Genomic DNA, 72,089 nt, shown 5'->3' with positions numbered 1-72,089 from the left:
GACCATGTCCTCGTTGCTCCGTTGTTAAATATATTTGGCTGCTTGGTGAGCTTCTTGGAGACCTGATGTTATGACTTTGAAGTCTACAGCGTATCCATATGCCGGTGTTCTTAGTACGCAGTTAGGTAAGTTGTTGATGTACACGATGAACATTAAAGGTCTGAGGATTGAAGCCTGTGGTACTCCACTGGTGACCTCGGACGTTTCATGTCACGCAGCTTGGATGGGTTTTTGGTGGGTAACTTTATCGAAGGCTTTGCGGAAGTTGATATATAGGGCGCGGATTTCTTCGTGTTTTTTGTTGTCCTGACGGTTGCAAATTAAGTAATAGTCGCACCTTATCTTCATACTTAACGAAGAGCATATATTGCGACATTCAAATTTTTTATGCGACATTTTTATTTGCAGGCCTCAAATTCAATAATTTTGCAATTTGGTACCTGCTCTGCGTTGATATGGTAAAAAGAAGTTTTTATGTGTATACAATCTACGCTTACTCAGTTTTTTTTGCAATGCATCAAGTTTTATATTGGCAAAAAATACCGCCTTCGATAACCCCATTGTCGATACAATTGTATCAACGAAATGTCTTATTATTGGTATCATGTGACCAATGTTCTTGACCATGGTGTTGCATCTCTGGATTTCTGAAAATGTGATTAACGGCCAAGAACCGTCAGGTTTTCATGATCCCTGTCTTCTTTTTAAATGATGATGAAACTGTCACTGTTTCACTCTTTTCAGATGCTAAGATATGGTACATTTGAGAAGACGAGATGCAAGGAATAAAAGCATCGCCAGCAAAATCAATTCATCAAAAGGTGCCACAACAGATCAACGGGAGACAGCAAAAACAGCCAAGCTGCGAGAGTATTTCAACTCGTCGTTCTCCTATGTCTTTGGAGATGTCAAGTCATTTGAGAGTGGGTCAGAAGCTGACCATGCCTACACCCCATTGAACTCCATAGCTTTCAAGCTTTTCTTGATTAGCCGATTCTGTTCTGCTATGATGTCCAATATAAATGATTGTGATGAAACGTACAACTACTGGGAACCACTTCATTTTATATCATATGGTTCAGGGTTCCAGACTTGGGAATATTCGCCTGAATTTGCTCTGCGATCGTATGCTTTCCTGTGGCTCTATGGTTGGGTGATTAATGTCACAAGTTTTCTGGTCGAATCAAGACTAGTCATGTTCTTTGTCTTAAGGTTGTCTATGGCTTTCTTTTGTTCATGTTTTGAGTTGTTGCTGTATCGAGCGTCAGTGAAAGTGTATGGCGCTAGTGTTGCGAGATTGTTGCTCATTTTTCTGGCCTTCAGTCCCGGAATGTTTGCTGCATCCGTTGCTTTTCTTCCCAGTTCGTTTTCAATGTACATGTGCCTTCTGTCGGTTGCTACTGTTCTCCTTCATAGTAACTTTATGGCAGTGTTGGGCGTCGCGGCCTCTGTTCTCATTGCATGGCCTTTCAGTGCTATCATCGGCGTTCCGGTGGCCTTTGACATCGTTTTTGTGCAGAAAAGAGTGAAAATGTTCTTTATTTATTCTATCACTGCTTTTTTCATTATCATGTTGTTCATGTGCTACGTTGACCATCTTTATTATCAAAAATTTGTGATTGCTCCTTTGAATATTGTCAATTACAACCTGTTCACACCTCATGGGCCTGATCTTTATGGGGTAGAGCCTTTGAGTTACTATTTTAAGAATGGTCTCCTAAATATGCCAGTTGCATTCCCATTATCATTCCTTTTTATTCCATTGCTTATAGTCAATATTTTATCTGGAAATAGAGAAGTAGTTCTGAGTTATTCGCGCAAATGGCTGCCGATGGTGGGACTTTATATTTGGTACGCTGTCTTTTTCGTTCAGCCTCACAAAGAAGAACGCTTCTTGTACCCTGTGTACCCTCTAATTGCTCTCTCAGCAGCCTGCACTTTAAGTTTACTGACAAGCATTGTTAGTTTTGTTTTCAAACGCGGATCGTGGTTTCGGTATTTGACTATGGTGTTCACATTTGTAGCTATGACTAGTCACATAGCTCTGGGACTGTCCAGAATTGGTTCTCAATTTGTGGGATATCATGCTCATGTGGACATTTATGGAGACTTCCACGTGTGGTACGAACAGAATTACTTCGTGTCTAATCGGGGCAAAGTCAATGTGGAGAATGAAGCGGAGAAGAAAGCGTTGCTGTGTGTAGGAAGGGAATGGCACAGATTCCCATCGTCATTTTTCCTCCCTGATAATGTCAGACTTCAATTCATACAATCAGCGTTTAAAGGTAGTTTTTATTACTCATCTACAGCTGAGAGAACTTTTCTATAGCCGATAACATTTCTAGTTAAGAGATCTGGCCTTAGACGAATTCTTTTTTGTCTGTTTGCTTCTGGGCACCAAAGAAAATTTGTTATTGCACTTTTTAATAGCCGCCCTCATCTTCTCAGCCGGCTGTTATAGCGCTCCTATTTTTTACAATTCAAAGAATTTGAATTGTATTGGTGCGCTGTGTTTTTTAAGATGTGTTCACACATTTTTCAATGACTTTGATCTTTCAAAACGGGATAAACAGGTAAAGACCACCGGGCATTAAGTTTCTTTAGAGGCTTAAAGTGGGCTTTAGTAGTCCATCAAGTGTTTATAGTGGTGCAGCTGCTGGGATGGCCTTAATTTAACGTTAAAAGGTCATTTTTTAGGAGATTTGGGCTCAAAATCGTGCAATGTTTTTTGTGACTTTTTGTTTTGATGTCTTAGGTTGAAGTTTTTAAAAGTTGATGAAGGCCTTTTGCGAGACAAAATTGCTTGTTATGACCAATTTATGAGCTATATGTTTTGGTACTACAAACACAAACACGCAAAATGATACTATTTTTTGCAATTTTTTCAGGTTTTTTGAAAATTTTTGTCATTTTGAGTTTTTTAGCCCTAGGTGTCACGAAACCTCCTCTAGGGTTTAATAAAGGGTTCGATTGTAGACTACTCCATAGTTTCTGTTGGTGATGGAATGTTTTTCATGTTTTTGCCATCATGAATTTTAGCGTTTTTTTTGACAAAACTTGCAATTTTTTTCATATTTTTTGACATTCTAAAAAGTTGTCGAAGTCCCAGGTGCCAGAAAACCTCATCACGGGTTTGTTAATAAGTTACTGAAAAATTTTTAGTTGCCATTGAATAGGTTTCAAGTTTTGAATATCACAAGTTTTAGCAATTTTTTTTTTTGACCAAATTCGCATTTTTTTCAGGTTTTTGAAAATTTTCGTCATTTTTCAGTTTTTCCAGCTTCAGGGACTAAGCAATCTCCTTTAAGGTTTGTTTATAGGGCACTGCATTGTTTATAGAAACAATGAAATGGTTTTCAACATTTTAATTTCTCGAATTTTAGATATTTATTTGTGGATATTAAGTTATTAAATAGTTGCTAGGAGGCAATTGAATGGATTTTAACATTTTAATAGAACGAATTTCTATTTTTTGAAATTTCTAAGTTTGAAATTTTTTCTAAAAATTATTGCCTATCGATCTATGAGCCAATCAGTTTTTTAAAGCTTGGAATTGGGTTAGTGGATAGCCTCTAGAGACACAGAAATTATTCTGAAGTAATTTATATCACGATTTTCAGCAATATTTCCTTATAATTTGCAATTGATTTTTTTTTCTAAATTTTTTGTTCATTTTGTAGTTAATCGATCTTCAAAGGCCAATGAATTTTTTTCAGGTCTTGCAGATATAATACTGGACCGATTTCAGAAACAAATATTTTAGAAATAGGTTTTTTTAAAGGGAAAAAATTTTGCCTTAGGTTTAAAAGCTTCAAGAGTTTTAGCAATGGGTATATTTTTAGTTAGTTTTGATTCTATCAGTTTCTCAATTTTTTGATGATTTTGTTTGTGTTCTGGCTGGCATTGTTCAATTGATCTGCTGGTCACGTAGAGTACGTCTGAGTTCTTCTTTCAATTCTTTGAATTGTATTTCAGGACTTGTCCTGCTATGTTTTTTTTACTTCGTCGAATTTTTTTTCGCTTTACCCATTTTGCCGCCTTTTTGACATTTTGCGTGGAATATTTTTGACTTCTCTAGGCTAGGTTCATTCTTCTGTCATTCTGCTCAAAGTCCTATTAAACAGCAGCTGCTCAGCAAAGCAAATCAAAATGAAGAGAGTCAGTATCATAAAATCAAAGTCAGAATTAGAAACGGGATAAACCTAATTGCTGTGATAAACTTATTGAATAGTCTCCATGTGCACTCGGGAGGCTATTTAATTTCGTTTCAGCTTCTGATTGCACTCATTTACTGGATCAATAGAGGCCGGACATTCTTTGGGTAGCCCCAGTTATAGGGGATTTCAGATTCCGGCGGAAGGTATTCTTTTGCGATAATCGCTGCAATTTATCACTTGGCAAACCATACGAAGTCAAACCATACGAAGTCTAACCATATTTATTACTTGTCAAACCATACGAAGGCTCAGATAGGTTTCACTGGTATCTGACTTTTTCAAACCATACGAGACCTCAGATAGGTTTCACTGGTATCTGGCTACTTTTCTTCTACTTATTTATTTAGATATTATACAAGATTTATCTACGATTCCATATTTGGTATCAAGCAGTTGGCGAGAGCGTTCTCCGCATCTGCTTGATTGCTTCCCTACATTTGGCCATCCTAAATAGTTTTCTTAGTCAAATATTTGGTGTGAGCGTTCTCCACATTTGTTTGACTAATTAGTTTAGGCCCCTAGCGGCCACTTCACTTAGTCCCCATTTTACCCCAGGTTACAATGGTGCCCCCACCACAGCCGCCACCGCCCGAACCTCTGCAATATTTGTAACGAGCCTTGCAATGTACAACGGATTGCATTTTGTGTCAAATGTAAGAAGATATATGTTCACTTTGGTTGTTTGGGAATTTCAAGTACTGCAAATATCAAAGGAATGATCTACTGGTCATGTGCTGGTTGTACTCCTAGCTTTACTGCAGAACTATCTGCGCTGGACAGAATTACGGCCGTTGAGAAAAAACTCGATTGTGTTCATTCTTTGATCCGCGAAGTGACAATGCTACGCAATGAGATAGCATTGATAAAGAAACCGGAATTCCCTTTTCTAAAAGCTGCAAAAAGTGGACCCAGCAGGAATCGAAACGACAGCTCATCCAGTCATCACAGTGCGATATGAATTTGAAACTGTACAGAGAAAAGTAAGATCAACTAAGGAGGTAAAAACGGGAACGAACACCAATCCAGCAGTCATCAAGGGTGTCAAAAAGCCCCCGAAGCGTCGTCATTTATATGTAGGTCGATTGAGTCAGAACATAACAGCATCAGAAATGGAGGAGTACTGTATAGAATTTGACGTCGAACTACTTCACATTCGCCAAATTTCGAAGTCAGAGGCTCGCCTGAAAGCCTTCCACTGTGTATTTAAATTTGATGAGAAAGTTGAGTTACCTGATTTCTGGCCTGAAAACGTTATGGTGTCAAGATTTTACCTGAAGGAAGCCGCCCGTGATTGGCTAAAAAAAGTGGATCAAAATTGACTACTAGTCAGTTCTCCATTAAGACAAAGATCGACGAAACAAAGATCTACAGAACTAAACATTTGTCTACATAATGTACGAGCTATCAGGAACAAAACGAAAGATGTAAATGCCCTCTTGGAAGTAAATGAAATTAGTTTGGGAGTATTTATAGAATCGTGGATTACGAACAACTCAGATGACGATTTTATTCTAAAGCAGTGTTGTCCCCCGGGGTTTCTTTTTTATAGTGCACCAAGGGTGAATAAAAGAGGAGGTGGAATTTGCCTCTTTTACAGATATGATATCCATTTGGAAAATTTTGAAAAGTTAACCTCTGAATTTTTTGAGTGCTGTTATGCCTCTTTAACTGTTGGGGCTACCAGTTATTTAGTAATTGCTGTTTATCGACCACCTGGATTAAATGTTAAATCTTTTATTGATCACTTTACTGTTCTTTTTGAAGAGAAAAGGCTACAATTCGACAAGATTGTTCTCCTGGGTGATTTTAACATTCCACTAAATGTAAATAACGATGCATCAAAAATGTGGAACTCATTTTTTTGAAGATTTCGGCCTGACTCAGTACGTCTCTGAGAAAGCGCATAGAAGTGGCGGGATTCTTGACCATATTATTGCGTCAAACAATATTTCAATGAATGTTAAATCGAATAGCTTCATTACTTCTTCGGACCATTCGTTTATTTGTTTCTCGCTCAGCAGTGTGAAACAACGCAGATCTCAACAACGTTTGATGTATAGAAATTGGAAGAAGTTTGACTCTGATGGTTTTATTAAGTTACTTAAGTCGTTCTTAAAGTTCGATGTTGCCTCAAGTATTGATGAAGCATGGGATATGTATCTAAGGTTTGAGGAGAATATTTTGGATTCCGTTCTACCACTCAAAATAAAAACATTTACTAAGCATCAATGCCCATTCTTTGACGATGAGCTTTTGAGATTGAAACAAAAGAAGAGAAAAGCAGAGCGTAAATACAGAAAGTCGAAATTATCTGTACGAATACGAAATCTGAATACGAAAATGTTACCCATGTGTATTTTGAAAAGTTCTTAGAGAAGCGTAGATTGTACATAGAGAATGCGTTGATGGAAAATTGTAGCCGTAAAAAGTTTGCTACATTAAAATTGCTTCTTGGTCAAGATGTAGAACAGCTCCCGAAATATGAAAACAAAAGACAGCTTGCAAACGACTTCAACGAGTTCTTTATATCAAAAGTGAAAACTATTATTGCATCGATTCTGACTGCGATAGGTCCAGAAATTCTGAAAACTGAAATTAACTCAATGTATTCGTTCACAGAGTTGTCGATAAGTCAGTTTAGAGATTTAATTTTGGCGTCGTCAAACAGTACATCTCCACTGGACATCATTCCGACACATATTGTAAAGTCATTTTCAGATCATTATTTTCTCGACCTCCTGAAACTTCTTAATCTTTCGCTGAAGGCGGGATATTTCCCCCAGTCCTTTAAACTGGCCATTGTTAGGCCCCACTTGAAGAAAGCAAATTCTGACAATGAAGATTTTTCCATTTATGGACCTATCTCGAACCTAAGTTACATTTCAAAACTATTAGAACGGGCGGCTTTCATACAAATGCGTGAACACCTTGAAAAGAATAGTCTCTTAAGCAAATACCAAAGTGCCTACAGGAAGTTTTTTTCTACAGAAACAGCGCTGGCTAAGGTTACAAATGATTTGCTCCTCAATTTAGATAGGACAAAGAGCACTTTTTATATTGGACTTGATCTATCAGCTGCCTTTGACACTCTCGATCATGAATTATTTCTTTCAATTCTTGAAACAAGTTTGGGTTTCAAAGATAAAGTGCTTAGCTTTTTAAATAGTTATCTAAGTAGTAGATCTCAAAAAGTGTTGATTGATGGTGAATATTCGATGCCAAGAACTATAAAAACGGGTGTTCCTCACGGATCTATTCTAGGTCCAGTTCTTTTTCATGCTATCTTGTTCCTCTGGAAGTTCTGTTTGAACGTCTTGATGTCACTTATCATTTTTATGCCGATGACACTGTTATCTATTTTGTTTACCATGCTTCGATAAATCAGGGGGCTTTTGATTTGATACTTACGACTCTCCAAAGGTGGTTCAGTGGTGCTTAGCTCCGATTAAACTCGAATAAAACTGAATACATGTTTGTTAGTAGAAAGAATAGTTTAAATTGCGATATTGATTCCAGACTTTCATATGCAAAACAAGTTAGTTCCGTGTGCCGTAAATGTTACTATTTCCTGCGAAAAGTTTATTCCATCAGAGATACAGTCGACAGAAAGTCGTTGATCGATTTAGTTCGGGTAATGATTCTCTCGCGACTAGATTACTGCAACTCACTGTACTATGGACTACCTGTGTATATTATACAGAAATTACAGCGTATAATGAACTCAGCATGTCTCATTTTTAGGTTATCACTTGGTTCACCAACAGCAAATTTTATCAAAGAGCTTCATTGGCTACCCATGAAACAACGTATCCTCTACAAAATTCTACTTTTTGTTCACCGCTTAGTTCACCATCCGTGGAAAATTGCGATGTATCTGGGCACATTAGTTTTCCGAAATGATAAGGTGACTAGATGCCAATATGCATACAATTTGAAGGTTCCTGATGTCACAACTGCCTTGGGGCGAAGATCCTTCAGTTTTGCTGTTCCTTTCGAATGGAATAAGTTGCCTTTTGGGATGAAACTAATACCCCATGAATTGGATTATCGCAAAAAACTGAAAACTTTTTTATTTAAATTTGGATTTTGAAAGCACTTTTGAGTTTATAAATGGTGCGTAAACCTATAATAATAATAATAATAATAATAATAATAATAATAATAATAATAAACCCATAAAGCCCATTTTTAGATGCCCGGTACTGGAACCTTGTTCTCATAAGTTTTAATTACTATCTATAATGCTTATTGGTGTTGATACTAGACCCTGTAGCCTCTCCCTAAGAGACAAGAGTATGTTCAATTACAAAATGACATAAAAAAATCGCACTTAAAATGTTTTTATACAAATCAATTTTTATTGATATTTTCTTTTCTTTCAATCCCAAGAGAGTTATGGGAATCAACGGCGGCTATTTCCCGGCAATCTTTCGGGTATGTTTTACTTTTGCGTTTCGTGTTTTTTTTTCAGTTTTAAAGCTATTGGCAATAAAATGGTCAATTAAAAGAAAGCCCCTCCACTAATAGGGTAGTCGGTCAACTTGGGGGCAGAAAGTCAACTCCTATATATATTTATAAATGCTAGTATTGAAAAATTGAAGCATCAAAAGTGAGAAAGACGGACAGCAGAATAACGAACAAAGTTAGATGAGAATAATAATAATAACATTTTGTGCATAATTGTTTTGTCTGTTTGCGTGCGATTACTAATGGCTGCCAAGCGATAGCGAGTCGAATACTGATCTCATCGAAGCTTTCTAAAATTCGAATTTCAATGGTTCGATGTCTTTAAGTCATCTTGACGTAGTAAAAGAAAAAAGCGAGTAGTTTTTGTGCTTGAAATTTTCGATAACTGCTTAGTCAATGAAGTAAGATAAGTGTTTGAATAAATTTTTGATTTTGAGATTATTTTTCTCACGTGCAATAATTTTATTTCCTGTTTTTTATCGTGGTTTTTTGACACTATTGTTTTTATAAATTAACACGTGTTCTAAGGTTAGGTTATTTTAGTTTTTGAATTCGTCAACGGGCAGCTAGCGGCTTCCATGACTTGGACACTTGTTTTTTAACATAATAGTGAATTTTTGAGTTTTGTAGTTCTTTTTTGTCCTCACGTGGTCTCATTGATGACTAGTATCTAGCATTCTAATAATGTGCGGTGTTTAACGGTTTGCGTTCTTATTTAAATCTTCTCAACGACTGGACGCTTCTTAGATTCAGAAATTAGCAGTGATTTTTTAAAGTTTTGCTCCCATTTGTTTTTGTGGTCCTCTGATTTAGCCTCGTTAATTACAAGTCTTGGGCTTTGTTTTCGGGCAAATTTTTTTTAGTGAATTTTGTTTCACTTGTAACAACTTCGTTACTGAATGTAGTTAGCCTAAAACTGCCTATGATGATTAAAACGCTGTTATTGTCACTTTCGGATCAGTACATCAAAATGTGATAGGAAAGCCACAAGCAAGTACTCCTCTTTGTGCATGAACGTCATCTGGGAGTGAGACTTTTATAAATAAATTTTCCACAAAGTTGCTTAAGGTTTTAAATCTCGACTTTTCTTTTACTTCCTGCTTTGTTCTCACCTTCAAAATTCTTTAGCTCAAATGTCTTTACTTTTTGCCCAGTTTTATGCTTCGTCTTCAAAAGTCTTAAGCTCACTTTAAGCCTTCCTGACACGATCTGCTTCAAGTTCCCAAAACGGCGCTGGTGGAAATGAGCCAGTTAAGTGCACTTCTCTCTGAAGCACGAAACATTGCAGATGAAACATCACAAGATGAACAAGACTTCGTTCAAGTCAGAAACATTTGAAAGCGAACCAGAAATTATCCAAAAACCACCTCTGAAACAATCAGACCTGTTATCATAACGATTAATCAAAGACCAACACAAGTTCATTTTGCCCGTTCGATGAGAAATAGTTTCCCTCAACTCAAAATTAATTGCATCGGAGAACTTCCAAACAACAATGACTTTATTAGCCAACCCGAAGACCACAATTCAAGAGAATGCCTGATGAACGCCTCAAATCTTCAACTTGTCTTTCCAAACTCTTCTATCAACGCAAGAAACACTCTGCCAAATCTAAACCCAGTTTTATAGTTGTAAAATGTTCATCAGAGCATACAAGAAAACGAAGTGAAGAAAGAACTTCTCAGCAACAATGCTATGAATGCTATAAAGGTGCTTCGGATAACAAGCAGGACCACCGGAAAACAACGAAACTGATTCGCGTAATAACTGATTCCTCAAACCATGTAACAGCCGCAGTCAAACATGGCGTTAAAATAGGCTGGGTGTTCCACCGCTGCGAACCGAGTAAAGAACCACCTCACATTGAACAATGCTTCAAATATCAAAAGTTTGGTCATTCGGCAAACGATTGTAAAGACGAATTGAGATGTCTACGATGTGCAGGCGTACACACTCTAATAAAATGCAATGAATCGAAAGAACGGCAAAGTGTGCAAGCTTTGGTGGCTCACACGCAACAGTGTATAGAGGCTGTCCCGCATATCAGAACGCCGTAACTGAAGCAAATAAACAGAAACAAGAAACGAAATACTCAAGTGCATTACAAGGAAAGATACTCAAAACACTGTCAATAACGACTACAAAAATTACTGTTCTAGTTGCTGAAGTTCTCAGTAAAATAAGAAACAGTCTCAAAACGATGTCATGTAGCGGTATTCTCAGCGTCATTAGCAACAGTGACTCCAGAGTGTTTAACGAAAGAATAGATGGACAAGAAATTCACAATAATATAGAGAAAGCAAACCTGATGCAAACTCTTAACACAAACATGATTCAGTCTAGCAGCCAAAAAACCTTCAAAATGGACAAGATTAAAATTTAACAAAGGAAATGTCGTGGCTTAGAAAACAAAATTCATGAATTGTTCTTGTTTCTGACGAACGAAAACATTGACATTGTTTGTTTAAATGAAGTCAGGAAATGCCAAAAACGTTTTGTACAGTAAAAATATTTCATTGTAACAAAAGCAAGCAGTTTTCATGGGTCTGTTTTCATTACAAAGAAAGGCATAAAGGTCAAAGAGGTCAGACCAATTATATAAAGAAAAATCAGTAACGGTTAGGCATTAGAGATAATCGGTGTAAACTTGGAAACACCAACCACATATGGATAATCAATGTTTACATTTCACCCAATCAAGACCTATATTTTACTGAGGAAATATTTGACAGCAACCCTCAGAACATGCTTATATGTGGAGATTTTAATTCTCCTCAGCAAGAGCTCAATTGTACATACAACACCAAAACGGCGAAAAACTGCTGGAGATAATTGATGAAGGAAACTTCAAACTACTGAACAACGGTTATCCAACGTATCAATCTAATCAACATAAGAGCCAGAGCATGCTTGATTTACATTTCTGCAGTCTTTCAGTCTTTAAACATTTTGACAATTTTCAAGTATTATAAGATTTCGGCAGCGACACTTACCTCCTTGAAGCTGAAACTTCAAACAGAATTCGATTTAAAAGCAAAAGTCAATTTCAAGAAGTTCAAAAAACTTGCAAAAGTCAATCACAAAAATTCCTGCTTGTACCCACCAAAGTATCCAAAGACAATCTGAATGAAATAAGCCATAACCTCATCGTACAAATTCATAAATCAACCGAGCAATCCTACATAAATGATACGAATCTTCAAATTAGTCCAGAGATAATCAATCTAATCAAGCAATAGAAAAAGATGTGGGGGCAACTAAAAAAAAGCAAAGGATGGCACTTTCTATCGATTGAGAAAGGAAATCAATTTCTTGCAAAGAGAAACCAGAAGGGCAATCAAACGTTTGATTAAAAGACAAAATAGAAGGTTAATTGAAACAAGCAGGAAACCAGGGGTTCTGGAAAGCAATCAAAACCATCACCAGCGATAAACAACAGTCCAGTGGATCACATTTACCAATAACGTTTAAAGACAAAATTGTTGTAACTGAACATGGAATAAGTTGCCTTTTGGGATGAAACTAATACCCCATGAATTGGATTATCGCAAAAAACTGAAAACTTTTTTATTTAAATTTGGATTTTGAAAGCACTTTTGAGTTTATAAATGGTGCGTAAACCTATAATGATAATAATAATAATAATAATAATAATAATAATAATAATAATAATAAACCCATAAAGCCCATTTTTAGATGCCCGGTACTGGAACCTTGTTCTCATAAGTTTTAATTACTATCTATAATGCTTATTGGTGTTGATACTAGACCCTGTAGCCTCTCCCTAAGAGACAAGAGTATGTTCAATTACAAAATGACATAAAAAAAATCGCACTTAAAATGTTTTTATACAAATCAATTTTTATTGATATTTTCTTTTCTTTCAATCCCAAGAGAGTTATGGGAATCAACGGCGGCTATTTCCCGGCAATCTTTCGGGTATGTTTTACTTTTGCGTTTCGTGTTTTTTTTTCAGTTTTAAAGCTATTGGCAATAAAATGGTCAATTAAAAGAAAGCCCCTCCACTAATAGGGTAGTCGGTCAACTTGGGGGCAGAAAGTCAACTCCTATATATATTTATAAATGCTAGTATTGAAAAATTGAAGCATCAAAAGTGAGAAAGACGGACAGCAGAATAACGAACAAAGTTAGATGAGAATAATAATAATAACATTTTGTGCATAATTGTTTTGTCTGTTTGCGTGCGATTACTAATGGCTGCCAAGCGATAGCGAGTCGAATACTGATCTGATCGAAGCTTTCTAAAATTCGAATTTCAATGGTTCGATGTCTTTAAGTCATCTTGACGTAGTAAAAGAAAAAAGCGAGTAGTTTTTGTGCTTGAAATTTTCGATAACTGCTTAGTCAATGAAGTAAGATAAGTGTTTGAATAAAGTTTTGATTTTGAGATTATTTTTCTCACGTGCAATAATTTTATTTCCTGTTTTTTATCGTGGTTTTTTGACACTAATGTTTTTATAAATTAACACGTGTTCTAAGGTTAGGTTATTTTAGTTTTTGAATTCGTCAACGGGCAGCTAGCGGCTTCCATGACTTGGACACTTGTTTTTTAACATAATAGTGAGTTTTTGAGTTTTGTAGTTCTTTTTTGTCCTCACGTGGTCTCATTGATGACTAGTATCTACCATTCTAATAATGTGCGGTGTTTAACGGTTTGCGTTCTTATTTAAATCTTCTCAACGACTGGACGCTTCTTAGATTCAGAAATTAGCAGTGATTTTTTAAAGTTTTGCTCCCATTTGTTTTTGTGGTCCTCTGATTTAGCCTCGTTAATTACAAGTCTTGGGCTTTGTTTTCGGGCAAATTTTTTTTAGTGAATTTTGTTTCACATGTAACAACTTCGTTACTGAATGTAGTTAGCCTAAAACTGCCTATGATGATTAAAACGCTGTTATTGTCACTTTCGGATCAGTACATCAAAATGTGATAGGAAAGCCACAAGCAAGTACTCCTCTTTGTGCATGAACGTCATCTGGGAGTGAGACTTTTATAAATAAATTTTCCACAATTTGCTTAAGGTTTTAAATCTCGACTTTTCTTTTACTTCCTGCTTTGTTCTCACCTTCAAAATTCTTTAGCTCAAATGTCTTTACTTTTTGCCCAGTTTTATGCTTCGTCTTCAAAAGTCTTAAGCTCACTTTAAGCCTTCCTGACACGATCTGCTTCAAGTTCCCAAAACGGCGGTGGTGGAAATGAGCCAGTTAAGTGCACTTCTCTCTGAAGCACGAAACATTGCAGATGAAACATCACAAGATGAACAAGACTTCGTTCAAGTCAGAAACATTTGAAAGCGAACCAGAAATTATCCAAAAACCACCTCTGAAACAATCAGACCTGTTATCATAACGATTAATCAAAGACCAACACAAGTTCATTTTGCCCGTTCGATGAGAAATAGTTTCCCTCAACTCAAAATTAATTGCATCGGAGAACTTCCAAACAACAATGACTTTATTAGCCAACCCGAAGACCACAATTCAAGAGAATGCCTGATGAACGCCTCAAATCTTCAACTTGTCTTTCCAAACTCTTCTATCAACGCAAGAAACACTCTGCCAAATCTAAACCCAGTTTTATAGTTGTAAAATGTTCATCAGAGCATACAAGAAAACGAAGTGAAGAAAGAACTTCTCAGCAACAATGCTATGAATGCTATAAAGGTGCTTCGGATAACAAGCAGGACCACCGGAAAACAACGAAACTGATTCGCGTAATAACTGATTCCTCAAACCATGTAACAGCCGCAGTCAAACATGGCGTTAAAATAGGCTGGGTGTTCCACCGCTGCGAACCGAGTAAAGAACCACCTCACATTGAACAATGCCTCAAATATCAAAAGTTTGGTCATTCGGCAAACGATTGTAAAGACGAATTGAGATGTCTACGATGTGCAGGCATACACACTCTAATAAAATGCAATGAATCGAAAGAACGGCAAAGTGTGCAAGCTTTGGTGGCTCACACGCAACAGTGTATAGAGGCTGTCCCGCATATCAGAACGCCGTAACTGAAGCAAATAAACAGAAACAAGAAACGAAATACTCAAGTGCATTACAAGGAAAGATACTCAAAACACTGTCAATAACGACTACAAAAATTACTGTTCTAGTTGCTGAAGTTCTCAGTAAAATAAGAAACAGTCTCAAAACGATGTCATGTAGCGGTATTCTCAGCGTCATTAGCAACAGTGACTCCAGAGTGTTTAACGAAAGAATAGATGGACAAAAAATTCACAATAATATAGAGAAAGCAAACCTGATGCAAACTCTTAACACAAACATGATTCAGTCTAGCAGCCAAAAAAAACCTTCAAAATGGACAAGATTAAAATTTAACAAAGGAAATGTCGTGGCTTAGAAAACAAAATTCATGAATTGTTCTTGTTTCTGACGAACGAAAACATTGACATTGTTTGTTTAAATGAAGTCAGGAAATGCCAAAAACGTTTTGTACATGAAAAATATTTCATTGTAACAAAAGCAAGCAGTTTTCATGGGTCTTTTTGCATTACAAAGAAAGGCATAAAGGTCAAAGAGGTCAGACCAATTATATAAAGAAAAATCAGTAACGGTTAGGCATTAGAGATAATCGGTGTAAACTTGGAAACACCAACCACATATGGATAATCAATGTTTACATTTCACCCAATCAAGACCTATATTTTACTGAGGAAATATTTGACAGCAACCCCCAGAACATGCTTATATGTGGAGATTTTAATTCTCCTCAGCAAGAGCTCAATTGTACATACAACACCAAAACGGCGAAAAACTGCTGGAGATAATTGATGAAGGAAACTTCAAACTACTGAACAACGGTTATCCAACGTATCAATCTAATCAACATAAGAGCCAGAGCATGCTTGATTTACATTTCTGCAGTCTTTCAGTCTTTAAACATTTTGACAATTTTCAAGTATTATAAGATTTCGGCAGCGACACTTACCTCCTTGAAGCTGAAACTTCAAACAGAATTCGATTTAAAAGCAAAAGTCAATTTCAAGAAGTTCAAAAAACTTGCAAAAGTCAATCACAAAAATTCCTGCTTGTACCCACCAAAGTATCCAAAGACAATCTGAATGAAATAAGCCATAACCTCATCGTACAAATTCATAAATCAACCGAGCAATCCTACATAAATGATACGAATCTTCAAATTAGTCCAGAGATAATCAATCTAATCAAGCAATAGAAAAAGATGTGGGGGCAACTAAAAAAAAGCAAAGGATGGCACTTTCTATCGATTGAGAAAGGAAATCAATTTCTTGCAAAGAGAAACCAGAAGGGCAATCAAACGTTTGATTAAAAGACAAAATAGAAGGTTAATTGAAACAAGCAGGAAACCAGGGGTTCTGGAAAGCAATCAAAACCATCACCAGCGATAAACAACAGTCCAGTGGATCACATTTACCAATAACGTTTAAAGACAAAATTGTTGTAACTGAACATGAAAAGTGTGAATGGTTTAATAGTCTACTGAGTGAGACAATGAAAGAACACCAATACGAAAATGAAGATTTACAAAGGCATTTTCTCGAGACAGAGCAAAACTCAAAATTTCTATTAGAAACCAAGCCAAAAAAAATAGCTGAAGACATTTTCTTAGAGTCCAATGAAATTTTTTTAAAAAAATACAACTAAATCTTGTCACTGGCCAGACAAAATAAGCTATCAGCTACTGAAGGCGCTAACAAAAAGCATTAAAGCTTTCATATGCTTATTTATTTTCAGCTCAAGTAACAATTCTTACGTGCCATGCCTTTGGAAAGAATCACAAGTAACAATGCTTCCAAAACCTCAGAGAGACAGGAAGAAAGCAGAAAATTACAGACCAATTAACCTTGCCAATGGCATTGCAAAGGTCTGTAAAACTGTGTTTAAAAATCTCATCCTAGACCACTGAAGCAAACAAATTCTTTGGACCACAACAAAGTGCAAACAGATCCACAACCGATAATCTCCTTGTTTTGACTCAGCATATAAGTGAAGCATATCAGTGGTCAGAAATGGTGGCAGTTGTCTGCCTCGATGTAGAAAAAGCTTTTGATGCAGTGTGGAGATTAGGTTTGATTGACAAACTTAACAAAATCAGAATACAGACAAAATTAATCAAATGGGTGCATTCTTTCCTCTCACAAAGAAACGTATACGAAAAAATTAAGGATACAAGAAGCAAGAAGTTCTCAGCAACAGCCGGGGTTCCCCATGGTAGCGTTGTGACGCCCATATTGTTCTTAATTTTTGTCTCTAACATTCCAGAAACGCCAGTAGAAATTTCTGTTCGCAGATGACTTGGCATTGTTTTACAGGTCAAAGTCCGGTCAGTTAAAACAAAGCAAACTCCAGGCTTCATCATAAAGTGGTGTGATAAGTTGAAACTCAAAATAAATCCCGCCAAAACAAAGTACATGCTATTCAGAAACCCTTCGAAAAGAAACAAGTCTAAGCATCAAGTTCATAGGAGTTACCATGACGCCACACCTAAACTGGAATGAACATTGTGAAGACATCACAACCAGAGCAAACACGCGAATCTTTCAACTGCGGCGTCTAAGCAACCTCAATGTTGAGCAGGAGAGTTTACTTCTGCTGTACAAGTCCTGGATCCGGCCCTTTTTTCTATATGCAAAAGCTTGCTGGCTCAATCAATCATGCAAAATATGCAAAACAGAGCACTGAGAGTTTGTTTAAGGAAACCTCGATGGTATAGCGTGCAAAAGTTACATGAAGAATCGAACTCACCTACTATAATAAACCTTCAGATACGGCTGGCAAAAGACTACATGAAACGCGCACAATAGAACAATATTAAAGCAATTTAATATTGTTCAAGCGCGCACAATAGAACAATATTAAAGCAATATTAAAGCAATAGAACAATATTAAAGCAATTGTAGAAAAGAAAAGGCAATGTGCAAAGAACAACTGCAAAAGCACATTGGACCTTCTGATTGGTTAGGCTACCTGAAATTCAAACCTTTTCTTATTTACTGATTTAAACATCAGTGATCACCGACTAAGACCCAAAGGATCCTTCGAATCAAAGTCAGGATCTAACCTAGGGTAAGGAAGCTTCTTCGATCCTTTCGAATCAGAAGTTGCCAGCGGTTTCCTAGGCTTTAAAACACGATTCTGTCGCTTCCAAGCTCTATAAGCCTCCGACAGTCCATCCGGTAACAACCCCTCAAACAGAAGAAGCTTCTTTCGGGCAATCTGGCGGGGATCCCCGGCTGCGTCGCCGAAGCTTTCGAGAGGAATCACCCGAATCATGCCGGGAGGAAACTTCTCTGGAGGAGGACTCTCGGGAGTAATGCGTACATATATTTTGTTATTTTCCTCAAGCCTGAAAACTCAGCATTTGTATAAAATACGAGACAATTCGAAACCGGCAAATTTTGGATCAATGATTCTAAAGTATCTCAATTATGTACAACAAATTCAATCCAAAACTAGAGACAAAATCATCAGCCACGATAAATGAACGAAAAATTGAACCGTAAAGACAATTCTCCAGCAGAAACTTGTGTATATTTGCGCAACACATCAGTAAACGAAATGAAAAACACAGCGGGAGTTCGATCCCCCAGACAAAGCTGATTGATGCTCGGCCCTTCTTCTAGTTTTAGTTGAATTCAATTTCTTTTTTTTTGTTTTTTTCTCTTTTACTTATTCTTTCCTTCCTCCCCATCCGTGACAAAACTTACCTTCAAGCCTAACAATGTCCAATAACAACTGCAAACGCGGCTAGCCAGAAGTAATCAACGACAAGATCTCGCAATCAGGAAAAGCCAGTAAAAACTCTCCACTGTGTTTATAATGGCTTCGTACCCCAGTAACAGTGTACAGTTTAGAGCCAATGTCCCAAATTCAAATTCAATCTCTCAAATTCTTAAAAGTGCTGCTGTAATGAACTTGATTGTTAATGGTTTTACATGAATTTCCTTCCTCCTAGCCGCAAAGCGATAGCTGAGGCTCTTATTGGGCTTCTCCTGGCTTTTTTTTCGTCTTCAAGATTTTTGTTACGACCACGACGTCACAATCATTTCAAATGTGCTTTTTCTTCAGAAGGATATTCTTAAATTGTTGTGGTATCTAAAAATGCATGGGCTAACAAGCAGTCATTGTCCAGGAAGACATTACTAAGAACGCTTTTTTTATTTAAAAAAGTGAATTTTGCTGGTTTTCGTTGAAGTTGTTTGTATTTCCCTTAGAAAGGTCTCTAACTGCCTGTAAAAAGAGACCAAGGTATAGTTATATAAGCTATTTTTTAAAGAGAATTTTGAACTTCCGTTTCATGTTTTTTTGTTTTCATCTGATGGAATAATACTTAATCATTTCAGGACAGCTGCCAGCTCGTTTTACAGAGGGCGTTGAATCAGCGACATCAATTCTTCATTCGCATTTCAACAACCTCAACCTTGAAGAGACAAGTCGTTATACGGACGTCTCCCAATGCGACTATATTGCCGACTCAATGATCCCAACCAGAGAAGACAGTGTGCTGGAACCTGTGTTCGGAGCCAACTTGGATAAGTGGAAGCCAATTGTTGCAAGAGAAATTGTGAACCCAGAGCACTCTCACCCTATATGCAGGGCGTTCTACATTCCGCTTGTGTCGAGGTGGTGCACCAAGTACTCTGGATATCTCATTCTTCAATCTATCAGTGGGAGGACTGATAAGGGACATGCAGGACAATAGGTGCCCGTGGGATCTCTCAAACAAACCAGACAAAATTACAGTCTCTGTTCTTGGAAAATATGAAAGACTGGCTTATGATGTTGGTATTACAACTTGAGCACTGGGAAAATGTCTCGACTACTCGCGACTGTTGAAAAGAGGCATGGCCGTGGACAAGAGTCCCATGACGAGGGCGCTTGATTATTACATTCATTAGTTTTTTGCATTTGCGGAATTTCACAGTGACATGCAGTTGCTAATTGTTATCTAGGCTGTAACAAATACAAGTGTATTATCTCAAAGATTTAATAATTGTTAAATTTTACAGTTGGCTTTTATTTCGGCTTTTTTTTATTATGGCTTGCTCAACGTCTACTCAAATGGTCAACAAAAAAGGCAAGAACTGACCGTATTGTCATCCTTTGATAGGCATTATTCGAGAACATATTTCGGCGTGATTAGCTTACTCCTAGCTTATTTTTAATGTTTGATTTTGTCTTTACCAAAATATTAATTGGTTTCCTGGCATTCTTTTTTGCAAGCGATTTGAGGCCAAAATGACGAATGGAGCTGAGGAGGTGAATGATATTGGTGTGATGGGGATACAATAGAGCCATAATTGTTTTTACTATATTTATTTATCCTAGCAAGGCTCTTTGTATTTATTGTCATGGTAGCTTTGTTTATGTTTTTTGTTTAATCACTGCAGATACGCCGCTGTTCAAAGACGTGGATACAGTGAGGAAACGATCGATGTTTGCTCTCCAAAATAATATATAAATAGCAACACTCATAACAAAAACAAAGCCGGTGTTCCAATCCACTTAAATTTATCAATTCGAAGCACTCAATCGTTTCCTTGTTGATTTCAATTGTTGAATACTTGATAATGGATTCGCGCAAACTGCGTCTGTTCTGCAAGTTAGTAGCGTCTTCTTTAATTCTGGAAGTTATGTGGATGCTGTACTTGATCAGAACTGGAAATTATGTGAATCTGAGTGTGAAACACTCCAGAGCAGTCTTACGAGCGACCAAACATAACTCGGTCTTCCAAACTTACATCCGACGATTTGAGCTTGGCTATAGCCTGAATTTGTCTGTTGGGTTCATATTCAGCCCAGAACAGAAAAGTTCTGATTACAATTTTATGTATTCTAACTTGCGATTGATGCTGAACCACATTGAAGAACCGATCAACGTGTTCGTGTGTCACGCGAAGAAGGAATACTTGAGTCATGATCAGGTCTTTTTGCTCAATTTTGTGGTGAGAGTTGAACTCGAAGTGACTGACCATTATTCGGTTGATAGTTGTGTGATGGCCTTTAGACAAAAATACGGAGGATCGCAGCCTCTAGTCGTGTTTGCACCTGAGACAGCCCTAACCGAAAGTACAATTCCACAAGTTACTAAGTTGATAGATGTCAATGGCCACGACCGAAACAATGAAAATGCGTTTCTCTCCGAAATAAGATTGATTAGCAATTACCAACTCGTTTTGTGGCTTACGTCGTTTTGTCTGTTAATTATGGGAGTGATATTGTTGTTTCTGGCAGCGATGGTTTTCCGAAATATTCGAAGAGATGTAATAATTGGACATCTTTTACCGACTAAATTGTCCATTAGTAAGAAGTCGAAGTATTTGAATGTGTTTTGTGACCGACAATTTCAAGCTGTGCTTCTGTTCATGTATTCAGTTGTCACTGTAGTCATATGTCAAACTCAGATACAGTCAATTGTAGAAGAATTGTTGCTTACTGACAGAATTAGCTGTGATTTGTTTATAAATGAGGTTGAAAGTAGTGGTGTAATTGTGTATGGTAACAGTGGTGCTGAATTAAATCAGTTGCAATCATTGGCCCCTGTTAACAGACTTGTATCCATCCATTAGATTAATTTAATTTTTGCTACCTTTTCTTAATAGATTCCTTCTCTCAGAGGGTGTGTGAATCTGAATCTTGATGCAGATTGATTCCGCGATTGAAGCACATTGTATAGCAAACTTTTGTAATCCTATTTCTTATATTTGATTCAGTGTCGGTCTGGTTTCAAGATTACTGGACGACACATTGCAAGTCATCGTCCGTACCATTTTAATTAACATTGCGCTAACTTGTGGAATTTGGTGACAAATACATTGTATAATTACTAACTATACCAGGAGGCTCGTTAATGTGCGTTCAGACATGAAGTGCTGATCTACATTTTTGACTTAATTGTAAACAAAATGGAGATAACCAAAAATAGATATTTGAGTTTTAAAAATCGTTTCACACCCAAATTAATTGAATTACATAATGCCACGCCTCATTACAGAGCTCACGAGATCTGCCATTAAAAAAACTACGAGAAAAAAAACAAAATAAGCAAAACTAAAAATTTAACCGCAAAAACTCAACATCTAAATGTAAAAGCACCTAGTAAACAACGACAAAATGCAATCAGATAAAACCTTAACTGCACAAATTTTACTTTTTCTTAACTATACTGCAGATTGGGCTTTTCCCTAATGAGCTTAGGTAACAAGTAAAAAAAATAATGAAGCGAAATTCAAAAATCTATCAAGATTTTTTAAACCAAATAATTTAAACTAAAATTACTAGCTTTTAACAAAATAAAAATCACTAGCTTTTAACAAAATAATTCTCAATAAATTTTCTAAAATTTCATTGTGAAACTGATAGGACCTGTCCCTGGTTAGACTAAGCAATAGAAACGGACTTAAAGATCCAGAAAAGCTCAAGAAATTACAAACAATCTGCGAAAACACAAATTATTGACGTCATTAAAATCATTAGCTATTATCTAATAATTTTTTCATTTCAATTGTTTTTAATACTAATTGAGCTAAAATTATATTGAATGGTTAGGTAAGTTCACTTGGGCCTTATTTGAAAATAGTTGGGCTCTGTTATAACGCGAATGTGGTGAAAGAGAAAAAAGACATATATTTTGACCACTCACAAAACATTTATGAAAACGCATATCCCACAATGTCCCACAAACAAAACATCAGTTACAAAATATCAATAGAAAGTTTAATTTTGAATTACAATGAGTTTGATGAGACCTATCAATGATGAGAATAAGTTAAAAGTTGACGAAAAGAACAACAAACACTATACCAAAAAACTATACAAATAACAAAAAACGAGAAAATTAAATTTGATTTTAAATAATGTCATAAACTTAAGACTATTCGGTATGAACTGACTGCATAGAGTAATATCTTACATTCAATCCTCAATTAGAAGCTTATAAGTCCTCTCAGCATTTTACGACTACATAAAGAATAAATAAACAGCAAATTCTAAAAAAAATTAAGAGAAAAGTCTCGAAGCCATTAAACAATTAACTTTTCAGAACAAGCGTTTCTATTTTTAATTGATTTTGTGACAACAATAGAATTCTTCTATCTTTAACTATATGACTTCAAAAAATCAACAAATTTGAACAAATATTTTAAAACCACGAAACCTTTGAGAAAAACCGTAGTATCAGCGACATTAAATTCAATAGATTTCAATGGAAGTCAGCAAATGCGCTACGTTATGCCTCAAGTGGAAGAGAATGCTGTTTGTCGATGACCAGTCTGCAATATGACATCAGAATAAGTCTTATGACTATGAAAACAAGAAATACAGGCAAAAAAAACAATTTCATTAGAAAAGTGCGAGAAGAAATTGTCAAGCCATTCAATCCACGAGCTTTTCTCTGAAAACTTTATCCATGATTCTTTCTAGCGTCTTCTCTGAGCCAATGGGAACACTCAAAATTAGGATAATGTGATAAGATTCCAAAAGTAGACAACATTATGAAAAAAAAATATCCAAAAATTAAAATATATGAAAACTCGTCGCATCAAAGTCATGAAGCTAATAATTGAAGATAAAACAGCTAACCAGATTAATTTTGGTTGCAGTAGAAAAGACGGGGGTACTGGCATTACTGAGATTGACTTAGAATTCGCAAACATAAGTTTAAGATTGGCTAACGTTCAAAAAAAATTCAAAAAAAACGTAACAGCCATTAGCTGTCCACTCAAACCACTAGATAGGTTCACTTAGCACTCTTGCACTTTAATCAACATGTCTATGGCATAGAACTTCAAAAATTTAGTAAAACTGCAAAAAGAAAATCAAAATTTAATTAAAATTACAAACCCTAGTCGAAGTCAAAAAAATATGAGCGGGTTCCTTGAAAGCTAATTTTCTGTTCATTGGGCATCATTAGACTGCAAATGAGGTTTGCCATTAACGGAACCTCGATATGAAAGGTGACTATTCTCTTAGTGACTTAAAAATAAACATTTTTCTGAACAAAAAACGAATAGAATTCACAATTTAGTAAATTTCCCTATGAGACCAGAACTAGTCTTTTTAATCGTCTTTCATCTATTAGGAACACCAAATTGATGCATTTTGTAGCGTAAAAGGTAATTTTGAATAAAAAATTTTATAGAAAAAATGTTAATTCGAGCAAAAGTTACGCTAAAAGTGAACAAAAGTGAACCACATATCCCGTGTTCACATGAAACTTTAAACCTCGATAACTCGTCGAATTTCGCAAAATGTTTTTTAATTTCGAATTTTTCGCTGTACGAGCTTTTTAATGATACCACTCACATTTCTCTACGATGAATATATCGATCGGCCAAAATTGTCTGAAAAAAACTATTTGGTATATAGTTCCTCCCCCCACTAGTGGGGTCGGAACAATAATCGTTTCCTTGTTGCTATATCTCACACTGTAAGGGCCTTTTAATTTATCTTAAGACATGTTTTGTGGAATCGAAGAGGTAAAAGAGATGGTCCACTTTATCTCGTAGGAGCGCTGGCTAGTAATAGAGATTCCCTCGACGTTACAATACAGGAACTATAATTACTTGTGAATTTGCATGGATTTTTTAAGGTTGGAGAAACAAAAACATCTGCGATTTTTGTGAATGATTGATTGACTTTTCTTCCTTCAACTCTCGGTTTTGTGTTTCGCTGGAACTTGGAACCCATGATACTAGCTGAAAGTACCCATTCCCTTGTGGAAATTATCCTATTCGGATCGCAATTCTTGGTTCCAAAGGGAAGGTTGAGAACATGGCATGCATATAAACCCCCCACCAAATTTTAGGTAGTAATAACACCCACACCGGAATAAACGCGCATTTGACTGTTAAAGAGCTGCAAAATTGGTAATGCCTGACTGGTTTTTTCCGTGAGGGTTTATTTCCTAGTCCCGTTATAGGGCGTTAAATAATTGTGTGAAAATAAATCGTATTTATCTGTATCATCTGAAATAAGTGAAGGTCGTGCAAAGACCAAACTAAGCTGTTTGAAACAAAAACATCTGCGATTTTTGTGAATGATTGATTGACTTTTCTTCCTTCAACTTTCGGTTTTGTGTTTCGCTGGAACTTGGAACCCATGATACTAGCTGAAAGTACCCATTCCCTTGTGGAAATTATCCTATTCGGATCGCAATTCTTGGTTCCAAAGGGAAGGTTGAGAACATGGCATGCATATAAACCCCCACCAAATTTTAGGTAGTAATAACACCCACACCGGAATAAACGCGCATTTGACTGTTAAAGAGCTGCAAAATTGGTAATGCCTGACTGGTTTTTTCCGTGAGGGTTTATTTCCTAGTCCCGTTATAGGGCGTTAAATAATTGTGTGAAAATAAATCGTATTTATCTGTATCATCTGAAATAAGTGAAGGTCGTGCAAAGACCAAACTAAGCTGTTTACAAATTGTTAAGTGCTCTTAAACGAAGTTTGAAGCAAATATTGTAAACATGTCTGTCTTATGTAAAATTTTTGCTTGACCGTCTTGACTTTTCGGGTGACTAACGCCTTTGACGTTTTTGTTTTGTGTGATCTAAATTTCTTTCTCATTCAAGGGTGTCAGCAGCTGAACTCAAGTGTTGGCAGTTGACTTATTAAAGTGCAGAGAAATTGCTGTAATTTTTTTCACATTAAATTATATGAGTGGTCATCGAGGTATGATACTCAAGTCGAGAGCAATGCTTCAGACGTTAGTCGTCCATGTTTTTCTTTTGTCTTCGGTGAAATGGCAATTCCTAAATGAATTTTTTTCAGCATAGTGAATCGACTCTTAGCTAATAATTAGCCGCCGTAAGCCTCTCATCGGCTATTATTTAGGCGCTCTGCTTTTTACCTTTCAAAGAATTTGAATTTTTTTTTGGGGTCGATGCCTTAAATTCTGTTCGCTCATTTTATAAGTTTTCAAGTCAAATCGGAATGGTAATATGATTGGTATGACGAGGCCGAAACAAGAAAGTAGAGCGAAAAACTTTCGTGATTTTGCGGTGTGAGTTTTTGTCACTCCAATTTCAAAGAGAAAATTGTGTTTGACAAAAATTCGCTTTCTCGATTGTGACTTTGTTCACGTTCGGCAATTTGGCTTTGATTTTTGCTAATTCATTAAGTCATAGTGCATTAGGTTATCCAAGACCATTAGAGCAGAGCGATTGCCAGCTGGCTTTAAATTAAATTAAATTAATTTGTTCCTTCAGGCATCAAATGGTACCTGAAGAGGACAGCTGAAGAGCGGGAAAGCTCATCTAGCAGCTGCCGCAAGAAGTATGAAATCAAACAAAGACAAGGAAACAAATAAAGACACGATAAATACAATGAATTGCGGAGTTCAGATTCAATTTAAAACCGTCAAAAAAAAATTTAAGTAGATACTACCTTATATAACTTATATATTGGTGCAACCCCCGACGGCATGCAGGGCGCCTCACAGCGCTGCCGACTTGAGAGTCTAAGTACATTCTGAAATGATTAGAATGACTTTCGAGTGCTCAATTAAGGCCACCTCGTGAAGAGAGGTTCAGTTCCACACCTTTGAGCACTGAAAGACACCCCGCACAAGCCAGAGGTTGCACCAACTCAAAAACAAAAGCAATACACTTTATGAGACTGTAGGGTTTATATTAAGGAAGTTACAAAAATTTTAAAACTATTTGAAAACTAAATCCACAAGTTGTGTATCGAAGAGTAGAATATTATCTTTAAAATTATGAACAAAAACGTCTATTTGCGATGTTGTCATAGGCTTATCTACATTTAAGCCAAAAGAGAGCAAAACGTTATACAACTTTCCACCTCTACACTTTAAAGAGTTTTTTTGGAGCGAGTTCTTAGCTCTGAAAGACTTTAAAACACCAGCTGCTGATGCGCGCGTATTTCTGCTTATGCTGCAGCAATTAAAGTAATCCTTAAAAATATATGGACAGTATCCATTTTTAGATCTTAGCACAAATTTAAGTAAATCATAAATATGAAGCTTGAAGACATCGAGAACGCCTTCTTGGCAAAACAAATCCTCAGCGGAATCAAATTTCCTTTTGAAGTTTATCAGTCTCAAAAATTTCTTTTGCAAAAACTTAATTCTATTAAGTTTAACTTTGCTGCTGCAACCATATACCAGGCAGCCATATTGTATTTTTGGTTTAATATAGTAATCATAAAACTTTAGAAGAAAGTGTTTCGGTAGAAAGTATCTCAGTCGGCTGACTAATCCTACTAGTTTTGAAACCTTTTTACATACAACGTCTATATGTTTTTCAAAAGTTAGGCTATTATCAATCTGAACTCCGAGGTATTTGGAACATTTAACTACATTCAACACTTCGCCATTGATACGTAGAGAACCTACTTTACTCTGCCTAAATAGTAACAATTCTGATTTGGAGCTGTTTATGGTTAACTTATTTTTTGCTAGCCAGCTTGAAACTGCATCAAGATCTTCTTGAAGGCAACTAGTTGCGGATGATGTTTTCAGCTCGAAAGATATTGATGTATCATCTGCATAATGCAGAACTGAGCTATGCTTGCAAATTGAATGCATATCATTAATGTACAGCAAGAACAACAACGGACCCAAAACGGACCCTTGTGGCACTCCACATTCTAGGGTTTTATAGGACGACATGACACCGGTATGAGAAACACATTGTACTCTTTGACTTAGAAAACTTTCAAGGATCGCTTTAAAAGGACCTCGAATACCAAAAGTTGCAAGCTTTCTAACTAATATTTTGTGATCAACAGTGTCAAACGCTTTTTTTAAATCTAGGAAAATACAAGCGAACAACTGCAAGCTGGATGAAGATTTTATATTCTCTGTTAATTCAGCAATAGCATCTACGCAAGAAAACTTAGGTCTAAAACCAAACTGTTTACTGTATAGCAAATCGTTCGTTATTAGATGATCCATTAGCCTAGCATAGATTATTTTCTCAAGCACTTTACTTAGACCAGTTAAAACCGATATCGGTCTAAAATTGTCAATTTCGTCCGAACTTCCGCTTTTTGGAAGCGGAACAACTTTAGCTTTTTTCAGTGAGCTTGGAAAAAGACCATTCTTTAAACATCCATTGATCATTATGACTAAACGATCAAGGATAACAGGTAAGACGATTTTTAATGACTTATTATTAATGCCATCACAACCTACACCTTTGGAATCAGATAAACTCATAACGATCTGACTTATTTCTTCAGCATTCGTGGGGCGCAGCCAGGCAGAAAAGGATGGTTCTAAAACAGCATCTTGATCACAGTCACTGAAGTTAGCAGAAAGAGATGGTCCAATGCTCACAAAATACTCATTCAACACTTCAGAAACTTGAAGAGGATCGTCAACAAGCTTCCCATCTTTACAAAGTTTGACAGGATTGGAGGGCTTCACATTTTTACCGAGTAAGCTATTGAAGAGGGGAAATAATTTACTCGGACTATTAAGTGCTTGTGATACTCGTTTGGTGTAGAACTCTTTCTTTTTAGATCTCATTAAAGTAGTCACCTTATTCCTTATCTGGCAGTATTTAGTTCGAAGTTCTTCGCTGGGAGACAGAATTAATTTCCTAAAAAACTTATTGCGCTTTCGAATAGCATTTCTCAACTCCTTGGAGCGTAACCAGTTCTTTTTCTTTTTTGGCACTGACACCTGGCAGGGAGCGAACCTATCAAGCCGACAGTTGATCATGTTGATGGGGACATCAAAGGAACAATCGAGCGACACGTCTACGGTATTCTCGAGATCACTGTCAAGAGCTGATAGAAAAGTACTTACCACGTTTTGATTTGCAAAACATTTGAAATTCCGGGACATTTTTCTATTATAACTAGCAGCTAGCACAATAGAAAATGAAACGGATATAGGATAATGATCAGTGATTGTGGAATGGAAAATCGACGGGGAATGGTAATCGCAGAAATTGGTGACAATGTGATCCAGGCACGACTTTGATGTCTCAGTTACCCGAGTATGTTGGTATATCAGTTGTGAAAACCCATTGGAGGAAATGGCGATAGAAAAAGCAGTTTGAGATGGTCCAGTTTTTAAGAGATCAAGATTGCTGTCACCCATAAGAAGCCACTTTCTGTCTCCCAGCTGCTCCAGCAACAAATCGAACTCGTCCACAAAAGACGGAACGTTAGTTTGAGGTGGTCGGTAGTAGGCACCAAAACCCACCGAAGTGCTCCCTGCCTTGCACTCAACTAGGAGGCATTCGAATGCCTGACTGGTCAAGTCCAGCTTCTTTACAATTGTGAGGTCATTCCTCAAGTATAGGCCTACGCCTCCGCCTCTGCCTTCCCTGTTTTCATTTATTAGCTTATGGTACCCATCAATGGCGAAGTGTTCAGTATCATCAACAACATCAGAGAGCCATGTCTCACTTAGAACAATTGCTAAAGGCGGATATTCACAATTCGTTACAAATAAACAAAGTTCATCATAATGTTTGCGAAGAGATCTTATATTAAAATGGACGGCAAACTCAGTCCTCTTCAATGATTGTCTCGCCTCTGTCAAATGAGTCACTTATTTCTTCGATCCGAAATGTCTCATGTTCTCTTGACTGGTATTTAGCATTGGGGTTTCCGATAGCAAGCCTTTCACGTAGTCCACTAGCGCATCACTGTCACTTATCCGTGCCTTCATTTCTTGTAGTATGTCTCTAAGTTCTTTCCTTTCTTCAACGGGAGATAGGTTGGTCCGGTTTCTTTTCAGTGGCGGGATTCTCAGTGACAACGGGGTTCCGGGATGTATCAAAGCAGGTTTGACGAGAGAAGGCATTGGTGTTTCAATATCGTTAGTGGCAGTAGCAGGGTGTCGGTTTTGAATTGGGGTGTGTGCTGACGGTGGCTTGGGAGCTTTTCTGGACTTCTCCGCAACATCTTTTAGCTCAAGGATATCCTGTGTTGAGTTGATGACTTGACTGACTCGTTTTCCGTCTTGAACAACATAAAGTAAAGGCTGCGAATTGTACGTTGATACAAAGAGGTTGTGTTGCTCAGCAGCTTGCTTCAGTTCCACATCATACTTAGTCAAGCGTTCGGTAATGAAAACTGGCTTCAAGTTGGAAGGGTTTTGATACGAACGTAGAAGTCTCTTTCTTGCCCAAACCCGGTCTTTTTGATCATTGTAAATGAACTTAGCCACTATTTTCGGAGGATAGCTGCTTGTTCCTTTGCCCAGATGATGGCAAGCCTTTAGATCTTCTTCGCAAATGCTGACTTGTAGGATGTTTCTCATGAACGCCACAGTATCCGACAGATAGGAGCCATGCTGGCCTATTGGAAGGTTATGAAAAATTAGACAATCTTTGGACTCATAACGCTCAAGCTCATTCACTTTGATGGTTACTCCTGTCATCTGGGACTCAAGCTGCTTTATTCTTTCTCCCTTCCTTTCATGTTCAGTCACGAGATATTGCATCAGGGTTTTGACTGATTCCTCAATATTTTCGGAGGCCATAACACGCTGGAGATGTTCGGGAATATTCATTTTTCGTAGGGGCATCAAGATGATACTGCTGATAAAGCCACCCAGTAAGGCTGTTTTATACACTATACAGAGCTCTGAAAAACTTTGATAAACTTACCAAATAGTGAGTCTATTTAATAAGTTTATCACAACAATTAGGCTTTAGTATTAAGCTTAATAGTTTTCAGTTTGGAAGCTGAATTAAGTATAAGTTCAGAACCTAACTGAAACTGCATACCAAATTAGAACACTGACAATTAAAAATTTCTGTCAATTTCTATCTCATCTGTTCCAGTCATGAGCGTCTACGGTGGTCATTTTCCGGCAATTTGCCTGCTATGGTCTATTTGACAATTAGTGTAATTTATAAATGGACTTTATAAACTTTGTGTTCAGATGTGTTCAGATAAAATGAAATAAGTTTTTTTGTTATTAATGAGCGCTTATTCGGTCTCCTACTTATTTTAGAACATTATTGCACCAACGATTTAATTCCACTATAGGATCATTAGCACAGTTCGCAGTATTTTAATAACTTTCTGAAATAAAAGGAAAAAAAATGCTTAGTCATTCCAATCTTAATACTGAAACAAGGGAAATAAGATGTGAAGTTTTCGTATTCCTACCACATAGTTTTTGGGTGCAGAAAATTACAGTTAAGGAATAGACCGTAATTAAAGGGGCTTAAATTAGATAGTCAAGCAAAATGTGTGTGTGTGTGTGTGTTGTGTGTGTGTGTGTGTGTGTGTGTGTGTGTTGTGTGTGTGTGTGCGTGCGTGCGTGTGTGTGTGTGTGTGTGTGTGTGTGTGTGTGTGTGTGTGTGTGAATTAAAATATTTTGATTGTTCTTAGCTGCTCTCAAACAAAGTTTTTATTTTAATTGCTCTCAAAAGAAATTTCTCTCTCGGTCTTATTTATACAATTTTTCTCTTGACCAATTTTTCGTCCAATGGTTTTAAATTTTTGTCTTCAAAAACGGGTCCTAAGAGCTCTGCTAGTCTGTACGTGTACAATTCATCGAAGTTACTGAGAGAAGACTTAAAATCAGTGTATAGGGCATTTTTGGAGGTTTGGACCCCCCCCCCCCCCCCCCCCTCCTCCGCTGCCGCTCCAAGCCCACCCATCCTCCCTAAATCAAAGGTGGGTACTACAGAAACTAACCGCTCGCCGGTCGGTTTATCTGGTGCGTTTTTGGGATTTTAAAGAGGGCATCCAAGAAGTTAATTTTGAATTCCAGATAACTGATGCCTTATTTTTTGGGCTATACTGGTTGCGAGGTGCAGGCGCTCAGTTAACTGTAATTCATTGCTAGCTGTGACTGTTCGCTGATTTCAAGCGGATTGACCCTGTGCAGCCTTGTAGAGAGTGGTGTTTAGTGCCAAGCTTTGTCGCGAAAGCTGCTACGATGTCTTCTCTGAGGACATTCAAGTGCAGTGACTTCCTTAAAATGGCCAAAATTAACCTGGATCCACTTACGGAGACGTACGCTCTGTCTTTCTACTTGCAGTATTACGTCAAATGGCCAGAATATTTTCTCATGTCAGAGACACCAACAGGTTTGAGACACCGCCCCTGTAATTTTATTCGAGCTTCTGTAATTGAATTTGATGCACCTAGCGCTCTTTACCATAGTCTAGAAATTTTGCATTTTAAAGGTAGTAAAATTGTCGGTATGTTTGGTTTTAAGGAAATTTTTTAGTATGTTGGGTTTCAAACGTCGGAAATTGGCGTTTTGTTCGCCTTCAAACGTTGAAGCTTGCTGGTATGTCCGGTTTTCTGGTAGCAAATTGTCGGTATGTTAGGTTTTAAGCTAGGGAAATCGCCCGTAGGTTTGACTTTGATCGTAAGGATTTTGAAAAGCAATGAAAGTCCAGGTGTCCTGTACTTTTTCTTGATTTTATGGCAAATTGAATTTTGTATAACAGCGTATAACAACACCGACACGTGAAATGTTCTCAAGGCATTAAAAATTTAATTCTATGGATCCGATTCAAATCTGGGTTTCTTTCTCTCAATCGAATTCCTGCTGTCCAGCAATTTCAGTTTCCATAATGAGACTGCTTATATTATAACCTATTAACAGCCGCCATCAGCCTCTCAGAGGCTATTATTTTGGCGCTCTTCATTTTTAATAATTCAAAAAATTTGAATTTTATTTGTGCAATATCTTTTTTACGACCCGAAGAGGAGTAATGGCGATCTATCACTTGTATTTTTAGAGGATGTGTCTTAGAGGAAGACAAAGGTCACACGCGAAAGTGTTTAAAGGTCAAACTGCTGAACAGAAATCAAAGCAGAGATGGAGAGAATTGTATTTTTCTGCTCATGCATCATGAGAAGAGAGCCAGAAGAGTAGGTGTGAAAAAGATCTGCTGTATGAGAAATGTTATTTGATCACGTGCGGTTTTATACTAGTTTTTTCAGGCAGAGATGTTTCTCTCAATTATTTCAGCTAGTAATGGTCATATTGAATGCATGTTTGACAGTGAAGCTATTGCTGGCACAAGATCGAAGTCGATGTCTTCAACTTGTGTGACTAACTTTGTTTTGTAGTGCGATAAAATTTCTTGAATCGGCACGGCAAGAGAACCGAGCCTATTTCCCATTTTGCTGGAGATGAACAATATTGAGAATTTGGTGCGGTCGGGCTCGTGGTACAACTGAACTTGGTAATAGTTGATTCTTCAGTGAGGTTAGTGCATTGAGGATATTGACTCGAAATGTTAGTGCTGTACGGTAAGTTCTGATTTTGTGAGAAATTTCTGGAATATGTTACTGAGCACCAGTCTTCTGATTGATTTGTTCGCGGTCATATATAAAAATTGGGCTATATAAGAATTGCACGCAGTTGCGCTTTTGGGGAAACATTTTGTCTTAGAGCTTTAAATTGGTTCCGAGGTCCGGTAGTGTGTCTCATTAATTCCGTTTTGTGATTTTGCTCTAAATTTCTCGTTTTACTGCCCTGTGATCTATCTAACGTGTCCTGTTAAGTATTCGAGATAATTAATTGATCGTTCTATGTTTGAGTGGTTTCTTGACATTCGCTTGTCACTACATTCGAAGACTCATTTAATAAAGGAAAAGAGTTTGTCGACCGTTCCAATTTCCATTCTTAACACGTCGGTGGCAGCAGTGGAGCAGCGACTGCGTAAGCTCGTCGGTTATAAATGGGCTCAATTGGCTGTTTGTCCAAAGTATTGTGTTGATTTCCAGTCGTAAGCTCCGGATGTATTCTTGTGCTCGCTTTCCTTTCATCTTCTGTCTCTTGAAACGTGCTGTAAACCGGATGTTCTCTATCTATGGCCAAATGGCGGCTTTGTCGCAAATTGTATTGACGGTTAGCGCCGAATCGTGTGTCAGTCTGGGAAAATACGCTGTGATTTGTGAAAGTATAGTTTTGTGTCCATTGATTCCGGTGTCTAATTTCGAACTAAAGGCACTGCACTGCGCCTTCGACAAAGAATGTTTCGGGATCTGAAATTGGTTGATGGTGCTTGTTTTCTACCGTTAAGGGCGCTTCATATTGCAAGAAATTGGTGGCATCCACATTTTTGAGGAATATAACAGATTAGAAGTCAGAAATCGTCCTTGGCAGGATAATGCTGTCCTTATTTATGTGATTTTTGGACATGGTGTCCAATGCGAAGTGGTTCTCGTTCTTCTGAATTTTTAAGGTTAACTTCAAATTGTTTGGGATTGATTGTCCTTGAGACGCAAAGTTAATATTCCGGCTTATTAGGTCGCATCCTCATTCGGTGAATGCATTGTTGGTATTGATCTTCTTTATAAAATTGGCATTTGTTAAGACTTTTTCTACCTTATAGAGTGATATCCACCTTGTTTGTGGTTTATTCTTCAGTGCTGTCTGTATTTTGCTTTTTGTGTTTATTATAGTATGAGCCAATGTTGATGATGTTTAAGTGGAGTTCGATTCGCCTGTCTGTCGTAGTACTTTGTATTTGAGATCACAGATTATTAAATATTCTTTAACGTAGGGGAAGGGTTCTGTTGTTTTCTCTTGTATTCCCTTAAAACTGTCGTATTTGGAATTCTTTTCCATATTTTTTGTTGTGAAATTTTAAATCCAGTACATTGACGAGGGTTCCATGCAAAACATCTGAGGTTATGCATCCTAATGCTGCTGTATATGTTGTTTTGTATAACAGTTGCTTTGTCAACGTAAAGATGCCAATCTGTTGATTTTTGATTTTCGTTAATCCGTGAGTTTTGTTTCAAGAGTGCTTCGTTTAATGCAAGGAGCCCTTTGATCTTAGGGTGTTTCAGCGTGAAGTGCTCGAGTTGTATCTCGTTTGCGATCTCGTTCATAGGCTCTGATATAAATGCTTTGCCCATGTCACAGATTATTGTTAAGGGAATACAGAAATGTCTCAGAAATGTAGAATTAAAGTTCTTAGCAATTGTTTGCTTCAAATTTTGTCAAGGTAAGGTCAAATGGGTGTTTTGAAAAGACATCTATGCTTGAGAGGGTGAATGTATTTAATGATGTGTGAATTTTTCCTACAAGGCCTATAAGCAGTGTCTCAATTTTCGTTTGGTGACATTGGTTGAAGGGGTGGTTTGAGTGACACTGTTGGCGCAGATTTTGTTTGCAAACAAGTAAGACAGCTTGGAATGTAGTTGGTAAGGTTCCTGTAAAGTTTGGGAATTTAAGTCGTTTCGAATATTTAAGTTAACACCTCTTTGACCGCTCCTTGTGGTGTTGTGATTTCGTTGCACATCTTTTTTTAGCTGTTGTGGATCACACTTATTGAATAAATTTGTTGCCCGTGTGATCTTATTCTTACTAACGTTGCTGACTATTCTTTACAAACGTCAGCAACAAGAGCTAATCTAGTTTATTCTTTTATTTCTTAGGGTATTCGTTCAAAACATAGTGCCTTTCGTTTAATATCTTGATCCCTCTGCTGCTTTGAACGTGGGGTTCAGTGGTCCGTGGCCGTGTGTAATTTCTCCTGGTGTGTTCTAAGATTATATCAAAGCTAAGAACGTAGTCTAGTGCATTCCAAACTGTCGGTGGTTTTAATTACCTCTGGAAGAATCTGGTGACTGATCTGTTGTCTGTTAGTATCGGCGCTGATTTTCTTCATCCAAGTGATGTTTCTAAACACGTCGAGGGTAAAGGTAACAGCTGGAAAATCTTGGCGTATATTGAGAGTTAAAACTAATTTCGTTGAAATATTTTTGATCCAAATATAACTGGTGCACAAATTCTGTAGCCAGCAGAATTGAACGAAGCTTCTGCCATTTACGTTTTTTCTGTTGTTTTGGCAAGCGTAATGATATAGTGCTGGCTGTTTGAAGGGCTTGGGTCAATTTTTTTAGCATAAATGTGGTCTTCAATTTTAAACTTGGATGCTATCTCTAGTAGTCTGTAGAATTCTGTGCTGTTTTTCCGATAGTTTGGGTATTTAGTTGTTTGGATATTTTCCAATAAATCGTCATGGAAGTGAAAAACGTATTCGGTTCACTTGCTTAGTTGTTTTTTTTGGCATTTTAAAGTTGTCGCTGAAGGTTCAATTTTCTTTGGTATGGTTGATAATCCTTCTTATCTGATGGTGTTCTCGAAAAGTTTTATCTCGTGCATTCCTTCCTGGCTTATTTTGTAGGGAGGTGTTGAGCTCGATTCACGTATGCTTGAAAAACTGAATGTAATTTTCCGATCATGTCCATGTCGTTGGCGCCAATTCAGTTCTCGTTGACTTTGAAACCTTTTGGACGCTATTAGCAGAAGACCGGAGTTGATGGCGCCAGCTTGTGTCTGAAGTAATTTGTTGAGTTCCAGTCGTAAGTTCTCGATGTCTTCTTGTGCTTGAACGGTAAATTTGTTCAGTAGAATGGGAAAATTTCTTGAGTCAGTATTTTGATAGTCTTTATAGTTGATTCATCCGTGGTGTTGGTGCATTAACGATACTGATTCGAAAGATTCATAGTGTTGCACGGTAAGTTTTGTTTCGTTGAAATATTTTTGTTCCAAATAACTGGTGCACAAATATTTTGTTTCTTTGAAATATCGAGCGTCTACTTTTAAATAATGAACGTAGCCAGCAGAATTGAACGAAGCTTCTGCCATTTACGTTTTTTCTGTTGTTTTGGCAAGCGTAATGATATAGTGCTGGCTGTTTGAAGGGCTTGGGTCAATTTTTAGCATAAATGTGGTCTTCAATTTTAAACTTGGATGCTTTCCCTAGTAGTCTGTAGAATTCGGTGCTGTTTTTCCGATAGTTTGGGTATAAAGTTGTTTGGATATTTTCCAATAAATCGTCATGGAAGTGAAAAACGTATTCGGTTCACTTGCTTGGTTGTTTTTTTGGCATTTTAAAGTTGTCGCTGAAGGTTTCAATTTTCTTTGGTATGGTTGATAATCCTTCTTATCTGATGGTGTTCTCGAAAAGTTTTATCTCGTGCATTCCTTCCTGGCTTATTTTGTAGGGAGGTGTTGAGCTCGATTCACGTATGCTTGAAAAACTGAATGTAATTTTCCGATCATGTCCATGTCGTTGGCGCCAATTCAGTTCTCGTTGACTGTGAAACCTTTTGGACGCTATTAGCAGAAGAGCGGAGTTGATGGCGCCAGCTTGTGTCTGAAGTAATTTGTTGAGTTCCAGTCGTAAGTTCTCGATGTCTTCTTCTGCTTGAACGGTAAATTTGTTCAGTAGAATGGGAAAATTTCTTGAGTCAGTATTTTGATAGTCTTTATAGTTGATTCATCCGTGGTGTTAGTGCATTAACGATACTGATTCGAAAGATTCATAGTGTTGCACGGTAAGTTTTGCACGGTAAGTTTTGTTTCGTTGAAATATTTTTGTTCCAAATAACTGGTGCACAAATTTTTTGTTTCTTTGAATCATCGAGCGTCTACTTTTGTATAATGAACGTAGCCAGCACAATTGAACGAAGCTTCTGCCATTTACGTTTTTTCTGTTGTTTTGGCAAGCGTAATGATATAGTGCTGGCTGTTTGAAGGGCTTGGGTCAATTTTTTTTAGCATAAATGTGGTCTTCAATTTTAAACTTGGATGCCTTCTCTAGTAGTCTGTAGAATTCTGTGCTGTTTTTCCGATAGTTTGGGTATAAAGTTGTTTGGATATTTTCCAATAAATCGTCATGGAAGTGAAAAACGTATTCGGTTCACTTGCTTAGTTGTTTTTTTTTGGCATTTTAAAGTTGTCGCTGAAGGTTTCAGTTTTCTTTGGTATGGTTGATAATCCTTCTTATCTGATGGTGTTCTCGAAAAGTTTTATCTCGTGCATTCCTTCCTGGCTTATTTTGTCGGGAGGTGTTGAACTCGATTCACGTATGCTTGAAAAACTGAAGGTAATTTTCCGATCAGCTTGTTGATGGCGCCAGCTTGTGTCTGAAGTAATTTGTTGAGTTCCAGTCGTAAGTTCTCGATGTCTTCTTCTGCTTGAATGGTAAATTTGTTCAGTAGAATGGGAAAATTTCTTGAGTCGGTATTTTGATAGTCTTTATAGTTGATTCATCCGTGGTGTTAGTGCATTAACGATACTGATTCGAAAGATTCATAGTGTTGCACGGTAAGTTTTGCACGGTAAGTTTTGTTTCGTTGAAATATTTTTGTTCCAAATAACTGGTGCACAAATTTTTTGTTTCTTTGAATCATCGAGCGTCTACTTTTGTATAATGAACGTAGCCAGCACAATTGAACGAAGCTTCTGCCATTTACGTTTTTTCTGTTGTTTTGGCAAGCGTAATGATATAGTGCTGGCTGTTTGAAGGGCTTGGGTCAATTTTTTTTAGCATAAATGTGGTCTTCAATTTTAAACTTGGATGCCTTCTCTAGTAGTCTGTAGAATTCTGTGCTGTTTTTCCGATAGTTTGGGTATAAAGTTGTTTGGATATTTTCCAATCAATCGTCATGGAAGTGAAAAACGTATTCGGTTCACTTGCTTGGTTGTTTTTTTGGCATTTTAAAGTTGTCGCTGAAGGTTTCAATTTTCTTTGGTATGGTTGATAATCCTTCTTATCTGATGGTGTTCTCGAAAAGTTTTATCTCGTGCATTCCTTCCTGGCTTATTTTGTAGGGAGGTGTTGAGCTCGATTCACGTATGCTTGAAAAACTGAATGTAATTTTCCGATCATGTCCATGTCGTTGGCGCCAATTCAGTTCTCGTTGACTGTGAAACCTTTTGGACGCTATTAGCAGAAGACCGGAGTTGATGGCGCCAGCTTGTGTCTGAAGTAATTTGTTGAGTTCCAGTCGTAAGTTCTCGATGTCTTCTTCTGCTTGAACGGTAAATTTGTTCAGTAGAATGGGAAAATTTCTTGAGTCAGTATTTTGATAGTCTTTATAGTTGATTCATCCGTGGTGTTAGTGCATTAACGATACTGATTCGAAAGATTCATAGTGTTGCACGGTAAGTTTTGCACGGTAAGTTTTGTTTCGTTGAAATATTTTTGTTCCAAATAACTGGTGCACAAATTTTTTGTTTCTTTGAATCATCGAGCGTCTACTTTTGTATAATGAACGTAGCCAGCACAATTGAACGAAGCTTCTGCCATTTACGTTTTTTCTGTTGTTTTGGCAAGCGTAATGATATAGTGCTGGCTGTTTGAAGGGCTTGGGTCAATTTTTTTTAGCATAAATGTGGTCTTCAATTTTAAACTTGGATGCCTTCTCTAGTAGTCTGTAGAATTCTGTGCTGTTTTTCCGATAGTTTGGGTATAAAGTTGTTTGGATATTTTCCAATAAATCGTCATGGAAGTGAAAAACGTATTCGGTTCACTTGCTTAGTTGTTTTTTTTTGGCATTTTAAAGTTGTCGCTGAAGGTTTCAGTTTTCTTTGGTATGGTTGATAATCCTTCTTATCTGATGGTGTTCTCGAAAAGTTTTATCTCGTGCATTCCTTCCTGGCTTATTTTGTCGGGAGGTGTTGAACTCGATTCACGTATGCTTGAAAAACTGAAGGTAATTTTCCGATCAGCTTGTTGATGGCGCCAGCTTGTGTCTGAAGTAATTTGTTGAGTTCCAGTCGTAAGTTCTCGATGTCTTCTTCTGCTTGAATGGTAAATTTGTTCAGTAGAATGGGAAAATTTCTTGAGTCGGTATTTTGATAGTCTTTATAGTTGATTCATCCGTGGTGTTAGTGCATTAACAATACTGATTCGAAAGATTCATAGTGTTGCACGGTAAGTTTTGTTTCGTTGAAATATTTTTGTTCCAAATAACTGGTGCACAAATTTTTTGTTTCTTTGAATCATCGAGCGTCTACTTTTGTATAATGAACGTAGCCAGCACAATTGAACGAAGCTTCTGCCATTTACGTTTTTTCTGTTGTTTTGGCAAGCGTAATGATATAGTGCTGGCTGTTTGAAGGGCTTGGGTCAATTTTTTTTAGCATAAATGTGGTCTTCAATTTTAAACTTGGATGCCTTCTCTAGTAGTCTGTAGAATTCTGTGCTGTTTTTCCGATAGTTTGGGTATAAAGTTGTTTGGATATTTTCCAATAAATCGTCATGGAAGTGAAAAACGTATTCGGTTCACTTGCTTAGTTGTTTTTTTTGGCATTTTAAAGTTGTCGCTGAAGGTTTCAGTTTTCTTTGGTATGGTTGATAATCCTTCTTATCTGATGGTGTTCTCGAAAAGTTTTATCTCGTGCATTCCTTCCTGGCTTATTTTGTCGGGAGGTGTTGAACTCGATTCACGTATGCTTGAAAAACTGAAGGTAATTTTCCGATCAGCTTGTTGATGGCGCCAGCTTGTGTCTGAAGTAATTTGTTGAGTTCCAGTCGTAAGTTCTCGATGTCTTCTTCTGCTTGAATGGTAAATTTGTTCAGTAGAATGGGAAAATTTCTTGAGTCGGTATTTTGATAATCTTTATAGTTGATTCATCCGTGGTGTTTTTGCATTAACGATACTGATTTGAAAGATTCACAGTGCTGCACGGTAAGTTCTGTTTTTTGTGCCAACTTTCTTGAATATTACTTGGCACCAATCTGCTGAATGATTTCAACGCGGACATTTTTAAGAATTGGGGCTATAATAAATGCACGCAGTTGCGCTTGTGAACATTTCGTTTTAGATTTAAATTGGTTCCGAGTTCCAGTTTTGTGTCCCAATAATTTCGTTTTGTGCTTCTTTTATTGCTCTATGCTCTGTGATACATAAATTGTTTTGTTTTGCTGCAGTGATCTCTCCAACGTGGTTTGCGAACTGTTCGAGATAATTCATTGATTTTTTTTGTTTGGTTCCGTGACACTCGCTTGTCACAACCATCGAAGACTGATTTAATAAAGGAAAGAAGAAATTTATCGTCTGCTCCAATTCCTATTCCTAACACGGCGGCGACAGCAGTGGATGCCCGACAGCGCGGGGTTGTCGGATAAAATTGGGCTCGTCGGGCTGCTTGTCTCAAGTATTTTGTTGATTTCCAATCGTAAGCTCTCGATGTCTTCTTTTGCTTGCTTTCCTGCCCACATCGTTTTTTGAGCTATCCAGGGCTGTCCGGCTGCCGAGTATCTCTTGTTTGTGAAATTAAGTGGGCATGCATAATTTTCATAGATCACGGATTTTCTGATGCAGGCTGAAAATTTTGCAGCTTTTGTAGCAACTGCAGGCTGATTTGACTGAACTATGTTATAACTTAGAAAGGTGATTTTGTGCCTTAGTAAAGTGCATAAGATTTGTTATGTTTTATCCGGTTCAGATTTTGCTGGCAGAAATTCTTGTTTGGAGATTTTGGATAGTAAAAATGTTTCAAGATTTTTGAAACTGTTTTGGGATCGGTTAAAGTTGTAAAATGAATTTCCGTAGTTTTTCCTTTGTTTTATTCCCACCAATCATTACGAAGTTGTTTTTTTTCTATTCTGACTCATCGAGGCCAATTGTTTGCTGGAGGTTACCTATTGCTTCTCGTCTGTGGAGGGTCAGCCGCTTTACTTGTCTTCTGTAGTTAAACCTTGGTTCAACTTTACGCTTTTTTCTTTCCCATAGGCGTTGTGGATTTGGTAAAGACGTTCTTGGGGATAGATTACTTTCTTGAAAATTGAGTTTAAGTTCGGCAGTTGACGAACTGCTAAAAGATATCGTGTTGCTGAGATTTGAAGTTATAATTATAATCTTACATGTCATCAAAGTCAGGGATTCTAAGACTGCCAGTGCTGGCGTTTGTGCAATCGGGCGTGTACTCGTGTATTCATATCCATTATCGGGGTTTGAAACATTGGATATTTAGAGGGGCTCTAATATAGTGTCCCAGTCGTGCCACAAGTTATTGTTTCTCATTGCGTTGTCCGCTTTGAAGGACCTCTCTGTATCACCCTATGGGTTGTCGCTTTCGTCTTTGTCTTTGTAACCTGCGTCAATTTGTAATTCATGTTCAGGGTGGTAATATAACGGGCAGTAAGTTTTTACGGTAATGGCCTGTTCTTCCTCTGTCTGATGTAACGTGTTGTAAACCAATTGTTCTCTAGCTATGGTCAAATGGCGGCCTCGTCGCACATTGTATTGGCGGTTGGCGCCAAATCTTGTCAGTCTGGGAAATACGCTGTGATTTGTGAACGTATAGTTTTATGGGTCTATCGATTCCGGTGTCTCATTGCAAGCTAAAGTAACTAAGGCTTCGACAAAGAATGGTTTGCGTTCTGTCGCAGTACTGTATTGAAAATCAGAGCTTATAAAATTTTCTTTAACGCTAGCGAAGAGTCTCGCTGTTTTCTCTTGTTGTTCCTTAACAATCGTATTTGGGATTGTTTTTCTATAAGTATTTAGTTTTAAATTTTTTAAACCAGTGCGTTATCGGGGTTCTCCCATGAAAAACATCTGAGGGTGTAATTCAAATATTTAAGTTACACCTTTATGACCGCTCCTTGTGCTGTTGTGATTTTGGTGCACTATATCTTCTCTTATTTGTTGTGGAACACACTTTTGTTTGATAAAAATGTTGCCTGTGAGATCCCAGAATTTTCTTTGCAAACGTAGGCAACAAGAGCTAATCTAAGGTATTCTTTTACATAGTTCTTTTTGTCTGTCGAAAGGTATTGGCCGGTTGTTGGTGGCCCTCTTTCGAACCATAGTGTCTTTCGTTTAATATCTTGATCCCTCCGTTGCTTTGAACGTAGGTTAAGTAGTCCGTGGTCGTGTTTAATTTTTCCTGGTGTGTTCTAGGAGTACAACAAAGTTAAGAACGTGGTTTAGTGCATTCCAAACTGTCCGTGTTGTAATTTCGTCTGGAGGAATCTGGTGACTGATCTGTTGTCTGTTAATATGAGCTCTAGTTTTTACATCCCCAAATGAGGTTGCCAAACATGTCGAGGGCAAGGGGAACGACTAAGAATTATAGGCGTATGCTGATAGCTAAAGCCAATTTGGCTGAAATATTGATCCAAATGTAACTGATGCATAGATTTTAGTTTCTTTGTATGAATCATTGAGCGTGTAGTCTATGATAAAGTAGTCGGCAGAATAGAACACAGCATCTGCCATCATTATATTTTAAGTGGTCAGTTTTTGGCAAGCGTATTGATATAGTGCAGGCTGTTTGAAGCTCCTGGGTCAATTTTTTTAGCATGTCTTCAATGTCAAATTTGGGTTCCTTCCCGAGGAGTCCGCTTAATGGAAGTGTTTTTTCCTATAATTCGGGTATAAAGTTGTTTGGGTATATTTTCCAATAGTTCTTTACGGAATTGAAAAACGTATCTTTCATATAACTTGGTTTGTTAATTTAGGTATTTTAAAATTCTCGCTGAAGATTTCAACTTTCTTTGGTATGATTGATAATCCTTCCGATCTGATTCTGTTCCCGAAGAATTGTATCTCGTGCATTCCCATCTGGAATTTATCGATGCCAGTTTTCGAACCGGATTAACGTTGGTATGAAAAACTGCACGTAATTAATGATCAAGTTTGTCGTTGGCGCCAATTCTAATCTCGTCGACATTGAAAACTTTTGACTGCTGTTAGCACAAGACCGGAGTTGATAGCTCCGACTCGTGTGACTAACTTTGTTTCGTAGAACGGTACAATTTTGTGATTCGGTACGGCAAGAGATAACCGATCCTGTTTCCCATTTTGCTGCTGATGAACAATAGTGAGAATTTCGTTCAGTTGGGCCCGTGGTAAAACTTACTTTGGTAATACTTGATTCATCAGTGGTGTTAGTGCATTGATGATATTGATTCCAAGGGTATATAATGCTGCACGGTCAGTTTTTTTATTGTGAGAATTTTCTGGAATCTTAGTTGGCACCAATCTGCTGATTGATTTGTACGCGGACATATATAAAATTGGAGATATATAAGAATTGCACCCAGTTGCGCTTGTGGTGAACATTCCGTCGTAGAGCTTTAAAGAGGTTCCGATTTCGGGCTTTGTATCCTAATAACTTGATTTTGTGCTTCGTTTAATGCTCTATTCTCTGTGATACATAAATTTTGTTTTACTGCACAGTGATCTCTCCAACGTTGTCTGTGAAGCATTTGAGATAATTCATTGATCATTTTGTTTGCTTGGTTTTATGGCACTCGCTTGTCAAAACTTTCGAAGACTGATTTAATAAAGGGAAGAAATTTACTGTCTGTTCCAATTCCTATTCCTAACACCGCGGCGGCAGCAGTTGTAGCCTGACAGCGCGAGGTTCTTGGATGAAATTGGGCTCGTGTGGCTGTTTGTCCGAAGTAATTTGTTGATTTCCAGTCGTAAGCTCTCGGTGTCTTCTTTTGCTTGCTTTCCTGCCCACATCGTTTTTTGAGCTATCCAGGGCTGTCCGGCTGCCGAGTATCTCTTGTTTGTGAAATTAAGTGGGCATGCATAACTTTCATAGATCCACGGATTTTCTGATACAGGTTGAAGAGTACTGCAGCTCTTGTAGTAACTGCAGGCTGGCTTGACTGATTTATTTTATCACTTAGAAAGGTGATCTTAATAACTAAGTCTCTGAGATTCGTAAGTTTTTACGGTAATGGCCGGTTCTTCCTCTGTCTGTTGTAACGTGTTGTGAACCGAATGTTTCTAGCTATGGACAAATGGCGGCCTCGTCGCACATTGTATTGGCGGTTGGCGCCAAATCTTGTCAGTCTGGGAAATACGCTGTGATTTGTGAACGTATAGTTTTATGGGTCTATCGATTCCGGTGTCTCATTGCAAGCTAAAGTAACTAAGGCTTCGACAAAGAATGGTTTGCGTTCTGTCGCAGTACTGTATTGAAAATCAGAGCTTATAAAATTTTCTTTAACGCTAGCGAAGAGTCTCGCTGTTTTCTCTTGTTGTTCCTTAACAATCGTATTTGGGATTGTTTTTCTATAAGTATTTAGTTTTAAATTTTTTAAACCAGTGCGTTATCGGGGTTCTCCCATGAAAAACATCTGAGGGTGTAATTCAAATATTTAAGTTACACCTTTATGACCGCTCCTTGTGCTGTTGTGATTTTGGTGCACTATATCTTCTCTTATTTGTTGTGGAACACACTTTTGTTTGATAAAAATGTTGCCTGTGAGATCCCAGAATTTTCTTTGCAAACGTAGGCAACAAGAGCTAATCTAAGGTATTCTTTTACATAGTTCTTTTTGTCTGTCGAAAGGTATTGGCCGGTTGTTGGTGGCCCTCTTTCGAACCATAGTGTCTTTCGTTTAATATCTTGATCCCTCCGTTGCTTTGAACGTAGGTTAAGTAGTCCGTGGTCGTGTTTAATTTTTCCTGGTGTGTTCTAGGAGTACAACAAAGTTAAGAACGTGGTTTAGTGCATTCCAAACTGTCCGTGTTGTAATTTCGTCTGGAGGAATCTGGTGACTGATCTGTTGTCTGTTAATATGAGCTCTAGTTTTTACATCCCCAAATGAGGTTGCCAAACATGTCGAGGGCAAGGGGAACGACTAAGAATTCTAGGCGTATGCTGATAGCTAAAGCCAATTTGGCTGAAATATTGATCCAAATGTAACTGATGCATAGATTTTAGTTTCTTTGTATGAATCATTGAGCGTGTAGTCTATGATAAAGTAGTCGGCAGAATAGAACACAGCATCTGCCATCATTATATTTTAAGTGGTCAGTTTTTGGCAAGCGTATTGATATAGTGCAGGCTGTTTGAAGCTCCTGGGTCAATTTTTTTAGCATGTCTTCAATGTCAAATTTGGGTTCCTTCCCGAGGAGTCCGCTTAATGGAAGTGTTTTTTCCTATAATTCGGGTATAAAGTTGTTTGGGTATATTTTCCAATAGTTCTTTACGGAATTGAAAAACGTATCTTTCATATGACTTGGTTTGTTAATTTAGGTATTTTAAAATTCTCGCTGAAGATTTCAACTTTCTTTGGTATGATTGATAATCCTTCCGATCTGATTCTGTTCCCGAAGAATTGTATCTCGTGCATTCCCATCTGGAATTTATCGATGCCAGTTTTCGAACCGGATTAACGTTGGTATGAAAAACTGCACGTAATTAATGATCAAGTTTGTCGTTGGCGCCAATTCTAATCTCGTCGACATTGAAAACTTTTGACTGCTGTTAGCACAAGACCGGAGTTGATAGCTCCGACTCGTGTGACTAACTTTGTTTCGTAGAACGGTACAATTTTGTGATTCGGTACGGCAAGAGATAACCGATCCTGTTTCCCATTTTGCTGCTGATGAACAATAGTGAGAATTTCGTTCAGTTGGGCCCGTGGTAAAACTTACTTTGGTAATACTTGATTCATCAGTGGTGTTAGTGCATTGATGATATTGATTCCAAGGGTATATAATGCTGCACGGTCAGTTTTTTTATTGTGAGAATTTTCTGGAATCTTAGTTGGCACCAATCTGCTGATTGATTTGTACGCGGACATATATAAAATTGGAGATATATAAGAATTGCACCCAGTTGCGCTTGTGGTGAACATTCCGTCGTAGAGCTTTAAAGAGGTTCCGATTTCGGGCTTTGTATCCTAATAACTTGATTTTGTGCTTCGTTTAATGCTCTATTCTCTGTGATACATAAATTTTGTTTTACTGCACAGTGATCTCTCCAACGTTGTCTGTGAAGCATTTGAGATAATTCATTGATCATTTTGTTTGCTTGGTTTTATGGCACTCGCTTGTCAAAACTTTCGAAGACTGATTTAATAAAGGGAAGAAATTTACTGTCTGTTCCAATTCCTATTCCTAACACCGCGGCGGCAGCAGTTGTAGCCTGACAGCGCGAGGTTCTTGGATGAAATTGGGCTCGTGTGGCTGTTTGTCCGAAGTAATTTGTTGATTTCCAGTCGTAAGCTCTCGGTGTCTTCTTTTGCTTGCTTTCCTGCCCACATCGTTTTTTGAGCTATCCAGGGCTGTCCGGCTGCCGAGTATCTCTTGTTTGTGAAATTAAGTGGGCATGCATAACTTTCATAGATCCACGGATTTTCTGATACAGGTTGAAGAGTACTGCAGCTCTTGTAGTAACTGCAGGCTGGCTTGACTGATTTATTTTATCACTTAGAAAGGTGATCTTAATAACTAAGTCTCTGAGATTCGTAAGTTTTTACGGCAATGGCCGGTTCTTCCTCTGTCTGTTGTAACGTGTTGTGAACCGAATGTTTCTAGCTATGGACAAATGGCGGCCTCGTCGCGAATTGTATTGGCGGTTGGCGCCAAATCTTGTCAGTCTGGGAAATACGCTGTGATTTGTGAACGTATAGTTTTATGGGTCTATCGATTCCGGTGTCTCATTGCAAGCTAAAGTGACTAAGGCTTCGACAAAGAATGGTTTGCGTTCTGTCGCAGTACTGTATTGAAAATCAGAGCTTATAAAATTTTCTTTAACGCTAGCGAAGAGTCTCGCTGTTTTCTCTTGTTGTTCCTTAACAATCGTATTTGGGATTGTTTTTCTATAAGTATTTAGTTTTAAATTTTTTAAACCAGTGCGTTATCGGGGTTCTCCCATGAAAAACATCTGAGGGTGTAATTCAAATATTTAAGTTACACCTTTATGACCGCTCCTTGTGCTGTTGTGATTTTGGTGCACTATATCTTCTCTTATTTGTTGTGGAACACACTTTTGTTTGATAAAAATGTTGCCTGTGAGATCCCAGAATTTTCTTTGCAAACGTAGGCAACAAGAGCTAATCTAAGGTATTCTTTTACATAGTTCTTTTTGTCTCTCGAAAGGTATTGGCCGGTTGTTGGTGGCCCTCTTTCGAACCATAGTGTCTTTCGTTTAATATCTTGATCCCTCCGTTGCTTTGAACGTAGGTTAGCGACGAATCGTGTCAGTCTGGAAGTGTGCGCTGTAATTTGTGAAAGTATAGTTTCCTGTGTCTATTGATTCCGGTGTCTCATTGCGATCTAAAGTAACTGAGCCTTCGACAAGGTGGTTCGCGATTTAAAGTTGATTGGTGGTGCTGCGTGTTTGCTGCGGTTAAAGGTGCTTCATTTTGCAAGAGATTGATGGCTTCCAGATCTGTTGATCTGTTGACTATAACTGGTCATGATTTAGAAATGTTCCGTGTCAGGATAATGCTGTCCTGATTTTTGAACTTGGTTGTCATTGGCAAGTGGTTTTCGTTTTGATTTGCAGGCTCAAATTTGATTTGTCTCGGATTGATTGCCGTCTGGTTTTCAAACCGATATTGCGCTTCAATCGGTCGCAGTCTTATGCGGTGAATGCATTATGTGTAATTGGTGATGTTTTTCGTCAGTATTATTGGCATTTGTTAAGAGTTCTTATACCCTATTGAGTGGTATCCATCTTGGTTGTTATTTGTTCGGGAGTGCTCTGTGTTGTGCATTTTGGGTCTAGTATGAGCCAATGTTAATGAAGTTTAAGGGGAGTTTCAATCGCCCTTTTGTCGCAATGCTCTGTATTTGAGATCAGAGCGTATTAAATTTTCTTAAACGCTAGCGGAGAAGTTGTTTTCTCTTGTAATTCCCAATCTCTGTCGTACTTGGGATAATTCTTCAATAGTTTTTTAAAATAATTTTTAAAACCAGTGCGCTAGTGGGAATTTTTTTATGAAAAGCATGTGAGGGTGTGCATCCTAATGCTGGTGCATATGTGTTATGTATAAAAGTTGCTATATCAACGTAGAGATGACAATCTGTTGATGCTTGATTTTCGTTAATCCGTGAACTTTGTTTCAAAGGTGTGTGATTTCTTTCAAAGAGTCCTATGGTCTGTGCGTGTTTCAGCGTGAAGTGTTTAGGCTGTATCTCTGGTAGGCTCGCCAGCTCGTTCATCAGTTGATTTAAATACTTTGCTCAGGTCACAGATTATTGTTGATGGAATAGAGGAATGTCTTATAAATATATACGTAAGGTCCTTATCAACTCTGTGTGCGTCACTTGTCATCAAGGGAAGGTCGAATAGGTTTTTTAAAAGACATCTATGCCTGTTAGTACGAATGTATATGGTGATGGGTGAACCTTTCCTACAAGGTCTATAAGCATTCTTAATTTCGGTTTGGTGACATGGGTTGAAGGGGTGGTTTGAGGGACACTGTTGGAAAAATTTTGTTTGCAAGTCAGGTGGTTTGGAATCTAGTCGGTAAGTGTTTCTGAATTAAATTTTATTGAGAATTTCGATTGTGGTTTAGGTTACATCTTTATGACCGCTCTTTGTGCTGTTGTGCAGTAGATTGTTTCTTAGAAGTTGTGGAACACACTATTGTTTAATAAAATTGTTGCCTGTGTGATGCTTGTGTATTCTATACAAGCTTCAGCTAATCTGGGGTTTTCAGTCTGATAGTAGTTCATGTCTGTTGAAAGGCATTGTCAAGTTGTTGGTGGCCCTTGTTCGAACTATAGTGTCTTTCGTATAATATCTCGATGCCTGCGTTGCTCTGAACCTCGGTTTAGTGGTCCTTATCTTGTATATTTTTTCTGGTGTGTCCAAGAATTATATCAAAGCTAAGAACGTGGCCGAGTGCATTCCAAACTCGTTGGTTTTATTTTCCTCTGGAAGAATCTGTTGACTGATGTGTTGTCTGTTAATATGAGCTGATTTTTACATCCCAAATGAGGTTGTCAAACGTGTCGATGGCAAAGGGAACGGCTAAGAATTCTTGGCGTATGTTCGTTTTTAAAGCTAATTGGCTGAATTATTGATCCAATTGTAACTGTGCGTAGATTTTAGTTTCTTTGTATGCTCATTGAGCGTGTAGTCTTCTATAATGATAAAGTAGCCCAGAGAATAGAACACAGCATCTGCCACCCTTATATTTTGGTAGTCAGTTTTGGGCAAGCGTAGTGATCTAGTTAGTGCAGTTTGAAGGTCCTTGGTCGGGTCTTTTTTAGCATAATTGTAGTCTTGATTTTCTTCTGTTCGTTTGATTAGTTGTTTTAGGAATTTCTGGCTGAAGGTTTCATTTATCTGTGGTATGGTTGATAATCCTTCCGATTGGATTGTGTTCCCGAAAAATTGTTTCTCGTGAATTCCCAACTGGCAATATCGGTGGCATGTTCTGTACCGGATTCACGGATGCATGAAAATATTGCACGTAATTTTTCGATCTTTTCAATTTCGATCGTGTCGTTGGCGGCAATTTCGATCTCGTCGACATTTGGCCATTTTAGAGTTATTTTTGTCGCATAAACGAGCTAAAAGCTCTGACGCTCATGCTAAGGCCTTTAAGCAGCCTTTGAAATGTATATGTTCTGGAAGCAATTTTGAATTCCAGGAGTCGGACTGATGTTTCCTCAGCCATTTGAATTGAGAAAAATCCATTGCTACCATCTTTTTGATTGAGATTTTTTCTGTGTGGTAAACAAGCATCTGCTAAGGTTACAATTAAGAAGATGTTCTCAATCTTATCATTTCCTTTGAGGTGGCTTCTTTTTTAGCCAGACAAAATGCGTAGTTTCTCGTTTGGTTTGTATTAGCAAAGATAGGCGATATTGTAGCTGAGCCGTAGTGCTGTTATTGCTCCATAGTTTTGGACTAGTGTTCAACTAATAAAGTCATCTTTTAGGTGAATTGAATTCTTTTGAATCTTAGAGTAAACGGCCCTGTCGGTCTATCCAATCTCCAGTCTTCGGCGCGTCATTAGTTTCGATTATGACCATTTGATCTGCAATTTTGGTTTCTACTGGTTGCAGCTGCAGTTTTCGAGGGTTAATGAAAAACTTTGTTTTCCTTTGCAACGATTTTTTCTTCGATGCGTTTGGACTTTTTTCCGTTTCCTTGCATTTTCCTTGCAAGGTGAAATGGTGGAAAATGGGAGATGGATTTATAGCAATTTTATGTTTTTCAAAGAAAGAAACTGAAAAGAGTTTAGGACAAGGTTTCTGATATCAAAAATTTTTACGGAGGAATGTGTCCAATTTTGAAGTTGAATTGTGTTGTTACTAATATAAAAAATTCCTTTGAAACGTTAGCTTGCTGCGCGGGTTTCTGTTAGCTTTTGTGTGAAATTGTTTTTGTGACATTACACTGCAGAAAGCGCCCGTGTCAGCTGAGACTTTTATTAAAAAAATTTTTTCGAACAGTAATGGTACAAGAAAACCCTTCTCTGCTATTATTGAATGGTCGAGGCTCATTTCTATTGAAGAACTATGTTCCTTGGAACGGTTCCTGTTCTGTCCACTGTAGGCTCCTCGTCCTCTACCTCCTCTCTGATAGTGGAACTGTCAGCTGTTTGAGTTAGTGTTAGAATTGTAGTGTTGGTCTGCGTTGCGGGAATGATTGTGGTCTCTCATAAGTACTGAGATTTTGTTGTTGGTTTGGAGTTGGTCGGAATCGTTTTTCCTAAGATCGTGTTACCTGCATTGAAGCAGTGCCAGGGGTCATGTTTTTTTGATGGCCTGAATAACTGTTTGGTGGCTTGCGGCATTAAGTTCTTTAAACGCAGTAGTGTTGGACGGTTCTAGGTGTATTTGGTCAATGCAGACACGAAATAGCTTACCGAAACCTTATCGTTTTCCTTTAGAAACTTTTTTCATTTGAATGGCTTTAGTTGGATGAATTGTTTTGGTTTTCTTCGTTGTCTTTTGTCTGTGCGATTGATGCCTGCTCCGTCGATGTCCGCAATTGCCATGGTTTGCGAGGTATTGCAGGTCAGTGAGGAAGCTGTCTGGTTGTTCTTTAACAGGGTCAAACTTGCGTGGTCGAATTGCAGGTCGAGTTCGAATTTTCGTCTTGATCTGCTCCTATGTACAGTTTCTGAGTTGTTGTGGGGACTGATCTACATTTCGCATGTTTTCCGGTAGTTGTAGATAAAAGTTCAGTGCATTTCTATGCACGCGGAGATATTGTGCTCTCTGGTGGTGAGCTTCAGGTATTTTTGACTCCGCGATGCTTGCCCGAAGTATCCCTTCGAATTGGTCGCAGTATTTGTTCGGTAATCCGGAGAAACGTTGGAGGTAAACATATGGAGGATTCATTCCAAACTGTTGGTGGTTTTAAATTCATTTGGAAGAGTCTGGTGATTGATCTGTTTTCTGTTAGTGTGAGCGCTGATTTTTACATCACCAAATGAGGTTGCCAAACGTTTTGAGGTCAAACGGAACGGCTAAGAACTCTTGGCGTATGTTGATAGATAAAGCTAATTTATCGTAAATATTGATCAATGGTAACTGGTGCATAGAGTTTAGATTCGTTGATTGAATCATTGAGCGTGTAGTCTTCTATAATGATAAAGTAGCCCGCAGAATAGAACACAGCATCTGTCATTATTATATTTTGCTAGTCAGTTTTTGGCAAGCGTAGTGATATAGTTAATGCAGTTTAAAAGTGCTTGGTCAATTTTTCTGGCATAATTGTGGTCCTCAATTTTAAAGTTAAATTCCTTTTTTTAGGTGTCTGGAAAATGGTAGTTGTTTTCCGATAGTTCAGGAATAAAGTTGTTCGGGTATATTTTTTTCAATAGTTCGTCATAGTTTTCGAGGGTTAATGAAAAACTTTGTTTTCATTTGCAACGATTTTTTCTTCGATGCGTTTGGACTTTTTTCCGTTTCCTTGCATTTTCCTTGCAAGGTGAAATGGTGGAAAATGGGAGATGGATTTATAGCAATTTTATGTTTTTCAAAGAAAGAAACTGAAAAGAGTTTAGGACAAGGTTTCTGATATCAAAAATTTTTAAGGAGGAGTGTGTCCAATTTTGAAGTTGAATTGTGTTGTTACTAATATAAAAAATTCCTTTGAAACGTTAGCTTGCTGCGCGGGTTTCTGTTAGCTTTTGTGTGAAATTGTTTTTGTGACATTACACTGCAGAAAGCGCCCGTGTCAGCTGAGACTTTTATTTAAAAAAATTTTTCGAACAGTAATGGTACAAGAAAACCCTTCTCTGCTATTATTGAATGGTCGAGGCTCATTTCTATTGAAGAACTATGTTCCTTGGAACGGTTCCTGTTCTGTCCACTGTAGGCTCCTCGTCCTCTACCTCCTCTCTGATAGTGGAACTGTCAGCTGTTTGAGTTAGTGTTAGAATTGTAGTGTTGGTCTGCGTTGCGGGAATGATTGTGGTCTCTCATAAGTACTGAGATTTTGTTGTTGGTTTGGAGTTGGTCGGAATCGTTTTTCCTAAGATCGTGTTACCTGCATTGAAGCAGTGCCAGGGGTCATGTTTTTTTGATGGCCTGAATAACTGTTTGGTAGCTTGCGGCATTAAGTTCTTTAAACGCAGTAGTGTTGGACGGTTCTAGGTGTATTTGGTCAATGCAGACACGAAATAGCTTACCGAAACCTTATCGTTTTCCTTTAGAAACTTTTTTCATTTGAATGGCTTTAGTTGGATGAATTGTTTTGGTTTTCTTCGTTGTCTTTTGTCTGTGCGATTGATGCCTGCTCCGTCGATGTCCGCAATTGCCATGGTTTGCGAGGTATTGCAGGTCAGTGAGGAAGCTGTCTGGTTGTTCTTTAACAGGGTCAAACTTGCGTGGTCGAATTGCAGGTCGAGTTCGAATTTTCGTCTTTGATCTGCTCCTATGTACAGTTTCTGAGTTGTTGTGGGGACTGATCTACATTTCGCATGTTTTCCGGTAGTTGTAGATAAAAGTTCAGTGCATTTCTATGCACGCGGAGATATTGTGCTCTCTGGTGGTGAGCTTCAGGTATTTTTGACTCCGCGATGCTTGCCCGAAGTATCCCTTCGAATTGGTCGCAGTATTTGTTCGGTAATCCGGAGAAACGTTGGAGGTAAACATATGGAGGATTCATTCCAAACTGTTGGTGGTTTTAAATTCATTTGGAAGAGTCTGGTGATTGATCTGTTTTCTGTTAGTGTGAGCGCTGATTTTTACATCACCAAATGAGGTTGCCAAACGTTTTGAGGGCAAACGGAACGGCTAAGAACTCTTGGCGTATGTTGATAGATAAAGCTAATTTATCGTAAATATTGATCAATGGTAACTGGTGCATAGAGTTTAGATTCGTTGATTGAATCATTGAGCGTGTAGTCTTCTATAATGATAAAGTAGCCCGCAGAATAGAACACAGCATCTGTCATTATTATATTTTGCTAGTCAGTTTTTGGCAAGCGTAGTGATATAGTTAATGCAGTTTAAAAGTGCTTGGTCAATTTTTCTGGCATAATTGTGGTCCTCAATTTTAAAGTCAAATTCCTTTTTTTAGGTGTCTGGAAAATGGTAGTTGTTTTCCTATAGTTCAGGAATAAAGTTGTTCGGGTATATTTTTTTCAATAGTTTTGTCATTGAATTGAAAAACCTATCTTTCTGTTCACTTGTTTAGTTGTTTTAGGCATTTTAAAGTTATTACTGAAGGTTTCCTTTATCTGTGGTATGGTTGATTGTCTTCCGATCGGGATGTGTTCCCGAAAAATTTTATCTCGAGCATTCCCAACTGGCATTATCGGTGGCAGGTTTTGTACCGGATTCACGGATGCATGAAAAGTAATTTTTCGATCATGTCCATCATTTCGATCGTGTCGTTGGCGACAGTTACGATCTCGTCGACATTTGGCTGCTGTCATTTTAGAGTTATTTTTGTCGCATAAACTAGCTAAAAGCTCTGACGCTCATGCTAAGGCCTCTGAGCAGCCTTTGAAATAATTGTTCTGGAATCAAATTTGAATGCCAGAAGTCGGACTGATATTTCCTCAGCCATTGGAACTGAGAAATTTCCATTGCTACCATCTTTTTGGTGGAGATTTTTCTTTTCCTGTGAGGTAAACAAGCATCTGCTAAGGTTGCAATTGGGAAGGTATTCTCAATCTAATCATTTCCTTTGAGCTGGTTTCTTTTTTAGCCAGACAAAATGCGTAGTTTCTCGTTTGGTTTGTATAAGCAAAGATAAGTGATGTTTTATCTGAGCCGTAGTGCCGTTTTCGCTCCATAGTTTTGGAGTAGTGCTAGTTCAACTAATAAAATCGTCTTGGTGAATTGAAATTTTTTGAATCTTAGAGTAAACGGCCCTGTCGGTGTATCCAATCTCAAGTCTGCGGCGCGTAAATTTGTAATTAGTTTCTTACATTCCTTTTTCAAATGAATCAGGAATATTTTAAATATTTGCTGTTTTCTGAAGGTTTACATGTCTCAAGGTTTTTGAACTTTGTGAAATCATCGATAATACGCTTTGCAACACCAGTGAATTCGATTGAGTCATTATGAATTTCTGGAGAAGGGAACAAAAGCTCGTTGTTGTGGCTGCTGGAAATGTGGAATATCGTGCCTAACAACATTATCGATTGATTTTGCTATCTGTTATAAGCTGTTGATCTAGTGTGGTATTGCACCTGTTCTGGTATGATTACTTCAAATATTGCAACAATTGATCAGTCTCAGATGTTTAGTGATAATGCCGTTTTGTTAATGGCTAGTTGAGTTGGTATTTTGTTCTGCTCAGTTTGTCCAAAGTAATAGTTAGTACCCGTATGTTTTTTTTCAAATTTTGCGGTTGGTTCCATTATGTCCTTTTGATCTGCAATTTTGGTTTCTACTAGGTGCAGCTACAGTTTTCGAGGGTTAATGAAGTACTTTGTTGTCATTTGCAACAAAGTTTCCTTCGATGCGTTTGGACTTTTTTCCGTTTCCTTTCAGTTTCCTTACGTGAAATGGTGAAGACCGGGAGGTTTCTTTTTAGCAATTTTGTTTTTCAAAGAAAGAAACTAAAAAGAGGTGAGGACATGGTTTCGAATATCAAAAATTTTTCCGAAATGTGTTCAATTTTGAAGTTAAATTGTGTTGTTACTAATGTAAAAAATGCCGTTGAAACGTTAGCTTGCGGTGCGGGTTTCTGTTAGCTTTTGTGTGAAGAACTATTTTTGTCAAATTATATTCTTGACATTACACTAAAGAGAGCGCCCGTGTCAACTGAGACCTTTGTAAAAAAATTTTTGAACTAATGGTACAAGAAAAACCTTCCCTCGGAAGTTTGAAATAAAGCTATCTAGGTTTTGTAGCAAAGCATGCAGAGTATTTAGTTTTTTAGCTGCTGTTTAAATGACATGTCTCCATTATGCCGATGATTAGCTTTCAGGGCAGACACGAGCAATGTATTGATTAATCGCATAATTGTTACAGAAAATTCGGTAAGGCGTAGAAAACCCTTCTCTGCTATTATTGAATGGTCGAGGCTCATTCCTTTTGAAGAAATCTGTTCCTTGGAATGTTTCCTGTTCTGTCCACTGTATGCTCCTCGTCCTCTACCTCCTCTCTGATAGTGGAACTGTCGGCTGTTCGTGTTATTGTTAAAATTGGTTTTGGTCTGTATTGCGGGAATGATCGCTGTCTCTCATAATTACTGAGATTTTGTTGATTTGGAGTTGGTTGGGAATTGTTGGGTAGATTGAGGCCTTAAGTTCGTTAAACACAGTAAGGTGGGACGGTTCTAGATGTATTTGGTCCATGCGGACACGTCTATTGATGATCGCACTTAAATAGTTTAAAGGAACGTTATCGTTTTCTCTTTAGAAGTACTTTTTTTAATGGCTTTACTTGGATGAATTGTTCTCGTTTTCTTCGTTGTTTTTTGTCGTGCGATTGATGCCTGCTCCGTCGACGTCCGCGATTGCCATGTTTTGCGAGGAATTGCAGGTCAGTGAGGAAAGTATCTGGTTTTCCTTAACAGGGTCAAACTTGCATGACTTTAGATAGAGTTTCGTCTTTGATCTGCTCCTATGTACGAGTTCTTGTGGGGACTGATCTACATTTCGCGTGTTGTCCGGTTGTTGTTGATAAAAGTTCAGTGCATTTCTGTGCAGAAGGAGATTTTGTGCTCTCTGGTGATGAGCTTCAGGTATTCACCGACTCGGCGGTGCGTGCCCTAAGTAGGCCTTCGAATTGATCCAAGTATTTGTTCGGTAATCCGCAGAAACGTCGGAGATGAACATATGGAGTATTCATTCCAAACTGTCGGTAGTTTTAATTTTGTCAGAAAGAGTCGGGTGACTGATATGTTCGTCTGTTGATATGAGCACTGATATTTACATACCCAAATGATGTTTCCAAACGTGTCGGGGGCAAAGGGAACGGCTTAGAGTTCTTGGCGTATTTTGATAGTTAAAGCTAATTTGGCTGAAATATTGATCAAATGTAACGGGTGCACCGAGTTTAGTTTCTTTGTTTGAATCATTGAGCGTGTAGTCTTCTATAATGATAAAGTAGCCCGCATAACAGAACACAGCATCTGCCATTTTTATATTTTGCTGGTCAGTTTTTGGCAAGCGTAGTGATTTAGTTAATGGAGTTTGAAGGTCCTTGGTCAATTTTTTAACAAAATTGTGGCCCTCAATTTCAAAGTTGGATTCCTTAAGGAGTCTGTAAATTGGTATTTGTTTCCCGATGGTTCTGGAATAATGTTGTTCGGGTATATTTTTTCGATAGTTCGTTTTGTTCTTTTGGTTGGTTGTTTTAGGCATTCTAAGTTATCGCTGAAGGTTTCGTATGTCTGTGGTATGGTTGATAATCCTTCCGATTGGATTGTGTTCCCGAAAAATTGTTTCTCGTGAATTCCCAACTGGCATTATCGGTGGCAGGTTCTGTACCGGATTCACGGATGCATGAAAATACTGCACGTAATTTTCCGATCGTGTCGTTGGTGGCAATTCAAATCTGACCGACATTTGGCCGCTATCATTTTTGTTGTTTTTGTCGCATACTCGAACTAATAGCTCTGACGCTCATGCTAAGGCCTTTGAGCAGCCTTATGTATACGTATATGTTCTGGAAAAAAATTAGAATACCAGAAGTCGGACTGATGTTTTCCTTGTCTTAATGTGAAATGGTGAAAAGCAGGGATGTAGTAATGTTAGCGATTTTGTTTTTCAATTTCGCATTTTTCGCATATCAAAAATTCCTGCAGAGAAATGTGTCCAATTTTGAAGTTAAATTGGGTTGTGCTAACTAATTTAACAATGCCGTTGAAACGTTAGTTTGAGCTGCGGGTTTCTTTTAGCTTTTATGTGAACTGCTTTTTTTTGTCACATTGTTTTTGTGACATAACACTACAGAAAGCGCCCGTGTCAGCTGAGACTTATGCAATTGTTTTGAACTGTCATGGTACAAGAAAACTATTTCCCCGGAAGTTTGAACTCTATGAAAATTATTTCACCAGAAGCTGAGACTTATGTAATTGTTTTGAACTGTCATGGTACAAGAAAACTATTTCCCCGGAAGTTTGAACTCTATGAAAATTATTTCACCAGAAGCTGAGACTTATGTAATTGTTTTGAACTGTCATGATACAAGAGAATTATTTTCCCGGAAGCTATTGAGGTTTTGTAGGAAAGCTTGAATAGTTGTTTTTAGCTGCTGATTAAATGGCAGGTGTCCGTTTTATCGATTAGCCTTGAGGGCAGTCGCGTGCAGTGTCCTGAGTTCTCGCATAATTCCGACCGAAAATTCGGTAAGGCGTGAATGGTCAATGTTCAATTCTTTTATTGGAGAACCTTCTGATCCTTGGAACGTTTCCTGTTCTGTCCGTTGTAGGCTCCTCGTCATCTAACTTCTCTCTGATAGTGGCTTTGTCGGCTGTTTGAGTTAGTTTTAATATTATATTGTGTTGGTCTGCGTTGCGGGATTGATTGTGGTCTCTCATAATTACTGTGATTTTGTTGTTGGTTTGGAGTTGGTTGGAATTGTTGTGCCTAAGATTTTGTTACTTGCATTGAAGCAGTGCCTTGGGCCAGTGTGTTTTCGATAGCCTGAACAACTGTTGGTAGCTGGCAGCATTAAATTCGTTAAATGCTGTAGTTTGGGACGGTTCGAGGTGTACTTGGCCAATGCGAACACGTCTATTGATGATTGCACTTAATTAGTTTACCAGAACGTTACTGATTTCCTTTTGAAGTACTTTTTTGTAATTGAACGGTTTTCTTTGGATGAATTGTTCTCGTATTCTACGTTGTATTTTGTCTGTGCGATTAATGCCTGCTCCACCGACGTCCGCAATTGCCATGGTTTGCGCGATATTGCAGGTCAGCGAGGAATTTTTCTGGTTGTTCTTTAACAGCGTCAAACTCGGGTGATTGCAGGTCAGTTCGAAGTTTCTTCTTTGATCTGCTCCTATGTATCAGTTTCTGAGTTCTTGTAGGGACTGATCTACTTTTCGCGTGTTTTCCGGTAGTAGTAGATAAAATTTCAGTGCATTTCTGTGTAGACGGAGATATTGTGCTCTCTGGTGGTGAGCTTCAGGTATTCTTTACTCGGTGATGCTTGCCCGAAGTAGGCCTTCGAATTAGTTCCATTATTTGTTCGGTAATCCGGAGATACGTCGGAGGTAAACATAAGGGGATTTGGGTCTGCCATTGATGTTTAATTTTAAGTCAGTATTTTCTATTCAGAAGTTGGCTAATAAGAGTGAATTGCAAGATTGTTTTGTTCAGAATGGTGTGGGTGGTTTGTTTGGATTTTGAAAAGAACTTACTGTTGCTCAGCTGATGCGCGGTAAATTGTTGTAGAGGCCAGTGGAGTTCCAGTCAAAAATAACGAGGTTTTAATGTGGCGGTGTTCCGGAATATAATAATTTAACTTGCTGAGATTAGTCAAAGATAACATTAACTTCAATGCCTGAGGGAGAGCGCCATATGGTTCCAACCCATACGACTATTGATAATTGTAAGCATTTTCATAATTCCAGGAAATTGCTCTCAGTTCAGTGATCTGTTTTTTGTTTTCTATTATTGGAAATGATTATATAAAAGATGTTGAAAGAAATTATTGTTGCAGAAAAATTGTTTGAAATCTCTCACGCCATGTGGCCTCTCATTTATGGTTCATTTCGGCTACTAGTTTTCTCTATTCTTCTGTAAGCAGTCCAGTCGCGGGTTCGGTAGACTTTGATTCAATTTTTTTAAGTTCTTTGGTGTGCGTGGTTTCGAGGCAAAAAGCTCCGATTTCTGCCAATTGGTATTCTAAGTTATTTTCTCGGTGCTATTAGAACCAATGATCGTAGAGTGGTAGTATTATCAACTACATTTATGAAATTTTACTACATTATTCTTTAGCAATTTTATATTTATCAACCAATCAAAAGCTGGAATCTTGAAACTCGCCTTATCATTGGTTTTAACTGCTTGTTCTGTGAGATATCTAAAATGTCTTTTCCTATTTAAAATGCTTTGAATTACTTTGCGCTTTAGAATATTTATAATATGCTTTGAATTACTTTGCTCTGAATATCCTAAGGTAAGAAGGTTTAAATTTGGAGATGGTTCTGCAAATCGACAAATTTATTCAGCAAGTTGTCAGATTTGAGTATGGTTGCGTATAGTGGGAGTTGAAATGTGTTGGTTTAAGGTGAAATTCAGGGATACATAATGGGCAAATCAGAGACCTTTCGGAGAGAGGGGGAGGCTTCGTGGCATGGTCACGTGACCTGTTTGACTGTTTCACCAGAACATCGCAGACTGGGCCTAGCTAACAAGCTGATGAATCTACTAGAAGAGGTATTTTTATGCTAATATTTTGAGGCAATTTTATTTTGTGGTTTCCATCGATATCCTTTTTTGAACTGCTTAGAAAATGACCTTTGCGAAAGAATAATTTGTATAAACGCTGTTATTGGTCTAATTGCGGTATACAGTTCGAAGAATGCTTTTCGACATTCTTAAGCTGTTTTCTTCGATATTTTTAAACGGTTTTCGACATTTTTAAGCGGTTTTCTTGGACATTTTAAGCGGTTTTCTTGGACATTTTAAGCGGTTTTTGGTCAAGCTCGTCTTGGTATATAATTCATTCTACCTAATTGAATTTTCAGGTTGTTCTGTGGGCAGTGCGACCACCTTAGGCATTTAGTGACCGCGTTGTGATGAATTTAAAAGTTATCAACTGCTATGGTGATTTTGACGTGTTTTTATTAGTGTTTGATCAATATGCAGTTTTGGTGTGTCCAAGTATGATTGAGTGGTAAGAATTTTTCCTGATTTTTGGTACAGATTGATTTCCGCTTTGGTAGTTTTTGGCAACATAATTACGCATTTACCATAACTTTGAGAAAAAACGGACAGACTTTGAGAAGTATTCTTCCAATTTTTTTTAATAGCCGCACAGCGATAGCTGGGGCTATTATTGGCCTTCTCTTGGTTTTTTACGACTCGAAGAGGAGTATTGGTTTTCTTAAGGTTTTTTTTTTTACCCGAAGTACTATTCGTTCAGACGCTTCTCTGACCTGAAAGCGAAAGCGAGTAAAATTGACGTGTGAACTAATTTTTTCTAAGCGAGAGAAGTTTTTTGATCATGCGCTGCGTTTAGTGAATGACTTTTTGACTTTGAAAAGTAGTTTTTGACCGAATGGCACATATAAGATAACCGTTTTTAGCCGTTTTTTCGTCTAAGTGGCCCAATTTTTTTGCTTGTTATTTGGCTTTTTGTAGAAATAATTTCTACTCGATGCTATATTGAAATGTCAACCTCAGAAATTGATGCCACAGTGTTTTGCATAGCCTGAAAATGCGTTTCAAGTTCAAAATTGGCACATATTTCTTGAATTTTTTTAGTTAATTTTTGGCTTTTTTTTCTAGTAATTTCTTCACTTTTGGATCTTTCAGCTGTCTTTTTGTCAAAAATCAATTATTATAGCAATTGCTCTTTGATAATTCATATACCCAATGCCTCTTTCTACCTCCATGTAATTTTGTTTTATAAAATTTTACATATGCTAATCTGATTATGGTAGTTTTTTCCAATTTTTGTCAGTTTTTTGTTTGTATTTTGCTTTTAATTACTAGAAAAAGTCTTTTTGTGGTATATGAGGGACTTTAATGCCGTTTCAATAAAAATTCAAAACTTTTTTTGAGTTAAATTTTTGAAGAACAGTTAAAATTTTTTCATAAATGCCGTCTTAAAAATTTTTTGAACATTTTTTTGCAAAATATTTCATTGTTTGGCATGTTTAATTTCTGCTCATTCTTTTTATGTTCTTTTCAGGAGGATGGATCTTTGTCTCGGATGACTCGTTGATGATTTTTCTATGTCTGGAATGCTGAACAATCAAATGTATTCGTTTTTCTTGATTTTTTGAATTTGATTTTTAACATTCAAAATTAAGAATTAGTCTTTTTGTTTCGGCGTTCCATACATTGTGTCCATGTTCTTCTCATTCTAGTTTGTATCATTCTAGTTTTGTTCTGGCACCTACTTTTATATTCTTTATAGTGATTTCTTCAGTTGTTAAAAGTTTGAATGATTTAGCTTTTTCTTAGATTTGTGTCATTTCTTTGGTTTGCAATTGATTTAATTCAACATAAGGCAGTACTAGGAGTTTGCTAGAAAGCCTCTTCCAACATTTCTACTTATTACTATTCATAGCATTTTTCTTCGGCCTGGGTATTGTTTTTAGACGATTTTTTGCCTTTGAGTATTATTCTGTTGCTTATGTCTTTTCTATGATTAAATTATTTTTTGAATTAGTAAATTATATTGTCTATCATATATACAACAACGAAGAAGTGTGTGTTGTTTTTGTTCTAACTGCAGTGATTAGAAATCTAATGGTAGTGGTTCTCTGGTTCTTAAATTTGAGCATTCTTTTTTGAAAAATTTTAACTTAGTTTCTAAGATTTTCATCTGCCGTTTGCTTTCGTGATCTTTTTCAGATTAGAATCATGAATTATTTCAGGAAAATTTGTAGCCCTGTCAGTTTTTTCAGCTTATCAATATTTGGACCATCTTAATTATTTTGGACTTTTTTTAACGTTACCAAACGTTTTCAGTAATATATTATTTTGCTGCATTTTTTCTCTTGGTGACAGTGGTTTAATTTTCACCAATTTTTAGATCAGATCTGGGGAGGTAAGGAGTAAATGGTTTAATTCAAAAGGTATTGCCTGCTGCTTCTTTGTGATGTTTTGACGCTTCGAGGCGCTTCCGGATTTCTTCCTGCTATGTTTTTTTATTTCGTCGTCATGATTTTTGTTACGACCATATGACGTCACAGCCACTTTTTGTTCATTCGTTCATGCAATTTCAACTGAATTGCATGTGACGTCATTTTTCGCTCTTATTGGAGTGAGTTCTTTTGTTCATGCGCGTGATTAAATTTTTGGTCACACTTGACTTACCTCACTCTCAAAAATGACTTCCTCACTTTGAAATTGACTTTCATTTACTTTAATTCAAGGAGATAAGGCCAAATGGGTGTGTGTCACTCTAAATCAAGGTTATTTGAGATCAGCCAATAGAGGCAGCAATAACTTTACAGATTTTTAATCAAAATATGACAGATCAGCCTTCAATGAAAAGACGAATTTTTTTGGTCTGTCTTTTTTACTGTTTTTTTTTAGACTGCCGATCTATTTTCTGGCAATCTGCCAGCTATGTTTACAATTTTACCGACTTTTAAGAAAAAACTGAGTTTTTGTTCCAGTTTTTCACATTTAGCAACTTTTTAATAGCCGCAAAGCGACAGCTGGGGGCAAGCATTGGCTTTCTATTGGTTTTTACAATTGGAAGAATTTGAAGTGTAATGGGGCGCTGTTTTTTTTTCAAGATCGCTTCACACATTTTCCTGATTTTTGAAGTCAAATTGGAGTAGTGATTTTGGTCACGCCGAAACAGGAATTGGAGCCAAAAAGCGAGTGGTTTTGTTGCGGGAAATTTTTTCACTCTAATTTAAAAGTAGAGTGAGAAAACGGTGTTTGAATTGAACAAAAATTCGCTTTCTCGCTAGTGGTTTTTTGTTCACATGTAGCATTTTCACTTTCATTTTTACTGTTTTTTTCCAATTTTTTGGATCGCATTTTTTAAAATGGTTTTCCCAATCTATTTATAGTTTATTCTAGACCTAGTTTTTTGTTTGAACCAAATTTTTCTTCCTCGCCAAGGGTTTTTTGTTCACATGCGGCATTTGGACATTGATTTTCTGTGTTTTATTCTTTATGATTTTTCTGGAAATGCTTTTCTAATTCACTCATAGTCCCTTCTAGGTCTAGTTTTTTGTTTAGTCAATGAAAACATGAAAATTTTTGAATTGTACGTCAGGACTTGTTCTGTTGTTTTTTTTTTTATTTTGGCGTCAAGATTTTTGTTTCGGTCATATGACGTCACAATATCTTCAAATCTTACTGTTGTTCATCCTTTCTTTCGCGCAATTTCAATTGAATTGACTGCGTGACATCATTTTTCACTCTTAGTGCAGAGAGTTTTTCGCATGGTAAAGTTTTTGATCACACTTGACTTACCTCTCTCAAGAATGACTTCCTCACTTTAGTTTTCTTGACTGTGATTCAAAGTGATAAGGGCAAGGAAGTGTATGTAAAGCTAATCCAAGGTTATTTGAGAGCAGCTACTAGAAGCAGCAATAAGGTAAACAGACTGTTAATCAAAATATAACATGTCAGCATTTGTTAAAAATGATTCTTTTTGTCTGTTTGTTTTACTATCTTTATTAAAGACTTCAGATCTACGAAAATTTTGCGGCCTGCAACCAGCTATGTTTTCTATATTTTGAAGAACATTTCTTTCTTCTTTTTTCTTTATAAAGACTGCAGATAGTGATGCAATCTTTTGTCGTTTTGTTGCTGAGTGCTTAGTTGCTAATAATATTGGTCGCCAAATTCAATGGGTTTGCAGTTTTTTCTAGTTTGTTTCGAGATTTCTTTTCACCGGATGTAAAGTCAGAGGCAGCACGTGAAAACTGTTTGGTCTATCTACTGACCAAAATTAACAGATAATTCACAGAGTCAGAAAAGTTGTAATACATGTAGTCTATGAGAGCGAAAGCGTTTGTTCACTTTCTTTGTCGAAGCAATTTTAAGTGACATTTTTATTTGAATGGTTTCAGATGTAAACTGCTTCATAAAAAATGATACAGGCCAGACAAATTTTGCGCGTTTTTGAATTTTGTTTATTTTTATATGCTTCTAAGAGTAGGTTTTTTGCACGGATATTTATCAAAATACTTTTCTGTTTTGTTATGAGCAGTAAAGGCAAAAATATCACCATTTAGTTTTTTGGCGATTTTCCGCCGTTTTATGCATTGAATTGTAAAATGGGGTAAATAGTTTAGATTTTACTTTAATCAAGGTTCACTTTGAGTCGACTTGGAGCTTTCTGGCTATTTTTTTTCCAATATCTATTCAAACATTTTGGGGATTTCTTATGTTACATTTGAGTAGTCCTTTTGATCAAGCAGGAACAGGAAGCAGAGCGCAAAAGCGAGTGATCTTGTGGTTCCAAATGTTTTTGCAAATTGGAAAAAAAAACTATTTCACATTGTCACTCATGAATTAAAAGCAACTCTCATGAAAACCATTTTTTTGCGACATATTTTGTCAATCTACTTTAAAATAATGTGATTTGAAAATACTCTAATTGGGAAGTAGATTGACAAAATATTTTGTAAAAAATGGTTTTCATGAGAGTGGCTTTCAATTCATGAGTGACACTGTGAAATAGTTTATTTTTCAATTTTTCTTGCCGTTTTCTTTGACCAGATTTCTTGATGTTATTTGTCAAGTCCTTAGTCATTTCGATGATCGATTCATTTTTTTGTACCCAGTGTCTTAAATTGCGAGGCTATGTCGCGGCTGTTGTCTGGAAACCTCCCAGTCATGTATCAATGTCATTTTAATTAATTGCTCTCGAACGAACTATGAAGGAAAATTGTTGCAATGGTGTTGGTATTTTTTATGCGAAGTTTTTGCTCGACAGTTTTTGTTTAGAACATTTTTTGACTTCTCACGTGGCTTTTTCACGCTTGAGTTTTTCATTTTTGAGTGATCCAAGTCGAGCTCAATCCGAAATGAAGTTTTTTGCTAAAGGTTTTGTTTTTGGACCCATATATAAAAATTTATCTAGGCTACAGCCCCTGAATTAAATTACCCTGCCGGTCGTTCGAGAGCAATTTATCTGATGTTAGTCGGTTTATGTTTATTTTGGTTGGTGTTTCTTCGCCACTGTATGATATTGAGTTCCAAAGTGCTGGGGTAACTAAAGAACCTGTTTTTCAAAACCGAAAATGCGTGTTCAGATGTCGGAGCTTAAAAACTGCTACTTCGTGGACTTGTTTGTGCGCAAAAGCAACAATGTTGCCATTAGCATGTACAGGAAATTGGGGTACTCTGTGTACAGAGAGGTGCTGCAATACTACTCGGGGGAACCACCCGGGGGCAGTCAGAGTAACAAGGGGTCAAATAGTACAGGGGGAGGAACGAAGGACGAGAATGCTTATGATATGCGAAAAGCGCTGTCCAGAGATATTCACAAGAAGTCTGTGGTACCGTTGAAACACCCAGTGTTGCCAGAAGACGTAGATTGATAACCTTAACTGTTTCCTAACTGACGTTGTTTCTCTACTGACCTTTCTCTTGCAGTCAGGCAGTTGTACTCAACCTGAACTGTATTTTTAGCTCAGATTAGTTCGTTTTACCCGTCTTAAAAGACCTGTAGTTATGCATCATACGAAGTAATGACCATTTAGCGACAATCATGTCTGATTTTGGAATTAAATTTCAATGAAATACATGTTTTAATAATATAGAGATAGTGCGCATTAGGCGACAGTTAGGAATTAGCTTAATCAGTTATCAACAGCTATTAAATTTCTCACAAACGAAGTCTAGCTATTCAGGTTCTATGAATTTGTCTGCCGATCTGTTTTTGGTGACTTGTCTCGCTCTCCATATGACTTTAACACCAATATAAAGGCAACTTAAGGTTGGTTTAAACCTTTTCAAGATCAGTAGAGGACCGGAACCCTTTAAATGCAGGCTGTCAATCATATCGTCATGAATTTTTTCGACGAATCTTTTACCTCTTGTCACATTTTGCTTAATGTCATTAAGACATACTTTATTCAAGAAATATCCTATGTAGGCAATGAAGGTTGAAATTCGTTAAACTCCAACTTTATTCAATCTGATAGGAACATTTTTCTAATACAATTGTTTATTTACTCGTTTTTAATAGCCGCGTCAGCAATTCCAGGCGGCTATTATTGCGCTCCTAATTTTTTACAATTCAAGGAATTTGAATTGTATTGGGGCGCTGTCTTTTTTTAAAGATCTGTTCACACATTTTCATGATTTTTGAAGTCAAATTGGAGTGGTGATTTTGGTCACGCCGAAACAGGAAGTGGAGCGAAAAAGCGAGTGGCTTTGCGGCGTGAAATTTTTTCGCTCTAAATTTAAAGTAGAGTGATAAAACAGTGTTTGAACAAAAATTCGCTTTCTCGCTAGTGATTTTCTGTTCACATGCGGCAATTTCGCTTTGATTTTTACTGTTTTTTCGATTTTTTGGATCGGATTTGTTTCTAAATGGTTTCCCCAATCCATTCATAGTCCGTTCTAGGTCTAGTGTTCTGTTTAGTCAAGGAAAATTCTTTGAATTGTACGTCAGGACTTGTCCTGCTATGTTTTTTTTACTTCGTCCAACAGATTTGTGTTTCGCCTAACCCTGACTTCTTGGAATTGACTATTTCAATGACTTCAGTGACTTCTGCTTTGCAGTTAAATTTTGTTTTCGTGGCGTCACTTCTGCTTTTAGATCATTTGCGTGACTTACCTCACTCGAAAAAATGACTTCTGAACTCACTTGTGAAACTTTAAATTTTATGAACATCAACTAATTAATAGCCGTGCCAGCAATTCCAGGCGGCTATTATTGCGCTCCTATTTTTTACAATTCAAAGAATTTGAATTGTATATGGGGCGCTGTCTTTTTTAAGAACTGTTCACACATTTTCATTATTTTTGAAGTCAAATTGGAGTAGGGATTTTGGTCACGCCGAAAAAGGAAATGGGGCGAAAAAGCGAGTGATTTTGCGGCGTGAAGTTTTTTTTGCTCTTATTTTAATGTGGAATGAGAAATCGGTATTTGAACAAAAATTCGCTTTCTCGCCTGTGGTCACATGCGGCAATTTCACTTTGATTTTTACTGTTCTCGATTTTTTGGATTAAAGTTTTTGCTAAATGGCTTTCCCAATCCGTTCATAGTCCATTCTATGCCTAGTTTTTGTTTGTTTGAACCAATAGTAGTTGGTTCCCTTTCTCGATAGTAGTTTTTTTGTTCACATTGCGGCATTTTGACATTGACTTTCTTTTTTAAATTTTTGATCTGATTTTTTAGAAATGGTTTTCTCAAATTACTCATCGTTCGTTCTAGGTCAATGAAAAAATTTTTTGTATAGTCAATGACAATTCTTTGAATTGTACGTCAGGGCTTGTCCTGTTATGTTTTTTTACTTCGTCAAACAGGTTTTTGTTTCGTCTTACCCTGACTTCTTGGAATTGACTTTTTCGATGACTTCAGTGACTTCTACTGGTTTGCAGTTAAAATTTTTGTTCGTGACGTCATTTCTGTTTTTAGATCAATTGCGTGACTTACCTCACTAAAAAATGTCTTCTGAAATCACTTATGGAACTTAAAATTTTATGAACATTTACTAAATGAAGGTCAATAGTGTGCATCTAAGTAGTGCCAAACTCATATGCCCTAATTCCTGAGTAGAGTTTTGAGTTTTAATATCAATTATTAATTTTCAAAAAGCTCCATTCGGGTTTTTTCCTCGAATAGCAAATGTGTCTCATAAAAATGACAGTCTGAATCTAACCCAAAAAGTTTAGTGGTCTATTAAAAAGCTGGTGGTCGTTCCGTCAATCTTATTTTTTTAGTTGTTTCAATTCATGATAGGCCACAAGCGTTTATCGCGCTATTTTCCGGCAATATGCTGGCTGTTTTTGTACAGGAAGGATGATGCCCAAAGTTCAGTTAATTGAAGAAAAACAGAGGAATAAAAAGTGCCATTTAGGACTGTCTCGGGTGAATTTTACTTATTTCTAAGTTTATTTTTTCAGAGGTGCATGTGTATAATTAAGGTGTTTTTGGGTCAGTTTCTGCGAAAAAATTTTCGCCGAGTGACGAGTTGTCAAATAATGCTAGAAAAAACGTCATTACGTGGCCAATGTCAATAAAATAAAGTTTCGATAAATTTGGTCTTCTTTAGAACCGAGTGACCAAAATGTGTCGCCACTGTTTACGTTTCATATATTTTTTCAACCATGGAATTAAGTTATGCAAAACGTCGATAGAAATTACTTATATCGTGGAGAGGTCTTTGATTTTGTCACAAGTATCCACGGATAAAAGTAACCCAATTACACGATTTTGAGTATGCAATTAGCCTAAAACTTTATAGCCCGATTTATATTAAAAATTACTTAAAGCCAAATTCAAAGACTTAATTATTCATTAAAACAGCCAATTGTCTTCTTAAAGCATGTTTGAGGAAAACACCGACAAAACCGAGAATGTATGCTCGATTTTACGGACATTGTTGTCTATTGTTGATTTTGTCTTGCAATTGTTTTCAAATCTCTAAATAGAGCAAAATTCTTCTGATTAGCTAGTTTGATTTTTTTTTAAAAAAAACCCTTTTTAGTAATCGAAAACCGGCCATTAATTATTCACTATGTTAGAATATAAATTTTTAGAAAATAAATGTAAGTCATGGCTGGTGTGCACTATTTGGAGTGATAAGTTTGCTGCTTTATGTAATTTTTTGTAAGACAGTTCAGAAATTAAGAAAGAACAATTAAATCAGAAATAAAGAAGAAAATTAAAAATTAAAAAAAAACGAACCAAAAAGTTCACTTTGAATCAGGTAGTGATTGATTAAATTAAATCTCCACAACCGTAATTGTTCAAATTTGCGGTCAAAGTCTGAACGCACATTAGAAAAAAATGGAAGTTGGGCCACTCATTTGTGCCTACCTCTGCCAAAAAGTGACTGTGCTGCGTAGATTGGGAACAAAAAGTCCTGGGAAAATGTCCTACAGTTTCAAAAAAAACAAAGCCATTATTTTTGTCGTAATCAGGTAAATTAACCTACTAACCGAGTAATGAAAACTGTAACTTCTTAGAAGAGTGAATCGCAAAGCGACAACGTTCATCATACATTTGTAGAACTCACTATTCTTGAACAAGAGAAATGCCAAACTGGCAAGCAAGCCGGATTTTGAAAATGAGGTCAAGTAAGCCGAAAAAGTTTCGGATACCCGTATTTTAAGTTGCCCCTTTCGGGCCGGTGGGCGCGCGCGGCGCGGCTTCGCCGCGATAACCGGCCCGCTATTTCCGGATTACATCCCACAGCGGATGAGAGGCCTGGCCATGGACAGCGATCTGCTGAGGCCCGTACCCACTAGATGTCTAAAAATTGACGCATTTTTGTTTCTTTGGTGCATTGGAATACATTATGCACTATAATACTACGCGCAGTATTGATTGTAACGGCTGACAATATATTATTTCTGATAGATTACATAACTTTCGACTTGCTTTTCTGTCGGCTTCCTTGCCTATCGGCTTACTGCATTCGCCGCCAAACTGAACTTGAGTTGTAAAATCAAAGAGAATAATTCACAGAAACAAATGTGAACTCAATAGGAGTTACTATTAATTCATTTAGCTGGAGTGGATAAGTAAATAAATACGTAACTCGCGATGAGAATTACGTGTGAACAAATCAGGATATCAACTTCAATTAACGCGATTTAAGGTTCTAAGATTAACACAAGCAAAACAGGATCTTTTCTGCTAGCGCCCCCCCCCCCCCCCCCCGCTTAGTTAGGCACCCCCCGTTTATAAATGTGTAAACATATTGTTAAAGCTAAGTAATCTTATACGTGAACATATATGAGCAATATGCATTTACTAGCACAGCTATGGTTTGAAAGTATTACGTATTCAACCAAAATTTGTTGCATATAACGTAAGCATCAATAAAATTTCTGTATTAGATCATTTTTGGTGCTATGTGCTACAATAAGGGCTTGGATTTTTAAAACTTTTTTAAGGAAACTAGTCTAAAAGTGCGTTCAATCTACCTAGAAACTTGCTTCAATGAATTGCAAATATCGCTCTTACAATTCGCGAAAACTTAGATTTTGGGGGGTGCAAATTTATCAGCTATATAAGGCTTGGGGGGGGGGGGGGGGGGGGGGGCTAGCAGAACAGATCCGCAAAACATTTATTTAAGGATGTGATGTACTTACTGCGCTACATCCCCCCCCCCCCCCCCACGAAAAATTGTTTTAATGCACAAATAAAAGTAACTCTGGCAACATTTTTTTCAAAATTTAACACTTAGTCACCGGTTATATCCTTGTTTACTGATATTAACTCATAACATAACTAGTATTATATAATAAAATAATGAACATTCAGAAAACACAATTCATTCTTTTAATTTTCTCTTTCAAGTTGCAATCACAGTTTTTAAAACATTATTTTTGTGATTATGCAGCTGAGCAGTTTCTTACTCTCATATTGTGGACTAAATTTCTGTGGTTGGGTGATATATTGAGTTAGGTTTACTTGGCAATCGCATTTGGGGATCTTCTGGCGAAACTATTCCTAAATCAATCGTTCTATCAGGTTGCACTTGTTGTGCACGTGACATAATAAGAACGTCACCAACACAGTGATTCTACAGAAGTTTCTGTTCTTTCGAAAGTTGGAGGCATTTGGGTTCTTCGGTTTTTATTGCTGAGAGGCGATTGTCAGTCCTGGCTGAATTTCGTCCCGGGCTGGACCTGGAGAAGAGGGCGGCCCAGGAGGCGTTGGAATGTTACGAGAGAAAGGCGCATCTTCATTGACAGCCTTCATATTTTCATTTCATATTGTGGTTACATATTCCTTGAAAGTCTTTAATATCCGCAAAGGGATAGCAGAAGCTATTATTGGCCTTCTCTTGGTTTTCTCTTGGACTCAAAGAGGATTAGTAAGATTCTACTGGGTTTTTTACAATCCAAGAATTGGGTTGTATTGGGGCACCGTCTTTTCACGACTCGAAGAGGAGCGTCTTTTTTGATAGAAAATTTTTTTGGAGTTTATTTAAAACCGGATGTAAAAGTCAATTCCGCATGTGAAAACTGAGTGTTTATGTCAAAGGGCAGAATGAATTGAGGAGCAGAGAGAAGAGAGATTGATTTTCAGTTCGTGCTGCAATGTTGAGAGAGAGCGAAAAAAGTAGGCGTGAAAAACTTTAGCTGAACGAGCGAAAAATTTTGATTACCCGCGGCTTTTTCTACGCAGTGTTTTTTGTTTCCCAATTTTACTGTTTCTAGTAAAGTTGTTCTTCTAAACCATTTTAACAAGTAATTGTTTGTTTGAGAGTATTTTTTGACCATCTCAATCATAAATTAGATTTTGATATGCAACTTGAGCTATTTTTGTGATTTGGCCGTTTTGGTCGCTTTTTAGCGGCTTTTGTACTTTTTTTCAATTGTTTTTAGTGTGTGTGGCGGTTTGGTTGCAATTATCATTCATGTGGGTTTCTGTGCCCTTTTTGTTATTTTCACTTGAAGTTCGTTTCAGTTGAAAACGGTCTGAATGTTATCAATTTTTTTTACAATTTCTCTATCAATTTCTTTTTTAACCAATTACTGTTTTTTCTGCCTGAGTTATTACTGAGTTTTCATTATTCAATTGTTTTTTTAGGGATGGTTAAAGGATTATTGTTAATGAAATAAACTAAAGGTTTGATAGCACATTTTATAAAAAAAATAAATCAATCTGCATTTTTTTGTAGTTCTTACTTTCTCTTGGTTTAAGTGTTCTGCAGTTCGTTTGAATGTCGTGTAGCTGGTCAACGAATAAACAA

The 72,089-nt window shown here is 37.3% G+C and overlaps 2 protein-coding genes across 2 annotated transcripts; both read left to right on the top strand.

The window, feature by feature from the left end:
* The first annotated feature begins 611 nt into the window (after positions 1-611).
* LOC142334612 (alpha-1,2-mannosyltransferase ALG9-like) lies at positions 612-21,294 on the top strand. The gene is made up of 2 exons (XM_075382784.1): positions 612-2,285; positions 19,045-21,294. Exons 1-2 carry the CDS (start codon positions 755-757, stop codon positions 19,401-19,403), a joined length of 1,890 nt encoding a protein of 629 aa, XP_075238899.1. The 5' UTR covers positions 612-754; the 3' UTR covers positions 19,404-21,294.
* Positions 21,295-31,393: 10,099 nt separating this feature from the next.
* Positions 31,394-65,951, top strand: LOC142334611 (N-alpha-acetyltransferase 20-like). Its single transcript, XM_075382783.1, has 3 exons — positions 31,394-31,731; positions 59,789-59,937; positions 65,460-65,951. Exons 1-3 carry the CDS (start codon positions 31,581-31,583, stop codon positions 65,745-65,747), a joined length of 588 nt encoding a protein of 195 aa, XP_075238898.1. The 5' UTR covers positions 31,394-31,580; the 3' UTR covers positions 65,748-65,951.
* The last annotated feature ends 6,138 nt before the right edge of the window (positions 65,952-72,089 follow it).

Source organism: Convolutriloba macropyga, chromosome 2 (genome assembly GCF_964194025.1).
Source record: "Convolutriloba macropyga chromosome 2, txConMacr16.3, whole genome shotgun sequence".
Lineage (NCBI taxonomy): Eukaryota > Metazoa > Xenacoelomorpha > Acoela > Convolutidae > Convolutriloba > Convolutriloba macropyga.
Note: the sequence above shows the minus strand (reverse complement) of the source record. Positions and strands in the feature narration are given on the sequence as shown.

What these genes read in the sequence shown, in the direction of transcription:
- LOC142334611 (XM_075382783.1), top strand. Translation starts at nt 31,581, where the DNA reads ATGTCTTCTCTGAGGACATTCAAGTGCAGTGACTTCCTTAAAATGGCC. An exon ending in CATGTCAGAGACACCAACAG is followed by an intron (nt 31,732 to 59,788) that starts GTTTGAGACACC and finishes TGTTGGTTTAAG; the next exon opens with GTGAAATTCAGGGATACATA. An exon ending in TGATGAATCTACTAGAAGAG is followed by an intron (nt 59,938 to 65,459) that starts GTATTTTTATGC and finishes ATGCGTGTTCAG; the next exon opens with ATGTCGGAGCTTAAAAACTG.
- LOC142334612 (XM_075382784.1), top strand. Translation starts at nt 755, where the DNA reads ATGGTACATTTGAGAAGACGAGATGCAAGGAATAAAAGCATCGCCAGC. An exon ending in CATACAATCAGCGTTTAAAG is followed by an intron (nt 2,286 to 19,044) that starts GTAGTTTTTATT and finishes TAATCATTTCAG; the next exon opens with GACAGCTGCCAGCTCGTTTT.